The sequence below is a fragment of the Polypterus senegalus genome, chromosome 11, assembly GCF_016835505.1.
Source record: "Polypterus senegalus isolate Bchr_013 chromosome 11, ASM1683550v1, whole genome shotgun sequence".
NCBI lineage: Eukaryota > Metazoa > Chordata > Cladistia > Polypteriformes > Polypteridae > Polypterus > Polypterus senegalus.
In genome coordinates, this window is record NC_053164.1 from 65,939,848 (window position 1) to 66,005,894 (window position 66,047).

A 66,047-nucleotide genomic window follows, 5' to 3' on the forward strand; every position below is an offset into this window, starting at 1 on the left:
AGGACGGTGCCTCAGTCCGGACGACGAGCTGAGCTGGGAGGAAGGGTGGCTAAGTGTCTGGGCGAGGAGGAGTGTTTATTGATAGAGTTTATTGTATGAGTAGTGTGGAGGGTGCTTGGTGCACGGAAGAACAAAATAAAAAGGTTCTGGACTTTCACCCGGTGTCTGGAGTTGTACCTGGGGGTTCACGGGAGCACTAGCGCCCCCTACTGCCACAACTGTTACTTTTAATTAAAATGACCCAGTGCTATAGGAGCTCCAGGGAGCGTACAATACAGAGTGTGATCAGATTTGTAAAGACTCAATATGGAAGCAGGCTGGAAAATGATTTCAGCTGTAGCAATCTGCATTGAATGTGGAAAGGTCTGAAAGAGATCACAGACTACAAAACCTTGTCAGCTATGCCTAGGTTATCCCCACCTCAGTCCCTAGTGAGCTGAATGACTTCTTTGTTCATGTTAAGCCTTGTGCTCAGACTTCCAGGACAACCAGCAAGCAGAGCTGTACTTCAGGTGACAAAGGCCAACATGAGTAAAACCTTTAAACAGGTTAAACACTGCAAAGATTCTGTCCCAGACATCAGCCTGCCCCATGCACTCAAGGTATGCACTACCCAGCTGTCACAGGTATACACTGACATCTTCAGCTTGTCCCCTTCTTTATGTACAGTACAGCAGTGTTTTAAGTAAACCACAATTACGCCTGAGGCCAAATGAAATCTGCTGTTTCCTGCCTTAATGACTATCGGACCATCACGTTAACGTCCATGGTGATAAACTGTTTGGAGAAACTGGTCATGATCCACATTAAGTACAACATCTTTTATGGTAATATGCTAATTTCAACAGATTCAGGGTAGCAATGATATGTGGGACATTTGGAAAGAAAAAAACACATGTCAGGATACTGCTCATTGACTATAGTTCTGCCTTCTACACAATTGTGCCATCCAGCCTGATGCTAATGCTCAGAGACATGTAGCAAGGTGTTTGATTTCCTGAAAAATGGGCACCATTCAGTAGGAAATTGCGAAAACAACTTTTCCATGCTGTTCACCAATATTGGTGTTCTGCAAGGGTACTGCCTCAGCACAGCTATACAGTCTATTGACCTATGACCGTTCAGCAAAGCATGAGGACAACAGCATCATCAAGTTAACAGATGGCACTACTGTGGCCTTATCAGTGACAATGATGAGGCTACCTACAGGAGAGAGGTAAAAATCCTGACTGTATGGTATCATAACAACAAACTCTCCCAGAATGTCAGCAAAGCAAAGGAGGTCAATGTTGACTTAAGAAAGGACAAAGGCAGTCTTGCTTCATTCCACAATGGCTTGCCTGTCCAGACTGTTAGCAGCTTCAGATTTCTGGCTGTCCACGTCACCGACTACCTTGTGTTGTTAATCAACATCACCTGCCTACTCAAAAATTCTCAGCAAAGGCTCTTTTTCCCAAGGAGGCTAAAGAGCTATGGGGTGGGAACCAAAACACTAGTGAACTTTTACCGCTGTAATATTGAAAGTACAGTGGAACCTCTAGATACGATCACCTCTGTATACAAGAAATTCAAGATAAGAGGAAAGTATGAGTGAAAAATTCAGATCTAAATACGAGCATTAGCTCACGTAATGAGCCATGAGCCAGGCTGTGGTTATGCGTGGCGCGTTTCCTGATCCGTCTCGACTTGGGGATTCACCCAAGCTGACGCAGTCAGCCCGTCAGCTCACTCAGTGTTCCTTGTTCTCCCGTAGTGTGAGGATCTATGCATTTGTGCGCTTGTGATTTCATTGTTTCGCTGTAGCAGTTCGCTGTATAAGCGTATCCAAAAATATCGTGGACATGCAGACGGAGACTACTTGTATTGCAAGACATCGCTTGTTTTATCAAGTCAAATTTAATTACAAAATTTAGCTCGTCTTGCAAAACACTCGTAAACCAAGTTACTGTACTTGCAAACCGAGGTTCTACTTGTATATATTATTTATCAGTGTTATTTGTTAGGAAAATTAATTTTTATGTTGATATTTTTGGGGGTGCGGAACGGATTTCCATTATTTTCAATGGGGAAGTTTGTTCTAGATACGAGAAATTCGCTATATAAGCTCAGTGCTGGAACGAATTAAACTTGTATCTCGAGGTTCCACTGTATAATGATCGGATAAAACACAGTGTGGTTTGGAAACCTGATGTGCTAGGCTTGTACATTAAAATCTTTGGAGTTGACCTTCCACAGCTTCGTACCATCTACTCAACCAAATGTCTGAGGAAAGCTGAATTTATCATCCCTGATGACACACATTTTCCTCATCCCTTGTTTTCACTTCTGTCTTCTAGCAAGCACAAGTGGAGTCATACCACTCTCTCCATCCACTTCAGGAACAGCTTTTTCCCCCAGGCTATAAGGTCACGAACTGTCAGTAACCTGATCCTACCTGCCATACACTGTGCTCTGTACCACTAGCTTGTTTATGTACCGTTTTTTTTTTTTTAACTCTTATCTTATTTACTATATTTATTTATACATCATAGCAACTATGGCGCACACATTTCTCTGTGCTCTTGCAGTTTGTGTGACAATAAAGAGCTCTAATCTAATCTTATATTGTGTTCATAAGAATTACTTATGATGTTTTGAAATGACTTCCTTTTTTTTAATAAGAAAATTCCCACGTATGATATACCAAGATTAAAGACTCAAGTTGATGTCTAATTATACAACACCTAAAGTTGTGTGGGTTCCCCCATATTTTTGGCTTTTCTAGACCTGAAAACCCTAACTTAGGCTAATGTGGGGGGAAGAGAGACATCATCTGGAGTACTGTGTGCAGTTTTGGTCTCCAGACTGTAGAAAAGACAGAAAAAGTCCAGAAAGGAGCAACCAGGCTGATTCCAGGACTAAGTGGTTCAGTTTTGCATTTCTTCTGCATGTTATCAGTATATGTCTGTCTCCTTGACCATCTTTTGTGTGCTTTTACAGTAGGCTGGCAGCTGCTGTCTCATTTTGTTTACAGTTTGGTACAGAACAGATGCTGTCTTTTGGGAAACTTATTTGCCATGCAAAATATGTGATTGAAGTCGAATAAAATATACATTGGTACTACTTGTTGTATTGGCTTCCTCATCCTTCAACTTTGTATGCAATGGGTTAAGAACTGAACGTTCACTGATATATACATAAAACTATTTCTAATTGTGGTTCCCCTTTGGAGATCCAAGTGTACCATTTTGGAGAGAGGTGGGGTCTCCCTTGGAAGTGCGAAAGTTCATCAAAAGTAAAACATCCCTCATGACAAGTGCAGGTGAGCACACATACTTTGCCATCTCCCTTGGAAATGCTCACTTATAATAACACTGTGGAAAGTGATTTGAACATACCTGTATTGTCAGCAGTGCATTTTCTCATGTTGCTTGTGAAGGGCTCACAAATCTCATCAATATTCATACTGTTTCCCTGGCAATCAAGTGTGAGCTTATTTCAAATTGGAAATAGCATCTAGTACTAGCATAGTTAAATAGCCATTTATTAAAACAAGCTTAATAGTATAATTGTAAGTCCAGTGTCTGTTTCGATCAATTGCGTTGCGCATTTACGAACCTCTGTTCATCATATATGTCTTTATCCATTTTTCATCTTGTCGCCTTTCATTGTTGGCCGTTGAACATTCCATCCCTGTTGTGGACATCAGATGACATGACACACTGACACACAGACACATGAACGTGCAGTTTATGATCATACACCAGCCACTTGCCTTTGTTCATTAGGCATTGTGGGCACCAGACAACATTACACCTGTTTAGAGACACGCAATGGATGAACATCTAATCACTTTACATATATATAAATATATATTTGTTATTAACATCAGCGGCAAAAATCTGATTTCAAACTTGTCAGGTTTGTTTCACTTTCACTGCGTGAAAACTCAACATTTCAACAACTGCTTATCAACAAATAAGTCTGCCCTTTACTTACTGTATAACGCATAATGCAATTCTGTACAAAATGTGCCAAGCATCTGATATATCAACAAAGCTGTCAGTATGCAAAGCGCACAGCCTGTATCAGTTTCACAAGAGTAAAGGAGAACATGCAAGATGGCACATTGTGGACAAAGCAATCTGCAATTGAATGCATCTCACTTGCAGTGTTTTCACAGAAACAACAGAGCTGAAGATATGCCGAATATAGAAATATAAGAATAATTTTGTCAGTTGTCTTTGTTTGAAGGGCCAAACAGGCCATAAATCATATATTTATTTGCATAATCTATTGGTTTTCATGAGAACACCATTGGTTTGCATGTTTACTTCATTGATTGGTGTGTGTACAATACTGATTTTATTCATATGAACTATTGTTGGTTCATGTCTGTATATTATTGGTTTGTGTGTGACATATGTCTGTTTATATAAATTTTCTGCTACAAGTTGCATAAGTTTCATAATATATTTCTTTTTTACTAGTAGATTAATTTGCTTTGTAATAAGAATTAGTCTCCAGACATCATAAAGGTTTGGGAAAGCCACCCATATATTATTATCCAGCTGCAAGAACTTTTTAGATGTTCACAAGACTGAGTCCAAAACAGAATTTTGATCATTTGGAGGTAAGATGGCGGTTTTAAGGGCTTGGGAAGGAAATTATGTCATCTAGTCTGGAACCGGAAGTGACGTCATCAGAGGCGCCTGCACCGGAAGTGACATCATCAGAGGCACTGGGGCCGGAAGTGACACTATTAGAGGTGCCGGAGCTGGAAGTGACATCATCAGAGGTGCCGGAATCTGGTGAGATTTCCCTGGAATGGTCTGTAGGAAACTCAGAGAGACAGTCAGCACATCCCGCCACCCCCTGGTGTAGTATTACAGTTCCCCAGGCCCTTTAGCTGTCTCCTAAATGCACGTGTGTGACAGTGTACATCTAAAAAAAAAATAAATTATGAAATAATTATTTTTGTACCTTATAAGAAAAAGGTGTATCATATTATCAGGAAATGCCATACTTTGCATAGCCTGCAATGTGGCTTTTAAAAAGCACAAAAGCCATAGTCATATGAAATTTTGCATTTAACACATAAAGCTAAAAGCAGGCGTAGAATTATTACTACAATAGCAAATATATATATATATATATAATATACTTTAGACACTGAGCTTGAGGTTCACATTTGCTAAAGAAAGGCCATATTTATTGTTTCTGTATTTCTAGACTAAGTTGAATAATAACATCTCTCTGACCATAATTAACATATATTTGTTTATTATTATGATGAATGCAGTGATATTTTTCATATGCCATTTGGGCTTAATTATAACCCTCTCACCTGTGAGCATATAAGTAAATAATATTTTTTTCTCCATTTTAGAAAGCTAAACAAAGCCCCTCTGCAATTTACAAGCCATAACATTCATGATCTGTTGGCATCAGATGTGTCACTCTGCACTGTTCATCATTTGTTTCCCTGATGCACTCTCTGGCTTGTATTCTACTATCAATGACAAGGACTCGTTCAACGACTGGCAGTGCTGATAGTGCTCCATTTCATTTCTTATTTCTCACCACTTCAATCTCATAAATGCCTACATAAAAAATAACATTATAGAAATGCAGCTGGGGTGAACATAGTATGTATAAAATCCTGAAAAAAGCATAATTTGGAATGCACCTCAATATTACACCATGTATACACTTTCCAACTTGTTTCCTTTTGCAAATTCTCAGTGTCACAATTATTCTTTAACTCCTACAGTCTACATGAAATTCATGCAAAGCAAGCAAACATATGTTCACATTATTAACTGGTCTCCACATGCTTCACTCACTTGAGGCCATGTTACTATCCCCTTTCTAGTTACCAAACAATAGTACAATAAACACTAATCTCACTGATATGTTGGTTCCCTTTAGTAAAGGTTTTGCTTTCATCTAAACCCACTTCCAAAGAACAAATGAGAAGTGCTTGCTAATAATAACATTGTATTGTTAAGACTTACTAGCAACAATTTCAAGAATGAATAATAATAATAATAAAATGGACATGTTATATTAATATCAATATTAGTGACTAAAGAAAGAGCAACATGCTGGTGCAGCAATGTGAATTGTACACACGTTACCTGTGTATGTGTGAATTTATTCTACAACTCTAAATTGACACTGTATAAGTGTGAGTACGTAAGGGGGCCCTGATCAAAAATTTGGCAAGGTCTCTAGGTTTACTCAAGGGTTACTGCCAAATGAACGTCAGACTCACTAATTATACAATATTGCAGGATTCAGATATTAATGTAATGGATCTGAGCTTTTTCTCCTCATTGATAACTTTGAAAAGAAAGAGCCAAAGATTTGTCAAAAATACAATAAAGTTACAATATACACTTCAAAATCAATTAGGCAACTTTCAAAACCTTTTATTTAAATTTGTTTTACTTTTATTTTAGCTTGCACTGTGTCTTTAAATAATTATTTTTTAGGAAGTAACACACCATAGGAACATCCCCCTTGTTTGTGAATTGCTGCCTGTAGTCGGTCATCGCACATGTCAGCATGGAGTTTGCAAAAATAGGCATTTAAATAGTAAAAAAATTTAAAAAAAGGTTCCAAGTGCTAATTTTAAATTTTTAGCGTATAAAGATTTGTGGGCAGACTTAGCTGTGGAGTTTCAGTGAATAAGAAACACAAAGGTGATTGAGAGCATTACAAAGAGTTAGTGAAGATTATATTTCACAAAATATAATCAAGTAATCCATTGATACTTTGTACTTACTGTAAATACAATTAAAAATGCACTGTACGCATTGAACTGAGATGTAATAATAACTTCACAAAGTATTCCCACCTTACTTGGTGAGAGGTTGTGTTGCACATAGTATTCATAAATGACAGAATGATATTTTGAAAATATATCAGATATCAAGTTAAATTTCATATTTACTGTCATGTCAGCACTACAAAATTCATACTTGCACGTTTCATTCCATCAGAAAGTTGATTATGGTACATTACCAACAACAGAAAGTGAATTCAACACAAAATATTAAGTGGTATATACAAGAACACTCATTCAGTTGTCAAAAATGGTGGCTACTGAGATATCTTCCAATCTGTGGGTCCCTGAATTGGGTGGTGTATATGCTAATGGCTCTGTGATAACTGAGATCTGCTGTGTCAACTACTGGTTGTCAGCATCTGTGGCTCCAACAAATGTAAAGCTAATATCTCCAGAATGTACAATTAGTATATTTATCAGATATAACTATCAGATTATAAATCCAAGTTATACAGTGTATGATCAGAGGTGGAAAAGAGGCGAAAACCTCCTCAAACAGTATTAATCAAGTAGGCAAAAATGTTCTTAAACAAAAAAAGTACATTGAAACTACTTCAGTAAAAGTTAAACAGCAGGCACGCAAAAAATTACTCAAAGGTGCAATTTATCTGCTTTAGAAAAAACAAATTACATGAAATTAGTTAACACCCTAGAATGACTATGCTGTGCATTGGAAAGTATAAGTAGAATATACAATGCAGTAAAATAGATTTGATGTATCAAATACATACAGATTACTGTAGATATACATACTTTATATGGAGAGAGTGAGAATAAATGTTATGCTGTTCTCTTTTGGTATCAGTTACATTTCAAACAAATGTAACATGTATATGTTTATGAAATACAATACATATTTGTAAGAAAATCTAAACAAAACACATAGCAGCCTTATTGATTTCAAATTGTAATTCATACTGTACACTTTAACAAAAGGTGCCCATCATCAATTGCAAAGCACATTGTACTCCCTTGCACTGGAATGACATTTACCTTTATGAAAATAGATCACAGAATTTTTTGCAGAAAAACTAAAACCTACAACTACAAGTACACAATGATAATTAAAACATGAATTTAATAAATGTCTTCATGTACATAAACTAACTTACCTTAGAATGGAAACTACTACTGTCAGTTTTTCTATTAAATGTCAAAAATTGACTGATAAAATAATAGTAATAATAATGATGATGATTATGATTATTTACATTTACTGTATATAGCACTGTTCTCACTACTCAAAGCGCTTTACATAGTGAGTGAGGCGTCACTTCAACCACCACCCATATGCAGCATTCACCTGGAAGATGTAGCGGTAGCCATTTTTGTGCCAGTATGAGAACAGATACGGCAGTAGGATCCAGTGTTTGTTTATGGCTTTCTACTGGATTTCAACAAATGAAAAGATTTTCATTTTCAAACCAAAATCCAAATAGAAAGCACAGCAACGAGGGTTGTTTCAAACTATAATTGTTAGGGTGTAACTCAAATTGGGCCTTCATCAACTGCAAAGTACCCCAAACTCTCTCTCCTCAGTATGAGATTTAAATGTATGAAAACAAGTCAACATATTTTTATTACTACATGTCCACTGTATTCATCACAATTTGAAATCAGTAAGGCTGCTATATTACTTAGTTTGTTATGAGAGTTATTGATCAAACTCATCTCAAACAATTACACAAATAGTGCATATCCAACAAATTATATTTCATATACTAAAAAATGCAGAAAATGACATCATGACAAGGAATATAATCAGCATGGTAAGGAAGTAATCAAAAACAACTCTAACTGTCAGTTGACAATGTAGTCTGCAGTTATCATTGTGAAGAATAATTTGAGACAGTAAAGACTTCAGTAGAGAAAAATGCTTATAGTTTTTCAAATAAGGTGCAGTTGCAGACACAAGGCTTTTGGATCATGTTGACATTAGTAGGCAAGTACAATATGCATAGAACTAGAAGCAAATTTGAGAAATTCAAAACTCCAGCTAATATGTTACCTCTAAATAGCAAAATGGAACACAGCTGAGCAAAATACAGTAAAAGTCTCGTAATTGTGTTACACACCCTTAAATACATGAGTGGTGAAAAATGAAAAAAATGTAGTGTTACATGATTTTCATTGACAAGGAATAAAGGTCAATGAATTGACCCAAAACCCAATAACAAGTGTGGAAGAAAAGAATTTGAAACAAAAACCCCCTACTGGAATGCTCCGATTTAAGCAGTAAAATACAGGCAGGAGAAAGCGTCAATTGTTATTCTTTATCTAAATCTCCAAAGAGGTAACAAGTGTATTACATGTTAGCCACATGTTAGTTACATGCTACCAAGAAAAAAGTGTCCTCTGCGCTATATTTATACAATTCATTGATTAGGTCACTATTCTTTAAAAGGAATTAATTACATAATAAGAAACCATTTAACATGATTAGTTACACCTAGTTGCTAACGGGACATGGCAGATGTTATACCTTAGATGACCACAATTTGATTGAAAGTCCTGTTTGTTTTGGATGTATGTGACTTTTTGAATGTATATTTTTCATTCTTATTTTTATTTTAGGAGATGTGTGAACTTCGCTACATACATCTTGTGTTCCAAAAAGTAAAGAACAATGTCCTAATTAATTTTATGATCCATCTTGGTATAAAAAACAGGACACTTAGTACTACTGAAGAAAGGTTATGCCATAAATTTAGCATTTTCTCTTAAGGGGTTATATAAAGTAACAAGAAATATATTTATCATAGTGAATAATAAAATAACAGTGTCAGCTTTTAAACATAAACTCAGAATCATATGAGACTCAGACACGTGCCAGGTGCACACTGTACAGGGTTCAAATGTAACTTTTACATAAGCTTATATATTAAAAGCATATAATGTAGCAGTCTGAGATACCACTTTATTGTAAATTTTGCAGTGGCACTCTAGACGTGGGAGAAGCAGAATGTTGTCCAAATAAACCTGCAAGCCGATTTCTATTCAGTGTTATTGTTTTCATCAGTATTTAGAGCATTAAAAATATTTCCATTTCTTTCTTTCCACTGAAGATGTCCTGTCAAATTTTGTTTCAGAAGATACCCTTTGATCTGCAAAAGAAAAGCAAACTAACTCTAGAAGTCTTGGCCATTTTTCATCCATCCATTAACTTCCCTAATTAAAATAGAGAGCTGAAACCTACTGTATTTAAACAGCAAGGGGAACCAACTTTGGGTGTATTGCCAGGTAAACACTCATTCACTCTGAGATTAATTCATACCAGTCCAATTTACACACCCTTTAAACCTGCATGTGTCCAGGATGTGGTAAGAAAACAGGCAAATGACTAGAAAAAATCAGTTAGACATGGAAAGACTTTGTAATCTCCACACACTGACCAGCTATGTTCTGAACGGTTTCCTGGAGCTGTGTGGCAGAAGTACATTAGCATACTCATTTTCATTCTATTATTCAGAGCAGAGAATCTGAGGTAAAGAATTACGGATTTAATAGGTTCTTTTAATTCATACATTACGCATATTGAATAACAAAAACAAAAAGTGAAGGCCAGCCTACGTAAAATAGGAGTTTAAATCTTTATACACATTGCTGGGTCAGACGCAGGGCTCCAGACCTGATTCAGGATGGCATCACTGATTTTTGGATCCTCAGGATTTAGACCACTCTGTACATCTATACGGACTCTCATCTTTATCCTCTTATCCACCAAACCTAAAAAAGAATGAAAATTTATTGTGATTTTAACATACAATATTGTTATCAAATGGGTAAATGTATCCATTTTTTTAAATATGTATTTCTACAATGAGAATTTTCAAAATTTTGACATCATATTGTCTTTGGAATTTTGTACTTGTATCTTGACAGAAACAGAGAATCCAATATGCATAAATCTTGCTTACAGCAATATCGTTTCAATATTACACGAAATGTTTAATACTGAAAGAGAAATGTGCTTTGAGATTAAACATCTACATAAAAACAGCAGCAGCACATAATGTTTGGCTTGCTTAAAAAATAATGTTCATTAATTTTAAGTGTACATGCTTCTAGTTAATTAAGCAGGTGCTCGTTTTATATTCTTTGTTATGTTATAATTTAGTAGTTGCATAACTTTGATTTTTTTGTGAACACAATTGTTTGAAAGAATTCTAATAAAACTGTTAACATGCAAGGTAAAATATAATTTACTTCTGGGACATGTTATCATTATGGCAGGTCAACATTTGTGATATACTCCATTTGATTCATACCCATGGCACCATGTCTAAGTTAGAATGGTGAAAATAATAACTTCTAATTCTTGTTTGCCTATCACTATAGTAGTACAGTATCTCAATTTCAGTTAAACGTTGGCCAGTATTACATATAAACAACTAACATTACACTGAACAACTAAAACTAATTAGGCTACTTAATCACATCAGTAGTATACAAAAATGTATGTGACTGTTATGAATGCCAAATATACAAAGAGAAATCAATGATATAATCACAAAACTGCAATTCTACCACTGAAAAAGCTAAGCCAACATTTATACAACACACCATGTAATTAGCAGATGACCACCAAAGCTGAAGGGGTGCTCTATAATAAACCCTTATTTTCACCTGTGTTCATTAAATGTCCTTGGAACTTTTCTTTATATGTTCTGACTCTGGCAGAGTGGTGGCTCTGAAGCTAGGGATCTGTGCTGGCAAACAGAAGTTTGCTGGTTTAAATCCTGTAAATGCCAAAAGTTACTCTTCCATTGGGTCCTTGAGCAAAGCCCTTAACCTGTAATTCCTCTGTCCTGGGTGTGACATTAATTTGCAACCAGCCCCGCAAGGATTGACAGGATTGACCTCACACTGTCCCAGAGTGGTGCTGAGGTGTCCCAATTCAGGTGGTTTGTCATGTGACGACTGCTACCCTCTATATTACGAGTTCAGTTTCCTTTTTCCCTCTACACCTATATATTGTTGGATGTATCCAGTCCTACAATCACCTACCAACAAAATAGACTATTTTCACTGTGATTATTGTAGCTAAAGCTATATACACCTCAAGGGGGATAACCTCAGTTATAAATAACTGGCTGTTATCCATCCATCCATTATCCAACCCACTGTATCCTAACTACAGGGTCACAGGGGTCTGCTGGAGCCAATCCCAGCCAACACAGGGTGCAAGGCAGGAAACAAACCCTAGGCAGCCCACCGCAGGGCGCACACACACACACAAACAAACACACACACCAGGGACAATTTAGAATTGCCAATACACCTATCCTTCATGTCTTTGGACTGTGGGAGAAAACCCACACAGACACGGGAAGAACATGCAAACTCCACGCAGGGAGAACCCGGGTCTCCTAACTGTGAGGCAGCAGAGCTACCCACTGCACCACCGTGCCACCCCTGGCTGTTATTATTCCACAATTCAGCCTACCTTAAACTCTCAGCCTCTTGAATTAATGAGGCATCACCCATATCTCTGGACATCTGGGAAATGACAGCATATGACCTCAAGGAGATTATATCTCCACACCTATAATGGGGGTGATGATGGATCTCTTACAGGATTCATACATTAGTCTTTGCTAGTCCTTGTAGATCAGTTTATTTATTGTATTGTCTTTCTACAAGAATACATGCATCCCAGCCTGTTTAAATACTATTTTTTTCCATGTTGTTTGTTATTTTTTTTTATTTAGCCTATTCTAGAAGGTTTGGGTGCAGAACAGGAAAAAGACCTAATGCTCACAACCATCGCTCACACTCATACACACTGAATTTGCTTGTAGAAAATCCATTAGATAAGCCATTGATTTAAAGATAACACAAATGGCAGAATGAATCAAATATAAAAATCTATTGGGCTTATCTGTACTGTACAACATGGTGTAAAAAATAAGCACCAGCATACAATATATTGTAAACAAGACTGCTCCACTCCATGGCCAGGTATTTTGGAGAAAGACTACACAAGAGCATCTATTTTGATTTCTAAAACTATCATAAAAAATGTTTTTCATTTCTATCTGTCTGTGAGCAAAATAAACAAAATAAACCAAAGAAAGGTTGTCATATAGCTGTAAATCAAAAATGTTGTAAATGTGACATTTTCTTAATTTATGTTCTAATAGTAAAGTACAAACTGACATTGTAGTGCAGGAAAAAAGTCTTTAACAATTTTTATAAACTTTTTGCTTTGCATATGGTCTGGAGCAGTCATGAAAAGTATTAAACCTTTTTGAACAAATTTTTGAGCAACTTTATATACCACATAAAAATAAACACGAAAATTAAAAGGATTAACTTACTTTGTGAGCAAATAAATGGTTTCTGCAAACTGCAATCAGCATCATTCCAAGTTCCATTTGGCCAAATCTCCATACATTCTTCATTAAGACTCCAATTATTTGGCTCCTGATTGCTCCATTTTTTAAATATCAACTGTCCACCATCAGACCACTTCCATGGGTCATTGAACAGACCGATCCAGAAGGGACTGCTTTTTGCTTTCTTCATTATTTCCATATTTTCGCTTTCATTTCTGATACTGACCAGGTCTTTGTAATTCACACGACAGTACTGCTGGGCTTTGTTCCATGTCATTTTGAGATTTATCCATGAGAACCTCTCACTGATGTTACTGGTTTCTTAAGAGATTAAAAACATGAAAGTCTAACTGTTTAATTGTGAATAGTGTATGCCTTTTAAAATATAAATGATTACTGTAAGTTTTAACCATCAATCAGAACATGTAACACTAATGACATAACCTGAAAAAAGCAATTGGTACATAAAATTATATTCTGAAAACAAAAAAAATTATATTGTCAATTGACTATTGGAAAATTATACAACAAATACATATTATTGCTGTATATTGCTAACAAAGGGTTGCTTTGACTGTATTTTAGAGTTCTAGGTGTTTCTTTACATATATTTTCTTTCTCTTGGGTTATTTTTGGTTTAGCTACTTGTTGTGTTTGAGTGGCATCCAGCCACTCCTGCTCCCTTGATGCCACACCTCTGGACCACAGTTCCTTTCGTTTACCCGGGGCTTCATGCATATACTTCATATATACATAAATTTTGCATATACTTCAACCATCTCCAATGTGTCAAATTAAAGTCTTGTAAGTGATTATAGAGGTGTGGTTGAGATGTCAAACATGAAAAAAATTATTGACTTCATTTAGAGTTATTACAGGTGGTCCTCCTTCAACTAGTGTGTAGAAGACTGCAAAGTCCTGTCTAGTACTGGGAAATGCTGGACTGTAACTTTACAACCAAATCTGCGAACTGGCTTAAGAGATAATCCAGTCCTCATTTGTTATCTGTGTGTAACGAAACAGGAATGTGACACCAGGGTGATGGTGTAAGACAGGGAGACACAGACACAAAATGGATTGGGTTTTTTTGAAAAATAAAGTGAGGTTTTATTTACAGGTTGTCAGAGGTGGCTGGGGTGGCGACCCGGCCGGGACGTCCAGGAGGACCGGAGGAGGGCTTGCGCCTTCCCCAGACCATCTGGGAGCAACCGCCCTGGTTCCTTCCCCTGGAACCCACCTGGAGCACATCCGGATAATAAAGGGCCGCCTTCCTTCATTCGAAGCGAGAGTCGGGAGCGGAGTGGACTGAGCTGAAGGAGGCAAGGAGGCGGCCTGGCGAGGAAAGGGAAGGCATTGTTGTGAGGCCAGGACTTTGGGGGTTTTGTGGTGCACTAGACTTTTGTATATATTGTAAATAAACGTTTTTGTGGGTGACATGAACGTGTCTGCCTGTCTGTGTCTGGGCCAGCTTCCACAAGGTGCACATAAAGAAGACAAAAATAATGTCCTAATTTATATATCGAAACACAGTCCAATACCGCAAAGGGCACACAAAAACAATAATCAAATGGAGCCCAAAAATGACTATATACAGTATTTACAGTGCTGCCTGAAAGTCCCAAATGGAAAAGTAAAATACAAACAAACTAGTGAAAACCATATATACACAAACCAAAAAGGAAGCTGCTCTTTCAAGCAGTGTATACAGGATTCACCAAAACAAAAATATTCAAAATACAGAAAAAGTGTATATACAAAAATAAACAGTGCACCAATAACCACAACCCAATGAATACCTTCACAAGAGTTAATCCAGAGATATTTATATATACAAGAAAAAAAAGATATTTACAATAAGCAAAGCACAAGCCGTAATGCATGGTGATTCAAAACGCTGTTCTACCAAGCACCTTTCTCCGAGAAGATCTAGTCAGAAAGAACCACCTCTAGAGGCCATGATTCCCTTTTGTATTCAGTGCCCCTGCGCTGACCAATTAAATTGTCCTACGTCATACCTCCACGGGTACACGATGACGTGAACGCGTCTGCGAAAAGTGACGTCTCTTGCTCTGCACAAGTCCTATAAAGGTCCGAGCAGCCGGCGCACGTGCACATAGCTGTAACGGCTTTTGAGATGCGAACTGCGGTTCTCGTAAAAGTGAAAGTAAGCAGTTTTAATTTTTTTTCCTCCTTCCCTGAGCTACAGCCCAGACAACTATGAACACGGGATCCCTTTTCTATACCACAGTAAACAAATACCATGACGCTTCACACTTTCTTTTACTCCTTTAGTGTTATGAGGTCGCGGGAGACACGTGCAGGAGTGGAGGACCGACAATGCCATCCCGGCCGGTCAATGGCAAGGCTGTCTCTCCAGTCTACACGAGACCCACAGCGACATTCTCCAAAAGGCGCTAATATGGTCAGTGAAGATGTCTGTCTGCAATATATAAAAAGGAAAAAGGCAAGTTTCCTTTCTTTATAATTTTTTAAACTTTTTTTTCTCAAACAAATGCCTCTCTCAACACCATGCAGAGGACACTTAACTAACTTTATTTAATTACTGGTAATGCCAGTAAGGCACATTACCACAAGGAAGTGTTGGAATACAGAGTATGGCACACTTGAATCCAGATCTTCAATGAAATGCCATGTGTGGAGCAGTTATCTAAAGGGAGATCAATTTTGTGTAGCCAGGATTTTTTTTTTCTGTGCTCCATTGAGAGTTGGCAATGGCTTAAAATATTCCTACTTTTTCATATACACTAAATCCACGAGCTACAGATTCCATTCCTTCAGTTATCCAATATTTTGCAACACCTGGAGTTTACTTGCACTTATCCATGGCCATGCTCAGCACAGGAAATATTTTGAGGGGCCTATTATGCAGCAACAGGTCTGTGATTCCCTTAGATGTCCAAGGCTTCACATACACTACACTGAATGGATCATTATGTTTCTACCTGATGCTTAGAAGCAAGGGTAAACCATTGAACTTTATTTGTGATGGGGACTTGGGTTTTAAAATTGTTCCCCATGAACAAAGAATACATGGTAAGTGTGGGACATAAACTTCCACTGATTGAACCCATGCCGTTTATACAAACCGCCCATTGGTACTACCGCCTGGATTTTTTAGTGAAGTACTTGAATCAGCCCTGGTGGAGTTGCTTACAGCTTCTGATAGAGCAACTAGAAGAAGATTGAACCTGACTATAGAGGAGTTAAAAGTTGGAATGGTATTTCTGTTGTTGAACCTATAGAATGATTATTATCAAGCCTCAAGAGTTGAGCACAGAGGGCTGCCACAACCACCAGTCTGCATCCACCCTTTTTGGTCTCACATAGATAACAAGAATTGGCTGTAGTTACTTGATTTTTATATGAATATATACATGTTTCTGTTTCCGTGTAAATATATTATTGTATGCTGTGTTTGAGCTTAATAATGCATTTTTGTGTGTTGGTTAATGTTACTTTACACCTTATTTTAAATGTATTCTTTTGGAAATGTGCTTTATAAAAATAAATTGAATTGAAATTAATTGAACTTGCCTTTAAAGCACATGAAAGGATTTTCTTCACCACACACTTTGTCATTCCAAGAGCCATCTGACTGAAGCACAGCACAGAAAAACTCCCGTTTCCAGTTTGTGTAGGCCAGAGGCTCTCCATTAGACCAGTGCCAGTTGTCCTTTTCATGGCGAAGTCCAATCCAAGAGTATCGCGCTGCTGTCTTTATTAGCAGTTGGTCATTCATTGTTTGGTTCTCAATAGTCACCAAGTCTGTGTAGTTTTCTCTGCAGTACTTCTGAGCATCATCCCAGGACAATAAATATGACACAAAGTTGAACGTGCTGGTGCAGGAGAGTGGAGTGCAGGACTCTGAAAAACATTGTGTACAGATACAAATATTCACAGTAATATCAAGGAGCTCGTAAAGCATATTGTAAAAGGCACTTCAATAAGTATTTTAATTTAAAAAATTGCTAATTTTATAGATTTTTCAATTATTCTTACATCTCTTGAACAGCTTGTAATCTGAATTAAGAGATGCTCTTCTAGGTCACATACAGTATAGTAATTTAGAAGACTTACTATTGTAGCACAAAAAGTAGTTCTGGGAACTACATTGATCATCATTCCAATTTGACTGTGAAAGTGCCACACACTTTTCCAATCGATGCCAATTATCTGGCTGATCATCTCTCCAGTTTTGAAATGTTGAATTCTCACCATCAGACCATTTCCATGGGTTATTAAATAAACCGATCCAAAAGGGGAAACTCTTAGCGTTCTTCATTATCTCCTGATTTTCAGTCTCATTTTTTATACTGACCAGGTCTGTGTAGTTCACGCGACAGTAGTTTTGAGCTCTACTCCAGGTCAGGCTCACATTTATCCAGAAATACTTCTTACTAATGTTATTGGTTTCTGTGGAAATAAAATGTTGAATTAGCTCAGCCAAATAAAAGAATTCTATAATGGATTGAATAACTCTAAATTATATTAGAATGGCAAAATGTACATTGGTACTTGTATGTCATATCAAGCCGTTAAACTGTCCTTACTTAATCCATGCAGTACGTGTGAAAACATTTCCACTTTATATTATAAATACAGAATATGTTTTTTATATAATTTGTCTGGAAATGAGGAAGTTATGCTTTTATGGTTTTACATTGCCTTTTGAAAAGTCACTGGGAGTAGTATTTGCACTTACTAGAGAGGCACCTATACACGAACATTTATATTAAAAAAAATGTGATTTGTATGTGCTGCAATACTCCAACTAAATTGGGAAATTTGTTATTTTTTGCATTTCCACAGAAAAAAAATTTGGCACCAAGGAACTTTTCTGGGTTATACTGCTGAATTTTGTAACCTGAGTTTATCTGTGACATGAGGATGCTTTCTTATTTACATATACAGTCAATTCTTGTTATCCACGGAAGTTACGTCCCTGAAAAACCCAGCAGAAACAGAAACAGTGGATAATGAAGCATTGATTGTTTGAGAAAAATGTAGCTAGGACTCCAACTATAGGGAGAAGCTACAGTGGAGGGATTAAGGTCAGACAAACATGCTGGCCCTCCACTCTCACCCCTCAATGCTTGGTAATAATCCTTCTGCAGATATACCTATAGAAACCTTGTTACAACTGATGCAACTTTTACATACTCTGTAGTCAAGTATAATCGCATTTTCGGGGCTTACCTGGAGACTGTGATTGCAGCTGAATAAATCTGAGCATCTCACTAAACCATCCAATTAGCAGTAGTGATGAGTTGTGGGTGAAAAAGGCAGGGTCTTAATCAATATGAGCTTTTAACCCTGTTTGTGTGGAACAATTGGAAGCCCTGGTCCACATCAATGAATGGTTTTCAATGCCTTATGCACACCTCTCAGCACCAGGTAAGCACATATTAATCCATTCAATGTAACGTGTATGCCGCCCTGGACATCTAGTGACATCACAGGCCTGTCATTGCTCAACTTCATATGTTGCGCATATGAAATAGTTCTCTTGGATTTTTTTCTCTACTGTGCATGGCCATGGTTAAGCATAAGTAAACTGTGGGTGTTGCAAAATGGGTTATACTGTTTTAAATATGGATAAGCAAATCCACAGGAACAGGATCCCCAGATAGCTAGGATTTACTGTAATATTAATGATTTTTAAAAACCTGTTCTACTCAGGGAAAGGTAAGATCCTGATAAGCAGTAATATATCTTAAAAGAAGCCTGTTCTACTTGGAAAATACCAGATCAGAACTAGTATAAACTAAAAACCAGGAACCTCAACACACAAGGTGTGAGCATGCAAGGACAAAAAAAAAAAACTGACTTAGCCCAAAAGATACATTAAAAAGTTGAGTTGGTAGAAGTATCAAAGACATAAGTCATGTCTAAACGGGATTGATCAAAGAGAGACCTGGATATAAAATACAACATCCCATTGGCTCAAAAAACGCATCAATAAAGTGCAAGATAGAAATAAATTCAGTATAACAGAGAAGCTAAGAATCTGTCTATCGGTCACGGGGGTCTGCGGGAGCCAATTTAAGCCAACACAGGGCGCAAGGCAGGAAACAAACCCCAGGCAGGGCACCAACCCATCGCACAAGAATCTGTCTATGATTCTATTTAGAAAGATGAAGAGCCACTTGTTTATCTAGTCATATTGGATGCCTAGACTTCTAGCAAGAACAGCTGCTATCCATCCAGGGTTTTTTTGATATTATTGTCACTGTAATGTCTTTGCTACTGATTTCGACATATCAGAAATCTTACATTGCCAGAAATACAAGAATAAAAGTGCAAACATTCGCTCCTGCTTGTTTCAATTTGTGACATGCTGATAAGTGTAAACTTACAAGGGTTATAATGGGGATCTGAGACACTCTGTTCAGCTGTACAAAAGAAAGTGTTTGAAATTGAGAATACCGTACCATAGGACCATTCCACAATAAAACAATTTGCTAGAATTTTTTTCCCAGGTACTATGTATTGGTGTTAAGAAGTAAAATGTTTCCCACAGTGAAAAGAAATGGTGCTTTGTTGGTTTCTATTGAGATTAATTAAAAATGGACATGACTTTTGTGAAGCTCTACCACTTCCACTTTGCTTTAAGTCCATCAGTTACAAAACCTGGTCACCTTTGGTCTATGAACTCTAACTCGGTCCCCCTAAGAAAGCTAGTCAAAAACACTTTTTGAGCATTTCAAGGTAACAACCATCTTTCAGTGTATAGGAATAATGCAGGTGAACAGTTGTATGGCACTTACAGTATAAACATAAAGACATTTTAAACATAATCATTATCTATGTTCTATTTAAAACACAATATATATATATTAATGTCCTGGAGGATAAAACAGACATTTTCTGAAGCAGCTTAGTTTTACTTAAGCAAGCTATGATGAACTATAAAGAAACTAGTTTATAAAGGAATTTACAGGACTCTTAAGGCAATTTTACATTGAAAACAACCTCTCTTGTAGACTAATAATTTATGACCAGTGTATTTCTAGGTTTAGCATATTTTCCAGTTTTAGTTTTTATTTAGTTTCTGACTTTATTTTTTTGTTTTCATTTTTTTTGCCATTTTCTAATGTTAGTTTTTATTTTGTTTTTCAATTTTTTATTAGTTTTTGGCATTTTCTAATTTTAGTTTGTCATTCTTGTTTTTGTTTATGTTTAGTTTCAGTTTTTAAGCAATTAAGTTTTAGTTTTTGTCACACCTAAAATGTCCACATGGATGTAGTTTGGCAAATGTAAAACATAATTTTCTCTATACTTGTCAAACTGTATATCATTCATGTTGTACCAATCAGCTTAATCCATGCAATTTTCTTGTCTGTGACAGAGTTTCATTTATTCTTGATAATGTGACTTTCAAGGCTTCCAGCATAATCAGACAATTCAAGGATCAAATAGCAAATGTATTCTGGATGCCATTTGTTACTTTAACCTGCAACAAGTTTAAGTGAATGGTTATTTAATTTCAAATATTCTTACTTTTTTATTTTTAAAAGTTCCTTTATGAGTAGTAAGATAATTCTACACATATAGTCTCATTTTATATTTATTTTTATATCATCTAATTCAGGCTATACTCATTTCAAAACTTTGAAAGAGTTTTTTTACAGTGAATTCTTACTTATTTTTGAAAATACTATTGAAGTCACTACTTGAATAGTGCTAATAACAGTAATAACTGATGTAGAAATAAACATTTTCTCATGTATATACTGCATTTCTACTTAGTTCTGATGGTGAAACTGTTTTAATCAAATCTGTACCTCCGAATTACAGCTTAACTCATGCTGTTCACCAAGGCAAGAAAAGCAGCAGTTTAGCAATTATTTATTTGAGCCGGTTTAAGTGTAAAGATGTCAGCTTTGGTACATTCGCGTCTTTTGAGTATCTTGCCGTTGTTATCCAAGGAGTTTCTCGGTCTCTAGTATTGTCCATGTTTAGCCCTCCTAAATATAATGTGTCTTTTTTTTTAATAAGTCTATGACTTAGTGTCAATTATAATAACTAACTATGACGGGTCCCTAATTGTTGGTGACTTTCATTTTCATATTGATAATCAGTGTGAACTGAAAGCAATAGAATTTATGAGCATCCTGCACTCTTTTGATCTGAGCCAGCACATTAGCCAGTCAACATACAGTTGGGTGAGGGTGGGGTGTGGTGACATACGTTGGATTTAGTGATTACTAAAGGATTACAAGTTGATGTGAGAAAGATCGTGGATATTGGTTATTCAGACCATTTTCTCTTATTATTTAATGTAGAAATACTGATAGCTACAACCAATGAGAAGCGTATTGTTAAAAAACACTTTTTTGATGTATCTGCAGCTTCAAAGTTTGCTAACATTTTAAACAACTTACAACTTGTACTTACTACAATAGTGATAATGATGTATATTGTGTGGCACTAGGGGTCACTGTTGCCCCTTTAAACCCAACAGACAGACACTCAGGATACTGGGTAAAAGCACCAAAAAGTATTTTTATTCATTTGCCTTCTTGTACAGTGCCCTCCAAGAACCACAGTCACAATACATGCAAATGAACACAATAATAATTACTATTCTATTTCTATTTCTACTCACTTGCGGGGTCTTCAGGACTCCTTTATATAGTCCTGCTCTTCCTCCCATGTAACTTGCCAGCACTTCTGGGTCAGATAGAGAAGTCAAGATTTCTTCAGCCCAAAGTACTTCAGGATTTCCATCCTCATGACTTCGCACTTCTGGGCTATGGGGAAGATATGACTCCCCATGTCCTTCCACAACACCCCCTGGCGGCCACCACGGCACCCAACACGGCTGAGAAACAGAACTCCAAGTCCCAGTATATGGGCACAAGTATACTCCAGGGGATCTGCCCATCTAGCATTTTGGGGAGGCAGTGTCCAAAAATAGGTGCATTTTCCCATCCTTCAATTTCCGGGGCATCCCAGCTGAGCTGAGTTGCCGGTCGTCTGTTACAATAGCAAGGTGGAAAGTTTTAATGCGAGAGCTGCCACTGACATAGTCACTCCTGAGAAGACATTTAAAAAATCCTCCAGCATTATTACACTGTGGAAGACCCAAAAAGTGTCTGATTTAACACTAGAATTACCAGAGTCTACGAAAAAACTCGTAGATTTGTCCCACCTTAAATTGCTTCTTAAAACCATTCTCACCTTTCCACCAGCCTCCTTTGTCCTGTAAATGTGCCGATAAAAACAAACTGCAAGCAGCCGGCTATTCCATCCTCCCCCCCACCGACTTAGAACGTGCACAAACTTGTGAAGTGGAGTTTTAGAGTGGAAATAATATATTGTTATTTGGAACACACACATTTCATGTGTGTTCCGTTTCTACAGTAATCTGAGAAAACACAATGTTAAAAAAGAAACTTTTTCATATTTTAGTAATAAATGTTACAAAATGTAGGCATAAACTATAAAATGTGTGACGCCTGAAGGCCAAAGATCAAATAAACACATTCATAAAAGGTTCAAGAGTTTAATAACTGCTTCTGTGGTGTTGTGGTAAGATCTCATCATTTAGAGCGCAGCAGACTTGCTGTACCTCAAGAGATCCAAGTTCAATTCCCCACTGGAGAGAAAACGTTTTTTAACCTTCGCCATTCTGCCTGCCTGAACTCCCTGTCTATCTATATAGTAATAACAGTAATTTTATTATTATACTAGCAACTTGCCGCGCGCTACGCTGCGCGTTGGATGACCACAGTTGAAGGACTCCCTGTTTAAACGCGGCTGCCAGTCGTGAACTGGGTCTTTCATCGCACCACATTTATGTCTGTGAGTGGTGAGTGTCAGTTTGAGAGCGTTCATTCTGAGTTTCTTGCGAGATCGTACGTTTCTGTATATTACGGTTGTTTTGCAATCGTAAGGACCTGTTGTCGGGTGTCTCATTGGCACGCTTTTGCCTCTTTCTTTGCTGATCATGGCGTTATGTGTCCTCTCTCTCTGTAGGAGTTTGTCTATTACGGTTGTTTTGCAATCGTAAGGACCTCTCGTCGGGTGTCTCATTGGTACGCTTTTGCCTCTTTCTTTCACGATCACGGCGTAATCTGTCTTCTCTCTCTGTAGGGTTTTCAGTTGCCTTTCGTTGTGTGGCAGAGATGCGTCGTTGAGCTAATCTGTGTGAATGCTGAGTGTCCGTTTCTTGTGAGCGACTGTCACGCCTTTGCCTCTTTGCTTCGTGATCACACTGTAATGTGTCCTCTGTCGCAGCAGCAGGTTTAGTTGCGTTTCGTTTCAGCATTGTTCCATAAAGTCTCCTCCGTACAAGTGCACACGGGTAGCTGAAGACGGAAAGGCATAGTGGGCATAGTGAAACACACGAATTGGTGAACAGGGGAACCATCCGACTCAGACTCGGGGCTCGAAATACTCAAGTGCACGTTATTTATAATTAAATTTTTTTTTTCTGTTATGGACTTCCCCAAAAGAGTTGATCCCTGTAAATAGTTAATAGTATATCAACAATATAATCTGTTGTAGTACGGGCATTAATTAGCGTCACACCTCATAACCTGCATACACCACGTGTTTGGCTGTAACGCCAGAAGCGTGGTGGACGCTGTAAGGGTAGGTTGTGGTTCTGTTTCTTTTGTGATTTTTTTATTTCATTTTATTGATTATTTAATAGGCAGAGGGGAGAAGACGTTAATGTGACGCTCTGTCTATTTCTTTACTTTTGTTTTGAAAAGATTTTCAGGAACAGGAAAAATAAAAGCAAAGGGGAAAGAACGGAGAGGGGTAAGCAGGAATTCTGAGAGGGGACAGGCTGGGGCTTTTCTACGGGGCGGCTATACAGCCAAAAGGAATGCGGACACGGACACCGCGCTGGGCTTTTATTATATAGATAAGAGCTTCCCTGTCTGGCTATCATATAGTGCCTTTCCTTCCTATCTATCTATATATCTATCCCCTTAGCTGTTTTTTTTATATATTTATTATACAGTGCCTTCCCTGTTTATTTATATATCTAGTGCCTTCTCTGCCTGTCTGTCTGTCTGATTGCATATAGCGGGAAACTTACTGCTCTGTACTATTCTGTCCTCTGCATGTCCTGGAGTACAAAAGAAACACCACCATACAGCAGCATGTGCGAACTGGCAAGATCGGGGAAAAATACACGCGGTCACTGATTACAAACCGCAAGATGAATGAAAGAGACAATATACGTAAAAACATCATCACACTAATGCAATATTATTTGAAAACGAACAGCGTCAGATCGGGTTTGACTATGCGCCTGATCTGACACTGTTCATTTTCAAATAATTTTGCAGGTACTGTGCATTGAAACTGTTGCACTGAATAAGCTGACGCCTTCTGCAACAGTGTCTGCGTGTATTCAAACCCGATCTGACGCTGTTCGTACTGTACTAATTTAGAATTAAAACATACATTTGATTTCAGTCAGTCTGTAAGAGCCAGTGTAAATGCATGATAATTGTAAAGGTTAGCTTTTTTTTTTAATTCAGTTCCATTCTCTCAGTCACGTGCACGATCCCCCCCTCCCCATCTGACACTGCTGTTTTCACATAAAGACGCGCTATAGCTCAAATGTGATTTATTTGGAGACGCTCTATATCTCGAATGTTATTTATATAGGGAAGAAAGTACAGTGTCAGGGGCTCATTCAATGTAATAGGAACCATAGCACAGAGAGATATGTACACTGCAACAAGTACACATGTCGTAAATGTAGGAAGAGTGTGTGGGAATTGTTAATATTTGAATGTGATGATTTTATATAGCACAGATCGGAAATCAGCAGTTCTTAGCATTGCCCCACGCAAGCTGTCATATCAACCGCATACTGTAACTTGTTTTATTTTTTCTTCACTTGTAGTCTAGAATAAAAGTACCCTTGTTTTATTATACTTGTACACCAACATATGTTCCTGTGTTTGAGCGACACGGGCATGCTCAAAAAATAGATGTGTAATGCCACGCAGGCACTTTAGTTTGCAAGCATTGGTAAGCGAATGCAATCACAAGTACGCTGCAGAGCTATAGCGCCTCTTTATGTGAAAACAGCAGAGTTTTAGGGAAGGATCCTGAACAAGACTGAGAGAATGAAAAGTGAATAAAAAAAAAAAATAACCTTTACAAGTATCATAAATTACACTGGCTGTTACACACTGAAATCAAATGTATGTTTTTATCCTAAAATAGTAAGAATAAGAGCAGTTTACTTCTCAAAACTGAGTAGTGCGGGATCAAACTCATAACCTTTTAACACTAGAATTACCAGAGCCTACGAAAAAACTCGTAATTCCATCACACCTTAAATCGCTTCTTAAAATCGTTCACAGCTCTCCACCAGCGTCTTTTTCACATAAAGACGCGCTATAACTCAAATGTGATTTATTTGGAGACGCGCTATACTCGAATGTTATTTATATAGGGAAGAAAGTACAATGTCAGGTGCTCATTCAGTGTAATAGGAACCATAGCCCAGAGAGATGTGTACACTGCAACAAGTACACATGTCGTGAATGTAGGAAGGGTGTGTGGAAATTGTTAATATTTGAATGTGATGATTTTATATAGCACGGATCGGAAATCAGCAGTTCTTAGCATTGCACCACGCAAGCTGTCGTATCAACCGCCTACTGTAACTTGCTTTATTTTTTCTTCACTTATAGTCTAGAATAAAAGTGCACTTGTTTTTTATTCTTGTACACCAACATATGTTCCTGTGTTTGAGCGACACGGGCATGCTAAAAAAAATAGACGTGTAATGCCATTGGTACGAGAATGCAGTCACAACTACGCTGCAGAGCCACGCGCATCTTTATGTGAAAACAGCATTCTCAGATGGGGGGTAGGGAAGGATCCTGAACACGACTGAGACTGAGAATGAAAAGTGAATAAAAAAAAACAACCTTTACAAGTATCATAAATTACTGGCTGTTACACACTGAAATCAAATGCATGTTTTTATTCTAAAATAGTAAGAATAAGAGCAGTTTACTTCTCAAAACTGAGCCATGTGGGATCGAACTCATGAGCTTTTGGATACCAGTAAGTGGCTGATACCATTATGCTACTGTGTCAGCTGCAGTGCGTGCGTGTCAATATGGCATGCTAAGGTGGCTTTTTCTGCAGTTATATTTTTGAATAAAAGCATACTTGTTCTGTTATATGTGTACCTTTTGTGAAAGTGTTTGATATTTGGACTTCAGGCTTCATACATTATATAGTTTATGCTTACATTTTGTCATTTACTACTACAATATGAAAAACGTTTCTGTTTTAAAAATGTGTTTACACGGATTACTGTAGAAACGGAACACACCTGAAATGCGTGTATTCCAAATAATGATCTATTCTTTCCACTCTAAAACTCCACTTCACTCCCAGATAATCAATCAAGGCATGAGCTGGGAGAAGTTTGTGCACGTTCTAAGTCGGTGGGGGATGGAATAGCTGGCTGCTTGCAGCCTGATTTTATCAGCACATTTAGATGACAAAAGACGCTGGTGGAGAGCTGTGAACGATTTTAAGAAGCGATTGAAGGTGGGACGGAATTACGAGTTTTTTCGTAGACTCTGGTAATTCTAGTGTTAATTACTAACAAGTGGCTGATACCATTACACTACCGTGGCAGCTGTAGTAAGTATGTGCCAATGTGGCATGCTAAGGCGGCTTTTTTCTGCAGTTATATTTTTGAATAAAAGCATACTTGTTCTGTTATATTTGTACCTTTTGTGAAAGTGTTTGATATTTGGACTTCAGGCTTCATACATTATATGGTTTATGCCTACATTTTGTCATTTACTACTACAATATGAAAAACGTTTCTGTTTTAAAATGTGTTTACACGGATTCCTGCAGAAACGGAACACACGTGAAATAAGTGTATTCCAAATAATGATCTATTATTTCCACTCTAAAAGTCCACTTTACTCCCAGATAATCAATCAAGGCATGAGCTGGGAGAAGTTTGTGCACGTTCTAAGTCGGTGGGGGGATGGAATAGCTGGCTGCTTGCAGCCTGATTTTTATCAGCACATTTAGATGACAAAAGACGCTGGTGGAGAGCTGTGAACGATTTTAAGAAGCGATTGAAGGTGGGACGGAATTACGAGTTTTTTCGTAGACTCTGGTAATTCTAGTGTTAATTACTAACAAGTGGCTGATACCATTACACTACCGTGGCAGCTGTAGTAAGTATGTGCCAATGTGGCATGCTAAGGCGGCTTTTTTCTGCAGTTATATTTTTGAATAAAAGCATACTTGTTCTGTTATATTTGTACCTTTTGTGAAAGTGTTTGATATTTGGACTTCAGGCTTCATACATTATATGGTTTATGCCTACATTTTGTCATTTACTACTACAATATGAAAAACGTTTCTGTTTTAAAAATGTGTTTACACGGATTCCTGCAGAAACGGAACACACGTGAAATAAGTGTATTCCAAATAATGATCTATTATTTCCACTCTAAAAGTCCACTTTACTCCCAGATAATCAATCAAGGCATGAGCTGGGAGAAGTTTGTGCACGTTCTAAGTCGGTGGGGGACGGAAATACCCGGCTACTTGCAGCTTTTCTTTTGTCAGCACATTTAAATTAACAAAAGACGCTGGCGGAGAGGTGAGAACAGTTTTAAGAAGCGATTTAAGGTGGGACGAACTTATGAGTTTTTTCGTAGGCTCTGGTAATTCTGGTAATTGGTGTTAAAGAAAACATGCCGGAGATCTGAGCGTAAATGGAGACAAACTAATTTTATAGTTCATTATGAAATATTGAAAGCTGAAATAAAGCAATACAACAACATAGTCTATCTTGAGAGACAGTACTACTTCTCCAAAATTATAAATAATAATGCTGGTAATCCAACAGTCTTATTCTCTACTATTGATCATTTGCTAAACCCAGGTCACTCAATGGAATGCCTCCAAAAACTTCCAGTAAATCTTGTGAGGCTTTTGCTCTATTTTATAATCACAAAATTAATGATATTAGAAATACATCCCTCCAAAGCAGATTCTATTAAATTCGGATATTCCATTTTAAGAAAATTCAATTCTTTTACCAGGATAGGTTTACCTGATCTGTTTAGAATAATTTCTCAACTGAAACCCTCCACCGGCGTCTTTGAACCAATACCAACAAGCTTCTTTAAAGAAGTATCTGATAAGCTAATTGATAATGTGCTCAACATAGTAAATTCATCATTAGATACACGGGGTCTTCCCAGACTGTTTTAAGACTGCTGTTATTAAACCCCTGCTCAAGAAAAACTTTTAACAATTTTAAATCTATTTCTAACCTGCTTTTATTAAGTAAAATTCTAGAAAAGGCAGTCATTATACTGCTAAATGATCACTTGAATAAACATGCTATTTTTGACAAGTTTCAGTTAGGTTTTAGAACAAATCAATGTACAGAAACTGCACTGGTTAAAGTAGTAGATGACTTGCGGGTTAATGTAGACAGAGGCTGTTTATCTGTTCTTATCCACTTAGATCTGAGTACCGTATTTGACACCATTGATTACAATATTCTTATAAATCGCCTTAGTCTGTTTGTGGGCCTCTCTGGTAGTATCTTAAATTGACTTGAGTCTTACTTAACAGGTAGAAATTTCTTTTGTTAGTTATGGTAATTATACTTCGAAGACACATGGTATTCTATATGGTGTTCCACAAGGATCTATCCTGGGTCCACTGCTCTTTTCGATCTACATGCTTCCATTAGGTCAGATTATCTTAACACTAGAATTATCAAAGCCTATGAAAAAACTTGTAATTCTGGGCCACCTTAAATCCCTTCGCACCTCTCCGTCAGCGTCTTTTGTCTTGTAAATGTGTCAATAAACACAAGCAGCCTACTATCCCATCCCCACTACCCATTGCCACAGCTCAATTCACAAAGAAAAACCTAAGTGTTCAGTGTTTATTTTGGAGTGAGTTGCCTAGAGTTGTATAGGGGAATAATATATTGTTATTTGGAGCACATGCATTTCATGTGTGTTCTCTGTCTACTACAATCTATGTAAACACATTGTTAAAACAGAAATGATTTTCATGTTTTAGTAATAAATGACAAAATGTAGTCATGAACTGTATAATGTTTTAAGCCTGAAGTACAAATATCAAATAAACACTTTCACAAAAGGTACAAGCGCAACATGACAGTTTTTGTGGTGCAGCGGTAAGAACTGCAGTCTTGTAATCAAGAGGGGGCCAATTCAATCCTGCCTGCCTCACAAATTTACTATTTTGATTAGTGAGCTGCTCTTATTATTAAAATTACACAATAAAAGACATACGTCTGTAAAAGCCGGTGTAAATTTGTAGTACAGTTGTGCTTAAAAGTTTGTGAACCCTTTAGAATTTTCTATATTTCTGCATAAATACATCAGATTTTCACTCAAGTCCTAAAAGTAGATAAAGAGAAACCAGTTAAACAAATGAGACAAAAATATTATACTTGGTCATTTATTTATTGAGGAAAATGATCGAATATTACATATTTGTGAGTGACAAAAGTATGTGAACCTCTAGGATTAGCAGTTAGTTTGAAGGTGAAATTAGAGTCAGGTGTTTTCAATCAATGGGATAACAATCAGGTGTGAGTGGGCACCCTGTGTTGTTTAAAGAACAGGGATCTATCAAAGTCTGCTCTTCACAACACATGTTTGTGGAAGTGTATCATGGCACAAACAAAGGAGATTTCTGAGGACCTCAGAAAAAGAGTTGTTGATGCTCATCAGGCTGGGAAAAGTTACAAAACCATCTCTAAAGAGTTTGGAGTCCACCAATCCACAGTCAGACAGATTGTGTACAAATGGAGGAAATTCAAGACCATTGTTACCCTCTCAGGAGTGGTAGACCAACAAAGATCACTCCAAGAGCAAGGCGTGTAATAGTCGGCGAGGTCATAAAGGACCCCAGGGTAACTTCTAAGCAACTGAAGGCCTCTCTCACATTGGCTAATGTTCATATTCATAAATCCACCATCAGGAGAACACTGAACAACACTGGTTTTCATGGCAGGGTTGCAAGGAGAAAGCCACTACTCTCCAAAAAAAACATTGCTGCTCGTCTACAGTTTGCTAAAGATCACATGGACAAACCAGAAGGCTATTGGAAGAATGTTTTGTGGATGGATGAGACCAAAATAGAACTTTTTGGTTTAAATGAAAAGCGTTATGTTTGGAAAATGGAAAACAATGCATTTCAGCATAAGAACCTTATCCCATCTGTGAAACATGGTGATGGTAGTATCATGGTTTGGGCCTGTTTTGCTGCATCTGGGCCAGGACGGCTTGCCTTCATTAATGGAACAATGAATTCTGAATTATATCTGAGAATTCTAAGGGAAAATGTCAGGACATCAGCAAAAGCAGATCATAACCTGCTTCAGCCTCACTACAAACCAAGAGAGAGGGCGCTACCTACAACCACACGCAAATTCACAAAGTGGTCCCCTGAGGGAGAGCAGACTCTGAGAGACTGCTTTGGAACTACGGACTGGAATATCCTTCAGGGGTCACATAGTGAGAACATCTAGGAGGTTGTTGACTGCACTACTGACTATATCAACTTCTGTATGACAACAACAACAACAACAACATTTATTTATATAGCACATTTTCATACAAACAGTAGCTCAAAGTGCTTTACATATTAAAGAATAGAAAAATGAATATTTTTACAATGGACATTGTAGTTCCAGTAAGAACCATATGCTGCTATGCTAACAACAAGCCATGGATTACAAGTGACATCAAAGGCCTTTTGAACCAGAAGAAAAGGGCTTTTAAAGGAGGTGATCAGCATGAGCATGAGCTCAAGTGCGTGCAGAAGGAACTCCGAGTCCAGCTCAGGGTGGCGAAGGAGCAGTACTGGGGAAAGCTGGAGCAGAAGTTGCAGAATAACAGCATGAAGGAAGTGTGGGATGGGATGAAGATCATCACTGGCTGCAGCTAAAAGCGGGGTGCCACCATTGAGAGAGACATGGAGAGAGCAAACCAGATGAACAACTTCTTCAACAGGTTTGACCACCCTAACCCACTCTCACCTAGGAGTACTACACCCTCCCCCCATTCTTCTGCTGATACCAGCATAGGAGAGAGTTTCCCCCAACCCACAATTACAGCGGCCCAGGTAAGCAGAGAGCTGAAGAGACTTTGTGCCAGCAGAGCAGTGAGTCCAGATGGAGTATTGCTACGACTACTGGAAGCCTGTGCCTTGAAGCTGGGGAGTCCTCTACAGCGCATCTTCAACCTGAGCCTGGAACAGGGGAGAGTCCTGAGGCTTTGGAAAACATCTTGCATCACCCCAGTCCCAAAGGTATCACGTCCTAGTGAGCTGAACGACTTCCGGCCTGTCGCTCTGACGTCACATGTGACGAAGACCATGGAGAGGCCGCTGCTTCACCACCTGAGGCCACAAGTCCGCCACGCCCTCGACCGTCTGCAGTTCACATACCAGGAGAAGGTGGGAGCAGAGGATGCTATCATCTATAATATATATAGATTCTATATGCTACACCGATGCCTCTCCCACTTGGACAGAGGCAGTGGTGCTGTAAGAATTATGCTTCTGGACTTCTCTAGTGCCTTCAACACCATCCAACCTCTGCTCCTTAGGGACAAGCTGACAGAGATGGGAGTAGATTCATACCTGGTGGCATGGATCATGGACTATCTTACAGACAGACCTCAGTATGTGTGTCTCGGGAACTGCAGGTCTGACATTGTGGTCAGCAACACAGGAGCGCCACAGGGGACTGTACTTTCTCCGGTCCTGTTCAGCCCATATACATCGGACTTCCAATACAAGTCGGAGTCCTGCCACGTGCAAAAGTTTGCAGACAACAATGCTATCATGGGCTGCATCAGGAGTGGGCAGGAGGAGGAGTATAGGAAACTAATCAAAAACTTTGTTAAATGGTGCGACTGAAACCACCTACAACTGAACACCAGCAAAACCAAGGAGCTGGTGGTGGATTTTAGGAGGCCCAGGCCCCTCATGGACCCCGTAATCATCAGAGGTGACTGTGTGCAGAGGGTGCAGACCCATAAATACCTAGGAGTGCAGCTGGATGATAAACTGGACTGGACTGCCAATACTGATGCTCTGTGTAAGAAAGGACAGAGCTGACAATACTTCCTTAGAAGGCTGGCGTCTTTCAACATCTGGAATAAGATGCTGCAGATGTTCTATCAGACAGTTGTGGATAGCGCCCTCTTCTATGCGGTGGTTTGCTGGGGAGGCAGCATAAAGAAGAGGGACACCTCATGCCAGGACAAACTGGTGAGAAAGGCAGGCTCTGTTGTATGCACAGAGCTGGACAGTTTGACATCTGCGGCAGAGCGATGGGCACTGAGCAAGCTCCTGTCAAAAATGGAAAATCCACTGCGTCCACTGAACAGGATCATCTCCAGACAGAAGAGCAGCTTCAGTGAGAGACTGCTGTCACTGTCCTCCTCCACTGACAGACTGAGGAGATCGTTCCTCCCTCACACTATGCGACTCTTCAGTTCCACCCAAGGGGGTAAATGTTAATATTATACACAATTATTGTCTGTCTGTTATACCTTCATTGTTATCACTCTTTAATTTAATATTGTTCTTTATTAGTATGCTGCTGCTGGAGTATGTGAATTTCCCCTTGGGATTAATAAAGTATCTATCTATCTATCTATCTATCTATCTATCTATCTATCTATCTATCTATCTATCTATCTATCTATCTATCTATCTATCTATCTATCTGTCTGTCTGTCTGTCTTTTTGTTTGTCTGTCTGTCTGTCCATGAACTGAATCTCAAGGTAAGGTGGGTCATGCAGCAAGACAACGACCCTAAGCACACAAGTCGTTCTACCAAAGAATGGTTAAAGAAGAATAAAGTTAATGTTTTGGAATGGCCAAGTTAAAGTCCTGACCTTAATCCAATCAAAATGTTGTGGAAGGACCTGAAGCGAGCAGTTAATGTGAGGATACCCACCAACATCCCAGACTTGAAGCTGTTCTGTACAGAGGAATGGGCTAAAATTCTTCCATGCCGGTGTGCAGGAATGATCAAAAGTTACTGGAAATGTTTAGTTGCAGTTATTGCTGCCAAGGTGGGGTCACACCAGATACTGAAAGCAAAGGTTCACATACTTTTGCCACTCACAAATATGTAATATTCAATCATTTTCCTTAATAAATAAATGACCAAGTATAATATTTTTGTGCCATTTGTTTAACTGGTTTGTCTTTATTTACTTTAAGGACCTGAGTGAAAATCTGATTATGTTTTAGGTCATATTTATGTAGAAATTTAGAAAATTCTAAAGGGTTCACAAACTTTCAAGCACACTTGTAAAAGTTCACATTCTTTTTCACTTTTATTCTCTCAGTCACGATCATGATACAACCACCTAGATCTGATGCTGTTAGTTTTTATTTGAAATTGGGAATAACGGTAGAGTGGTGTTTTGAGACAATGCAACTGAAAATTCTCTGATCTGGAGGGATAAAAGTTGACACACAAACGGTGGTGAATCATGCCTTCTTGGTATCTCATTGATAGATAGATAGATAGATAGATAGATAGATAGATAGATAGATAGATAGATAGATAGATAGATAGATAGATAGATACTTTATTAATCCCAAGGGGAAATTCACAGAAATTGTCACCTGAATTTTTTTGTTCAGGTTTATTGTGTGTTCCTGCTCACGTTGAATTAGTATGCACCTTATTGTCCATTATGTCAAAGCCGTACTGACAATAGGTATATATGATATTTGAAATTATTAATTTTATGACCTGTATAGTACATTATGGAAAACATTGTGGCACTGATGCAAGATTATTTATATTATTCATATTCATTTGCATAACGTCTTGCAGTTGTAATCATTGACAAGGTTCCCAAACCCCAAAAATGCCACCCCAACCCCCACCCCCGATCTTGCCCAGTCTCCACATTTGGGTGCATGGTGGTGTTTCTTTTGTACCCCAGGACATGCAGAGGAAAGATTAGTACAGAGAGGTCAGTTCTGTGCTATATGCGATCAACAAATTCAAATGTTACCAGTTCCCATACACCCAAGGACCATCCTTCCTACATTTACAACATGTGTACCTGTTGCAATGTACACACCTCTCTCTATGCTGTGGTTCTTATTACATTGAAGGGGCATCTGACATTGACTGAGTTTGCTTTCCTGGGGAAAGCGGCAGTCTTAGACAAGAAGCTTGTTGATGTTGCATCCTCTTTTTCTTTTTCCATCGCATTTTCTTGTAAGAAGCAACAACGAAGTTACTCTGCAAGATGAGCAAAGAACACTCTTCTTTTTTCAGTGGACCCATGCTTGCCTTGTACAGTACAAGTGCGTTCATCGATGCCAGGACAAACATGTTATAACACACAGCAACCGGCCACCTGTGTGTTCCTGGTCTCACTGAATAAGCTCATGCCTACCTGTTGCATGATGTCAACGCAGCAAAAAAGAAAGAGACAAATATATGTGACATTTTGAAGAAATCATTTGATGACCTGAATAGTACCAATCAGAAAACATTGTTGCACTAATGCAATATTATTTGAAAATGAACAACATCAAATCGGGTGTAAATTTAGGCTGACGCTGTTAGTTACAGTCGGGGTTAGTGCACAAACGTGACTGACAGAATAAAACTGAAAAAAAGCTAACTTAAAGGAAGAGGTAAGGCAGCCTTCTGCTGTTATGCACCTAAAACCTGAAATAGCTTTCCGATAGATATTTGCCAGTCTAATACGGTGGAGCACTTTAAAAAGCTTATAAAAAATTATTATTTTAACATGGGTTTCTCAAAGCTAAATTTTAGTGAAATATTGATAAACTATATATGCATTGAATTATTATTCTTATCTTATCTCCGCAATCCATACTAATCCATACTTTTCTCTGCTGTTCTTTTTCTAGTTTTTCTGGTCAAGGCACCATGCAGTCCCTACATTGATGGACTGAAGGCAGTACCCTAGATGTTATTTTTATTTTTTATAAACTTTTCTTTCTTCATCTTGTAAAGCACTTTGAGCTACACCACTAGTATGAAAATGTGCTATATAAATACATTTTGTTGTTGTTTCTACAAGCATACAATATACAGCAAATACTGAACATCTGTCATAGCAACATTTCAGATTATTCACTTAATAAGCAACATGCAAAACCTGGGGAGCTGCCTGTGAGCCTAAACTTAGAGGAGTTCATTTAACAACACATGTAGAAATAAACAGATTTTTGCAATTGAGAGTGCTTAATGACACACTTTGAATATTTATCTATAAAACAATATCTGATGTTACATACACTCAGTCCACATATGCACGGAGAGAACATGCAAACCTCATACAGAAATTGAGTAGGTTATCGGTCAAACCTGAGCTCATGACGTTATGTAATAATAATATTAATGATAATGATAATACATGTATGTATATATATATACAGTGGAACCTTGGTTTGCGAGCATAATTCGTTCCGGAAACGTGCTCGCAATCCAAAGCACTCGTATATCAAAGCAAATTTCCACATAAGAAATAATGGAAACTCAGATGATTCGTTCCACAACCCAAAACTATTCATATAAAAATGATTAATACAAAATATAAAGTAAAAATACATAAAACAAATTAACCTGCACTTTACCTTTAAAAAGAATCATGGCTGGTGTGAGTTTTTAAACTCATGTGGGATTCCACCCAACGGGATGACACGCGGAAGAGCGTCCCAAAGCAATCGCAGTCACCCAGTGCTGTAGCAGTTCGCCGTATAAGCGCATCCAAAAAGATCGCAGACACGCTATAAGCGCCTGTCGTCAATGGGTCATACAAGGAACATTATAAAGATCCCGCTACAATAAATAACAACGCTGTTGCTGTTTCAAGCTGAATAAAGCTGGTGTTAAAGTACTGAGACTCAGCTTCGTGTTTTGGGGAGCAAGATGGGGACTCACACTTCACAGCGCACACACACACAGTCACAATGCTGTAGTAAACAGTATACGCTTGTACGGATGTTGACTATATGAGTGAGGCACACAGACTTAGACGGAGAACAGGAGACGATTGCCAGAGAGAGAGAGAGACGCGCTGGTCGATGAGCGAGATAAGGAGAGAGAGAGATGCGCTGTGCGAGCGAGATAAGGAGAGAGAGAGAGAGATGCGTTGGGCGAGCGAGATAAGGAGAGAGAGAGAGAGCGCTAGGCGAGCGAGCGAGCGAGATAAGGAGAGAGAGAGAAGAACCATCAGCTTAGTTGTGATCACATGACGCTCAGCAGACAAAGTATATCCATACTACTCGTATTGCAAGACATCGCTCGTTTATCAAGTCAAAATTTATTAAAATTTTTTGCTCGTCTTGCAAAACACTCGTAAACCGAGGTTCCACTGTGTGTATGTATATATATATGTATATATATATATATATATATATATATATATATATATATATATATATATATATATATATATGTGTGTATCTGAATCTTGGCTATCAAATGAAAATGCCATCAACAGACACTTGGACATAAATCCATTATATGCAAACTTAAGCAGAACATGTTCATAACAAATAAAACTTTACAACCAATACCCCTCCCCCTCCTAATCACAGTGAGTAAACTCCCCGACCTCCCCCCACATAATTTTTTCTATATATTGCCTTTGATTCTTGTAATTCTAAGCATTATCCTCTGATGAAGGTCCCTGGCAGGGGCTGAAAGCTCAGGAATAAAAACTACTTTATGATACGTGATTAATTTTCTCCCTTTGTGGATCGCCAGCTGCAAATATATGTTTATATATATCACCTTTCTATTGCTCAATGTGCTTCACAAATAGTAAAAAGAATACTATAACAAAGATGACATTAATAACACAGGATACAAACTAATAATAATAATAATAATTCATTATAAAACATGAATAAATATTTGAAAGTCAAAGTTTTGAATTAGATTAAGAAGCATGTGTGGGAAAAAAGAAGAAAGCCATGAACAAATAATACAATTTTTTATGCTTACATGCAGGAATATAAGCGTAGATGTTACAATTACTCATGGTGATTTGTAATAAAGAATAGGGTAAGAGCTGTAAAATAAACACACCAAATGGTGTCAGCTCACTTACAGATGCAAACTCTTCAAGGTTTTTTTTTTTTCATTTTTGTGTGACATATCCAATTTTCAGTCTGCAATGAGTCAGATAGTTCTAACTTTACTGCTGATGAGCCATATGTTAAACACTGCAAAGTTAAACAAAGAAAGTCTACTACACACAGATCCAATGGCACAGTCTATTTCAGTAGAGCAGATTTGGTACATTACTCTTTTAAAAATAAACTGGTATGGTGTACTTCAGAATTAACAGTGCTGATGAGCTCTCAAGCACAGCACGACATGATCCCCTGTTAAAAACTCTGCAATGCTGTTGCATTCTAAACATATTAAGATAATTGTAGCCCAACTATTTACTGTCGATGAAGCTCTGTGACAAGGCACTGCCCACATTGAAACAACAGTGCTAATAACCTGAAACTAAAACTAAATGTATGTGGGTAATGTCTGTTCAGTTGATAACAATGATTGAATGCTATGCATCTGCTTAATCTGTCACTGTTCATTAATTTCATTTTGTTAACCGATTAATGCAGGTAATTTAGCTGCTGTTGATTAAGTCACTATCCATCGATCCATTATCCAACCAGCCATATCCTAACTACAGGGTCACGGGGGTCTGCTGGAGCCAATCCCAGCCAACACAGAGTGCAAGGCAAGAAACAAACCTCAGGCAACACACACACTAGGGACAATTTAGGATCACCAATGCACCTAACCTGCATGTCTTTGGAGTGTGGGAGGAATCCAGAGGAAACCCACGCAGAAACAGGGAGAACATGTAAACTCCACACAGGGAGGACTCGGGAAGCGAACCCAGGTCTCCTAACTGCGAGGCAGCAGCGCTACCACTGTGCCACCATGCCACCCTTGAATCACTATTGTTCCTAAAAAATTATCTTTAACTAACATAAATATTGTTGCTTTATTTACAAAGATTTTGGGCCTTTCACTAGGGTTACTTCCTAACAATAAGGAATGTAAAATTTCTGTATTCAGAAGTTAGCCTGGAGCCTATCATGGCAAGATCAAGCAGGAGTTTGCCTTGGTATGGTGTTCATTCATCACAGGACACTCACACTCCTACAGGATCAAGAGTAAAATACACTAAATAACCTAACATACACATAATCAAGATGTGGGAAGAAAACCACGGGCCCCAAAAAAACTCCTGCAGATGCAGGGAGAATGTGTGTACTCTACTAAAGTTGTGACTGGAACAAGCTTAAAATCCAGACTCCTGGATCTACAGGGTAGTATTCCTAACCACTATGCCGATGCAAAACATTATGCCTATATTAGTACAGATACTACAGTCTCCCAGAAGAGAGTTTTTGGTGTCTTTGTATCTATAATGGGGACAAAAAGCAATTTTAAAAAATTTAATGTTAATCATTGTACTGTGCAATGAATTATTTACAAAAGAATGAAACTCAGCACAGAAAGATGCTCAAAGATTTTATAAGGAACCCAAGTTAATTTAAAAGTATCTAAAGGTATCTCTTGCTTAGTGAATGTTGAGGTCATCTCTTAGAAATAGCCTGAGTAAACATGGGACATCAAGAAGACTGAAGCACCTGATTTAAAAAGTTAAGAAAGTTATGGGTGAACTTGATCATTTGCTCATAAAACAATATATTTTCTGGAATAATGAAATAATGTTTACGACTTATGTAATTGAACAGAAAAACTGCCCCAGTACCTGTCAAGAATGATGGTGAAAGCCTTTTGTTATTGGACTGCTTTGTTACTTCAGGGTGGCCTGGACAGTTTGCTGTCGTTGAGGCAACCATAAATTTCTCCATTAAATAGAGGGCATGAAATAAAAAAAAAAAAATCAAAGATAATCTGCCAAAAAGCTGATGCTGACCAAAAACAGATATTGCAGCAGGACAATAATCCAAAATATTCAAAGAAATACATGACAGAATGGTTCAGAGAGAATAGGCAGATAGTTTTGGAATAGGCATCTCAAACCCATATCTAAGTCCTATTGCATTGCTATGGCGTGACATGTCATGAGCAGTGGATTCAAAAAAGCTTCCTAATATTCATCCATCCACCTTCCATATCCGTTTATCGAGAGCAGGGTTACAGGGTAGCTGGAGTGTACCTGGTGGCACAAGACAGGAACAATCCCTGTACAGGCAACTGGTCCATTGCAGGGTGAGCAGACACACACACAAAAACAGATCTTAATTTCCATTAATGTGGATGAGTGGGTAAATGGTCATTGAAAGTTGTACTTTAAAGTCTTATTTAGCAGTTAGCAGTTCAGACTTTTGGTGGTTTAATGCTAAATATTTTTCACTTTCTCTTACTATTCAAATGCTCTTTTCACTCAGCAACATATTCTGTGTCTTCTCAAAATACTGTTTGTATTATTTGTTGCAGCTGAGTCTTGACATGTGTAAAGTATATACTGTATACCGCTCAAGTGCAGAAATGCCTAACCTCCTGTTTTGAGTGCCAAGAAGAGAATACATGATTGCTAGGCAGGAGTTAAACACATCTTCTGACTTACAGATAGTGAATAGTCTCAAATTGAATTAAAAATTACTGGTGAATGGCACAGAGACAGCCTGCAAAATCTGTCCCTTTAAGGAAAACTGAACATGAAGGGTTTTAGGGATACTGGGGCTCTACATAGGTCACCCTTCACCCAAGAAGTGTTTCTGGAACTTGGATGAAAGTAACTCCATGAGGTAAAAGCCATCTGATAAGAAAGTTACAGTTGAAGCTAAGGTTGTGAGATTTTGAAGAAGAGGCCAGAGTTGAGAGAATCAGAGAAATAGAAAGACAGTTGGTAGATGAGAGAAGAAGTTCTTGTTGCTGCTTTGGTGGACAAGTGAACAGAAAACCCCTTCTGATAGACAATGGTTAAACAGCTTTTCATTATATGTTCAGATGAACATTTTTTTAAACTACAGTTTGTAATGGTGGACAGTCAGCTCCTTTATACATGTATCCATCTGGAATGAGAAGACTCACGATAAGCAGTCCCAACTGCATTTGCTGAGGAAATTTGGCAAAGTTCATTTTTATACAGGAGGAGCTCAATCAATGGTAAAAACTAGAGCATTGCAAAGATGGCAGAATAATGACTACTGCAGTTACTATATGCATATCAAGTTGACAACACGTCCAAAATTGTAAGGAGGTAAAAACACTCCACAGGTAGCTTTGATTTTGAAAAGTTGACTGCAGAATGAAATTTAATGCACATGATAGCAGTTTAATGCTAACATGTGTATTACATTTCTACTACATATTGAAAGTGAACAGTGTAAATGTTACTGATTTAAAACATACAGTATACTCAAAATGTTTTGCATTTGGCAAACTCATTCCTATGTACAACCTGTATTGCCCGGAAAATAGGATGCACTGTTTATGCACTTTTCAAGCCTTTTGATCAGTCCTACCAGAGCACAAATGGGATTTTTTCTGAAACAAAATTGTTGTGGAAATGTTGTGTTCTTTCAGGGCAGTTTTTACACAATAATTACAATCAAGTGCCTTATATTTGTAAACTAGCAAAATACCAGCGGCTAAGTACTGCCTTAAAATTTTTATTAAGAAGAAAATTAAACCTTTTTAAACTGAGGGATAATATACCAATAATTATTTGTTAAGGATCTCTTTGTATACCACATTGTGAGTTCGGCCCTCCCGTTGTAATATGACCAAGCTGTGCGCTGAGCTTACTCTTGAGCATGAGTTTCAAGGTTTGTTTCAATTACGACAGTATTTGTAGGACTTGTGTTGAAGAGATATTCGTCAAGCGTTGTAAGTATACAACCGGTTTCATCGATAACTTCACATCCAGCTTTTGAGAGTTGAAACATTCATAAACATCAAAGTGTCCACTACTGAAATCGTCACCTGTCAATCTAAGATGTTTAAGAGGCATTGGCGGTTGTTAAAAGGTGTAAAATACTTGGCCATTTCAGTACTCTTGAAAGCGACAACCGGACAATTCAGCGGCAGCCATCAACTCACATGCAGATACATAGGTGAAGGGCTTAAGCATTTCACTCTTATAGTGCTCCTGTGTAGTATAATTATCTCCTGTACCGTCATCAGTCCACCTTGAACTGTAGTGGCGAAAAATTCATCATCAGAAGGCTTTTTACCTAAAATTAAAGGCTATTAGGACTCCAGATAGACAGACAGAGTTTTAAGGATTTATTGCAATAAATCAACACAAAAAATAACAAGGACTCAAATTAGATTGAGCGATGATCATTTCAGCCATTGAAGCTTTTATAACAATTTCTTATCATTTTGGCTCATTCAATCAGCTGACTCTGCACTGGTTCAACTGTCCATTGTTCCTCTTGGTGTCTGTTTGGCTTATTCTGATTCGTCTAAGACTGAGTGGATGGCTTCCTCTTTCCATCTTTGGGCTTTCCTGATGTAATTTCCTATCTTTTCTGACCTTGCTCTAATGAGCTGGTTTGCTTACCTTCGCTGACTCCCTCTTACTCCCATCCGACCAAATCTTGGGTTTCCGTGGGAACCCTTATCACCTCTTTAGACTGGTCTGCTAGTGGAATGTGTTCGCTTTCTATTCTGTTCCCATTTTTTCTAACTGGCCAAGGCTACTAATCCATATATGGGTTTTCCTCTCTTAGGCTTTCCAAACTTTTTACTATAGTGACCTGAAGCTTAAGCTTTAATTAAAAAGAAGTATAGTATGTGCTTTCATTTGATCATTGCTTGTCATGCTTGATTTGTCTTAATTTCTACACTAAAGTTAATTGCTAATATATTCTTATAATATTTTTACTAATGCCTGCATTTGCTAAGATGCATTACAGTGTGACCTTGCTTGTAGCAAGGCCTTTCGTTGCCTTTCTGCTAATACAGCAACTCAGCTGAATACAGAGGCCTTTCTGTAAGTTATCTCTTCTTAGCCTTGAATCACAGGTGTCCTCCACTCTTATCCTGTCCAAAACTGATTTTGCTGCATCTTTTAGCTATTCTTTTCATTACTTTGAAAAATTTGCTGTAAGCCTATAAAATAATGCAATATAACTGATTTTTTAGTTAACCATTTGCTAGACCTTTATATTCTAATTTATGCTTAATCTAATGTTTTAGAAGCTTTTAATTACTTTCTATGGCTCTATATGCTAATTTGCTATTCTCTTATGCTAATAAAAAATTTTCCTTCTACAGAACCTGTCCCAGTCATTTAATACATAAGACACAATGTTCCTCTGGATATAAAGAGTGAGCCTGATATGGCAGTGCAATATGTAACAAACAGAATGGAAAAGGTAGGTCCCATCTCCGGGCATGGAAACCACTCGGTAAGTGACAGTTCTTTGATCGATGGTGATCACCTCGATAGACATGTTAATGGGGGTACGGTTGGAATGAAAAAGGAAATGGGTACCTGAACAATGTAAAGTAAGTCTAAAATACCTACACAATAACTATAATCGTAAGAAATGAACAATAAAACAGCGGAGAAGCCTTGGATTAAATATAAAGGCTGTAGTTATCAGCAGGGAGACGTGAATCCCGTGGCAAAGCAAGAAAGGGAATGTAGAGACTGGAGCGACGGACGGCCTTATATAGGCAGACAGCCAACAACGTGGGAGGTGTTGGGATGGGGACCCAACGCTGCTTCACACGGTGACCGATCTGAAGGCTATGGATGTATATATGTACATAAGTAGGATTCAGTTAGCGTTGGGAACCCGCGTACCAAATTTCTTGAAGATTGGCCCATAAGTAACAAAGACCGCTGAAAAGTTCAATATGGCGACCGACAGTGGCATCATACCACCGAAATAAGTATGTACATTGGTTTCGGTTAGCGCAGGGAAGCCTACCAAATTTTGTGAAGATGGGGCCATAAACAAGACAGTTCAATATGGCGGACGTTGTCGACCGTTATCGACCGTTATGACCGTTACATGCAGAATTTCGAAATGAAACCTGCCCAGATTTTGTAAGTAAGCTGTAAGGAATGAGCATGCCAAATTTCAGCCTTCTACCTACATGAGAAGTTCGAGAATTAGTGATGAGTGAGTGAGTGTGTGAGTGAGTCAGTAAGTCAGTGAGGGCTTTGCCTTTTATTAGTATAGATGATATACAATTTCAGTGTATTCAATAAAGCCTGCATTATGTATGTGAATCTAAAAGAGAAAGGGACAACACAGAGAAACCGTAGCACTGCTTTGATTTTGGGTGCCACGGGTTTGCAGATCCCAGCAGAAAAGTGTTCATGGAAGATGCCATGAAAATATGTGTGGCTTTATGGCATTTAGTTTTAATACATCATGAAGTAAGCATGGAAAAGGGTGTATGTAACATTTTTTGTGCATATGCAGCTTTTATACATGAGGCCTCTGGTCTTTTTGTTACTAACAACAATCTCAGGAGACCCAGTCTCACAACTTCCTTCAGGAAACTTCTCTGGCTCTATCATGAGCCTACCTAATCACCTTCTCTAAATCATTTAAAGTCATGATTAGGGTAATCCCTAATATTTTCTCATTAAGGTAATATATGTTTCAGGGTCTGTTGATAACTATTCTGACTTGTAAAGTCTACGTAAAGCATCTGCCTTGCTATTTTCACTTCCAGGAAAGTAAAATATTTTGAAATAAAAATGACTAAATGGTAAATGGCCTGTATTTGATATAGCGCCTAACTAGAGTTCAAGAACCCCCTAGGCGCTTTACAACACAACAGTCATTCACCCACACATTCATACGCTGGTGATGATAAGCTACTATGTAGCCACAGCTGCCCTGGGGCACACTTACAGAAGTGAGGTTGCCGAACACTGGCGCCACCAATCCTTCCGACCACCACCAGCAGGCAAGGTAGGTTAAGTGTCTTGCCCAAGGACACAACAGCTGCATTCTCATGCAAGAAGCCAGGATCGAACCTGCGACCCTCCGATTGCTGGACAACCCGCTCTACCGACTGAGCTACATGCTGCCCCGACTAAAAACAAAGAAAATCTTACTAATGGTCATTTAATCTGTTTTCTTCCTTTAAATAAGTCAAATTCTTATGATCAGTATAAATCATAAACGAAAAATTGGTTCCCTCAAGCCTCCACTCCTCCGTACCCAATTGGATTACCAATAGTTCTTCATTGCCCACATCTTAATTCTGTTCAGCCATCATAATTTTCAGTGAAAATGAATGCACAAGAATGAATTAAACCTGTATAAGCAAGCTGAGTGCTGAGAATAGCACTGAACCTGGTACTGTAGGCATCCACCTAAACCAAGAACTGTGTTAGGATCTCGATGTTGCAAAACTCCAAAGTTTTTAATGAAGCGGTTATAGTAGTTAGCATACAGTAATAATCTTTGTACTTGTTTTATACTCTCAGGCTGTTTCCAATTAAAAATGGCAGTTATCTTAGATTAATCCATTGTCAACCATTTTTGAGTTTTCTCGTACCTAAAGACAAAACTATCCTGATTGAATTCACACTTCTCAAACTTGAGAAACAGGGGGTATTCTTGTATTTGTTCTAAATTAGTTTTCATTTGGATTAAGGGATATGTTTTTAATTTTTTTCCATAGATGTAAACTCCTAATGCATAGATACATAGACACGTAATCCTACACAGATGTTACTTTGAAAGTAGTCATATTATGAAAAATGTAAAAATTCACTGAAATCTTGAACAAAAATAATGTAAATCTGCCATATCTTTCCTTCTTATACAACAATCTAGTGACAAGATGGTCAGTCTAGAGTGACCCCCAAACTCAAAAAAGACACTTGGCCAGTCCAGTTTAAGCAAAAATGCAAGTCCTTCAGGACATCCACCAGAGAAGTTGGAGACTCTTGTATCAGAAAGAGCTTCCTGGTCATCTGTACTCCTACACTTCCTATGAGCATCTGTCGGAATTTAAGCCATGGCAGCAGAACTAAAGTTGTAAAAGAATTTGACTGTTTTAAAGCACATACAATGCTGAGATGTTGTATCATGGCCATGTTATGATATCCCATTTAGGATATACTGTACAGTGTATACTGCCCTTCCATGCCCTCCAACCTTTTGCTCTCAGCTTCAATTTAATATAGATTTAAACAGTAGGTGTTTGTATGTAGAAAAGTTAATAATAATAATCCAATAATACAGAAGGATACAGGGTACTGTGAAAAGTAACCAGTACTGCAACAATACTACTAATATACATTCTGTCTCAGCCTTCCTATCAAGTGTTTTGAACCATGCTGACCTGATGGAGAAGAAAGATGCATCAGACAGAGAAAATATACACAGACACAGAAGAAAGTGCATGTCCAGGAGATATGAAACAGTAGTCCTAAGTAGGTTATTAATATGCCACCCCCAAGGACCATTTCATTGTCCATTTTTATACAAAAGTCACTTTCTGTATTCAGGGCTGGATATGGTGGTGTATTGGCGCTTTTGTAAACCATTGCTGCAGTTCAGCTCACAGAGAGTGGTTTCAAGTCCCAGTCCAGTTCTTGCATCACCTGACTTGCTTTTTCTCTAGGTAGTCTGGTTTTCTGGCAATAACCCAGAGATGCACCTGCATATAACAATTTCCAGCTCTAAATGCATTTGTTATACATTAACAACAGTTTATGATTATTATTTGTGATAAACTAACACTCCATTCAAGGCTAGTTCCTGCTTTGCCACCAGTGCTGCTAAAATGGGTTCTGAATCAGTGACTGGATGGATTCATTTTGGAAGTGTTAAAGTCCCTTCTAGGATTTGTTACCGAATATGCTGAAAAAGTAATGTCAGCTCTGGGCAAGTCCAGAGTAAAAGAAAATTCTAATGAATATTGTGATAGAAAGCAGGGATGGAGTGGCATTCCAGCCAGGATGGATAGTGTCTCTTTATCCGGCTAGGGGGGCATCATAATGGACGGACAGCAGGGATGAATGGTATCCTTACCAAAAGGAGTTGTTATTCCCTTTTCCATCCAGGATGTGACATATCTGCCGGGATGGTTGGTGTTCTATTTCGTGGTTGGGATGCAATGAGAAGTCAAGCAAAATTACACATTTTATTGGCTAACGTGGTACAACACCACACTACTGCTGTTTGGGATGCTAAAATGAGGAAATGACAGTGGGGGAGTGCCTCCCAAAGTCATGTGTTCTTCTAGTACACAGCATCCCTTTGCCAGTGAACTGCACTGTTGGGCTAAATAGGTGGAGCTGGAGGAAATTTCTCCATTACAGATCTGAAAATATATTAGGAGTGACCCTAACTTGGTCAGTAAATCAAAATAAAGTTGTAAAGGAGCTCAGGCAAATCAATTACATATCACCAAGCTAAAAACTGCTGAAACCCCATAAATGTCCATTTGTAGCTCTTTTGAACTCAGTTGTTCAGACTTCACCAGCAAAATTGCCTTGAATAAAACATTAATTCTGAATTTTGATAGTCTCGGCTATCAGCCATCCCATGTTTCTCAACCAAGGTTTTTCGTATTCACTAAACTTTACATTTTAACTACTTCATTCAATCTGTGCTTAACTTTTTCCTAATAATAGGTATCCACAGTCCATATATTCATAATTCTTAGATTGCCTACCATTGTAACACATGAAAGGCATTTTGGTACTGCTGATATTATCATTCCAGGATCCATCTGATTGAACAAATGCACAGAAAAGGTTTCTATTCCAGTTAGTATAAGTCACGTTTTCCCCACTTGACCACTGCCAGTTGTCTCTGTTACGTCTCAGTCCAATCCAGAATGATTTCCCTTGAGAGACGTTTACCAGCTGCTGATTTATCTCTTCATTTTCAACTGTTGCCAGGTCTGTAAATGTACTTCTGCAATAACTCTGGGCAGCATCCCACGTCTGGTTGTTTGAAACAAAGGTAAACTGGGTGACACTGCAAGACATCATTGAGTATGACCCTGTAATAAAGAATTTGTTCAAAAGAAAATTAGAACGGGCTATGACAAGCCTTCAATTGTCAAGATTAAAACAATCATTAAGTATGATTAGCTTATTCCTTGTTCAATAAACAAATACCTAATTAATTTCTTCTTTCAACAAGTGTAATTTGGTTCCTTTGCTTTTCCCCTTCCAATTGTTCATATCCTGCTTTGTATAAAAGTGTGTGGTCGATTCAGAGGAATAAATTCATGTTTATTGTATTCTTTCATATTAAGCTAACATTTTTCCAGAGTGTTATGTGGATAAGAAAATGGGAGATTTTCCTTAAGCAATCCAACTTCTGGCATAGCCTTTGAGCAAAGCACATGTTCTTAGCATACATTATTCTGTAGCAGGAAATACTGTACCACTTCATTCTAACTAGAGTAAATGTTGCCTTTATTGAACTATCAAAGAATAAATCATAACTTACAGTATATTTAACAAAAATTATTATGTAAAGTTTACAATAATTATTTATAATTTCCAATATCAGTTTCCTCTTCTTATTGCTAATAACAAGAAATGCAAACTGTCAACTTAAAAATGATTAATCATCATATTTTGCTCTAAGAACAAGATGTCTATGATATTAGCTGGAATGATATGCTTTGTATAGCTATCATACAAGCTCCCTAAAAACATAACCACAATAAAATGTGCATTTCTCACAGAAACATAAATAAAAATAAAACAGGATAAACATTTTTGAAAATTGTAGTCCAGACAAAAAGCTTTATCTAAAAAAAGAATGTTGAAACAGTATCTATTAGGGCATGTTTCATAAGTAAATTATATGAGCAGATAGATAGCCCTTTATTTCCCCTGTGGGGACACATTATGTTAAATAAGAATACAGCAGAATGACTAAAAATTACTACAAATTTATGTAATATTTATTTTATAGACTGTGATAGGTTGCCAGTCTTAGAAGGAGGTGCCAGAGTAAGGAGGTGTTGTAGACCAAGAGTTGATAGGACTCAAAAGAGTGAATGTCAGTAATGTATTAGAAGGACACATTGCTAAATCAATGTGAACTGACAACAATTACAGGGATGTTCAGCTTTTCCATTTAAAGTAAGAGGAGTCCATAAGAGTAGAAATGCAGGTCAGCAGCCACCAGGTAGCCAAGTGCCTCAGAGACTGGAGAAGATTCCTCGAAGTAATTACTTATGAGCAGGAAACTATTCTTAAATTCATAGGGACAAGTTTCCCCCAACCATTAGAGAACGCATCACTGTGGACAGGTTGGGTCCTGCTGTGCGTATTCTATCACTAAGCATGGCTCATTGTTTGAGTTTGTTTGAGTATGTGCTGGAGCTCAGGAATGTTGTTACTTTATGTGTTAGTATGTGGTAGAACTTAATCCTTACTCTCAGAATTGATCTCTTAGGTCCTCTGGTCAGTTTACTAACTATCCCCAAGACTTGATTAAAGACTCTTGATGATCAGGCTTTCGAGGTGGTGGCTCCAAGACTTTGGAATTCACTTCCTCTGACCCTGCCCTTCAAGAACCCTAGAAATAATTTTAAAAGAAAGCTGAAGACATATCTTTTTGAACAAGAATTTGGTTAATTGCAGGCTTTACTTATTTTAAATGTTCTAGATATGTGATGTTTGCAATTTTTATCAGTTTTTTTAATTTGTTTTATGTCTGCATGTATGTTTGTAATTATTGTCTATGTGAAGCACTTTGTGACTTTATGGCCCTGAAAGGTAATATATAGAGATAAAGTTTACTTGCTTGCTTACTTACTACATCTATCCCCATTCTTTGCTCCTTTTGTTATTATAGATCATTATTTTTATGTAAGATTTTAACTGTTTTCCAGTATTTGTTTCAGGTCATGCTGGCATCCAATGACAAGGAAAGATTATTTTTTGTGACTTTATTTGATTATCAAAAGCAATTATTCATCGTGATAATATTGAATCAGAAAATAAACCCCAATGAATAACACCCTCTGAATCACATACATTCCACTTAAGCTGCAGAACTATGTAATGCAAAAAAGATAATGTATCTAATAGAGTATTAGAGAAAAGTCAATTAAGGCATGGGCAAGTTACAAAATTAATTGCTGGAGTGAAATAGATTCACTGTCTCTGAAGGGATAGTGTCACTGTCAAAACAAGCTTAGAAACAGTCGTATGCAGCAGAAATCTGTTAAGGACAAAAATAAGAAAGAAGAGATTTATAGGAAAAACGAGAAAATTACAGCCCTCATGAACATAATCAACATGTGGACAGTATTAGCACATATGCAAAAAAACAGAACATTTTGGATGCAAAAATGACAAAAATTACAATAAATAGCTTATATAGGATCAGTATCATTGTAAAGATTGTAAATGAGGTGAAAAGGTAGTTTTAAACGTAGACTCAAATCAAGGGATTTTAGCACTGGCCTAAGTTATAAATTAAACAAGAAAAGAGAATGAATGGATGTACTGATTGTTGAGATATTAAACAGTACAGCCCACAAGTTTAAAAAAAATATAGCATGATAACTGAATACCTTGAAATTGCAGTGAGTGTATCTACTTATATACAGCTCTAATTATTTTCAATTTTTCACTAAATTTATGTAGTTACTTTTTTACTTTAATTTTATTGTATTTCCAATGGAATATGCTTTTTTTCATGGGAAATGCCATTTTGTGCTACTCGTAAGTATGTGCTATGTCTGTTGGCAAACACATGATACCAGATGTTGCACATTGTGATGTCATTATATTAAAGTTATTTAAATTGCTGGAAGTTGATATACTCACTTTGGATCAATCTCAATCCAACTGACCTGGAATGTTAGGCTATTTAAGGAAAGGAACTATTAGAGTCGGAACAAATATTTGGCTTCAAGTACTGACAATGTTTTTGTTTTCTGTTTTAAACATTGTTGATGGGTATTCTTGTGCCTTTATATGTATTACACCTCTGGATGGCCACTGACTTTTCTCCTGTCTTGTCCTTATTAGAAAGCCCTTCATTTCCTGATCTGAATACTTAAAACAATTTCCTGCTCGCCATAATTTTGTCATCATGGCTAAGAACAGAAATTGTCCATGAGTGTCCACTTATTAACATTGCTATCAAAAAGGAAAAATAAATTATGATATTTTAGCCTATACTCTAGTTGATTAACCCATACATGAAATAATTTGGAACTGAGCTCTGATGTAGTTTATAGCATCTCATGATTAAACTAGACATTAATTCTGCAGTAACCAATTGGACCAAACGTCATAAATATACTTATACTGATAGCTATAATGAGTGCAGGAAGAGTTCTCGCTTTGCTGAGGTGCTAAAAAATCATTAAATATCATGTAACATACAGAGGTAATTAGTAGCAGCGATTGTCTTTAGATGAGGAAATATCTCTACACCTGAGGTATCTGAATTGGGAACCAACAAGAACAGTTAGAGGAAGAAGGTACATTTAACAATAGAACTTAAAGCAAGTAAAGCTATCTTACACCAATTAATTATGTCTGTGATGCATGAGTCACTGTCTTGCACCCAAGAGAAGAGGCTGAGTCCAAACGCTTCAAGAAAACCAACTTTATTCCCCTCAAAACAGCAACAGTCAGGGTTTTTATTCAAATGGGAGCTTACACTTTAATACACACAGACACAGCAAATAAGCAGTAACAGGGCAAGGTTAGTGGCCAGGTTAGAATGTTGCCCGTATCAACCATCTGGCAGCCAGCAAGGCTAGGCAAGGCTGTGAACTTGAAGCTGTCTTGGCGAGGGACAAGCAATCCCTGTCTGCGTTGACAGAGTTTCAGCCCACTGCGCAGCTCGGGGAGTTTCGGGTCTCAAAAACCTCACAATGTCTTCTTGGATTGTCTCAGATCTGACAAATGAATTAAGTGAAATGTATCATGCCTTATTTGTATTATAAAATATCACTAGTATGGAAGGAGGTGCTATGAACTAAATATTTATAAATGTGGGAGTAATATACTGAGCTGAAGAAACTTCTTCCTTCAGCTGCTCCTGTTAGGGGTTGCCACAGTGGATCATCTTCTTCCATATCTTCCTGTTCTCTGCATCTTACTCTGTTACACTCATCACCTTCATGTCCTCTCTCACCACATCCATAAATCTCCTCTTAGGCCTTCCTGTTTTCCTCTTACCTGTCAGCTATATCCTTAGCATCCTTTTCCCAATATACCCATTATACCCAGCATCTCTCCTCTGCACATGTCCAAATCAACAGAATCTTGCCTCTCTGACTTTGTCTCCAAGCCGTCCAACCTGAGCTGACCCTCTAATGTACTCGTTCCTAATCCTATCCATCCTCGGCACACCCAATTCAAATCTTACCAACTTTAACTCTGCCACCAGCTCCATCTCCTGTATTTGGTCATTGCCATTCTCTCTCTTTCTTTCCTAGGTCACAAAGCAGAAGCGGAAGTACAAGCAGACAATGGCCGACAGTGAGATGAATCGTGTTGCTATCGTCAAAGAACTCCAGGTACTCGACAAGCAGATTCAGAAACTCCTGTCCAGACGAAGGTACCTCAGAGGTTTGAAGGCTCGGCTGCAGGATAAACCATCCTCGACATCTGATGTCGACGTAACATTAACCCCACCTTGTGCCGCTCAATTTCAAGAACTAGTAAGCTTCACCCCTGCGCCTCCCAGGAGCGACGACGACGCCGATGAAGACCTTGGCGTGTTTCAGACACAGGTGGGGGTTCAAGGCTAGAACACCTCCATCGGCACAGGCGAGCATCCCAATCCAGAACCGGTTTGACCCTCTCCGCGTCCCCAGTTTGCCTTCAACCCCGGGTGATATAATCGCGGTAGGTGATTCGATTGTACGAAACCTCAATATCACATGCCCTAATCGAAAATCTTTTGTTTCTTGTTTTCCCGGTGCTTGAGTCCAAGATGTGATGAGACGTGCACCGACCATCTACGAGAAGCACAAGAGGGCAGTTGGATCCACCATTTTACACGTCGGCGTAAATGACATAAGGCACCGACAGTCTGAGATTCTCAAGGCTGACTTTGCAGCACTAATTAAAGACACGAAGGAGAGGACCCCATCGGCAAAAATTTTCATCTCGGGTCCACTACCTCTCGTCAGACGATCAAATGAATACTATAGTCGTCTGCTGGGATTAAACAACTGGCTGAAAGGCTTCTGCGAGACTCGAGACATCGGGTTCATCGATAATTGGGACCTTTTTTGGGAAAGGCCACGTTTCTTCAAGCGGGATGGCTTGCACCCGAATAGATTCAGCGCCCGGGTCCTCTCCGAAAACATCGCTAAGGTAATTCGTCTATCTTGGCTCTCTGTTTCTACTTTAAACCCCTTCCGTAATGCTACTGCTTTGCTAGGACATAATGGCTTAACAAAGTCTTCTGTAAAAGTGCACAACATTAATACTTTAATAACCAATATTAATGCACGTAAAACGGCAGGCAGTACAGCATAAACACCAATAATTTAATTGCAATTACTACTTTAGATCAACAATGCATTAAAACTATAAAAACAGATTGTAGATTACATAAAAATACACACAGAGCGCGCTAACAAAAATAACTTAGTTTCTGTTCCAATAACTAATAACGCATAGAATTCAGCTCTGCCCGAAACATTAAATATGGCACTATTAAATGTTAGAGCTTTAACTAACAAGACATTTTTTATCAATGATCTTATTAGTGATAGAAACATTGATTTTATTGCACTAAGTGAAATGTGGCTCAACTCAGATGGTGCGGCTGTTTTAATCTAATCTGCGCCTCTGGATTACAGTTTTACTCGTGCAGACCGCTTGGCAAACATTTACTCGAGCCGGTTAAAGTGCAAAGATGTTAATTTTGGTAAATTTAAGTCCTTTGAGTATCTCACCGTTGTTATTCATGGAGATTCTCACGTTCTAGTTTTATCCGTGTATAGACCTCCTAAATTTAACGCGTCTTTCTTTGAGGAATTCTCTGACTTAATGTCAATTTTAATTACAATTATGACACACTCTTAATTGTGGGACTTTAACTTTCATATCGATAATCAGTGTGACCAAAAGTAAAAGAATTTATGAACCTCCTGGAGTCTTTTGATTTGAGACAGCTTGTGAATAAACCTACACATAAAGCAGGTCATACGTTAGACTTAATTATTACCAAAGGACTAAAGTTGATATAAAGCAGATCATTGATATTGGTCTATCAGACCATTTCTTCTACTATTTAATATAGAAATAATGATAGAAAACATTCATGAGAAGCATATTGTTAAAAAACGCTTCTTTGACTCATCAGCAGCTTTAAAACTTACAAACATTCTAAGCAATCAGTCCGTTTATAGTGCCAGCTATAATAGCGAGGATAATGTAAATAGTAAGGTGGAAAACTTTAATTCTAAAGTAAGAGCTGCTGTTGACATAGTTGCACCTGAAAAGACAGTTAAAAATCTTCTAGCATTGTTATTCCATGGAAGACCCAAAGAGTGTCTGATTTAAAAGAACATGTCGTAGAGCTGAGCGTAAATGGAGGAAAACTAAACTAACTATCCATTATGAGATATTGAAGGTTAAAATAACAGAATACAATAACACAGTCCGTCTTGAGAGGCTGCTATTTCTCTAATATTATAAATAACAATGCTAGTAATCCCAGAGTCTTATTTTCTACAATTGATCGTCTGTTAAACCCAGGTAACACAAAGGAATGCCCCAAAATACTTCCAGTGAAACCTGTGAGAACATTGCTGTATTTTTCAATCAAAAAATTAATGATATTAGAAATAACATAGTATATCTCCCCAACACTGGAACCTCCTAAGCCCCAGTACTCCGTTATAAACAAATTAAATCTTTCACCAGGATAGATTTACCTGAATTACATAGTATAATCTCTCAACTGAAACCCTCCACCTGCGTCCTTGACCCAATACCAACAAGGTTTTTCAAAGAAGTATCAGGCGCTAATTGATAATATTCTGACATAGTAAATTCGTCATTAGATACGGGGGTCTTCCCAGACTGTCTTAAGACTGCTGTAGTTAAACCCCTACTCAAGAAAAATAATCTTGACCCCTCTGCTTTGAAAATTTTAGACCCATCTCTAACCTGCCCTTCTTAAGTAAAATTCTAGAGAAGGCAGTCATTATGCAGTTAAATGACCACCTCAATAAACATGCTATTCTTGATAAATTTCAGTCAGGTTTTAGAACAAATCACAGCACAGAAACTGCACTCGTTAAAGTAGTAAATGACTTGCGGGTAAATGCAGACAGAGGCCATTTATCTGTTCTCATCCTCTTAGATCTGAGTGCTGCATTTGACACCATTGATCACAATATTCTTAGAAATCGCCTTAGTCAATGGGTGGGCCTCTCTGGCAGTGTCTTAAATTGGTTTGAATCCTACCTGGCAGGGAGAAAATTCTTTGTTAGTTGTGGTAATCGCAACTCAAAGACACATGATATCTATATGGTGTTCCACAAGGCTCTATCCTGGGTCCGCTTTTTCTCAATCTACATGCTTCCGTTAGGTCAGATTATCTCAGTTTACAACGTGAGCTACCACAGCTATGCTGATGACACACAGCTGTACTTCTCAATAGCACCTGATGACCCGACTCTCTCGATTCACTAACACAATGTCTTACTGGTATTTCTGAATGGATGAATAGTAATTTTCTCAAACTAAATAAAGAAAACTGAAATTTTAGTGATTGGCAATAATGGATTCAATGAGGTTATCAGAAATAAACTTGATGCATTAGGATTAAAAGTTAAGACGGAAGTAAAAAACTTAGGGGTAACTGTTGACTGTAATCTGAATTTTAAATCACATATTCATCAGACCACTAGGACAGCATTTTTCACTTAAGAAACATAGCAAAAGTTAGACCTCTTATATCATTGAAAGATGCTGAGAAATTAATTCACGCTTTTGTTTTCAGTCACTTAGATTACTGTAACGCACTCCTCTCAGAACTACCCAAAAAAGACATAAATCATTTGCAACGAGTGCAGAATGCAGCTGCTAGAATCCTAACTAGGAAAAGAAAATCCGAACACATTTCTCCAGTTTTGATGTCACTACACTGGTTACCTGTGTCATTCAGGATTGACTTTAAAATTCTGCTTATGGTTTATAAAGCCTTAAATAATCTCGCTCCATCTTATATATCGGAATGTCTGACACCTTATATTCCAAATCGTAACCTTAGATCTCAAATGAGTGTCTCCTTAGAATTCCAAAAGCTAAACTTAAAAGAAGTGGTGAGGCGGCCTTCTGCTGTTATGCACCTAAAATCTGGAATAGCCTGCCAATAGGAATTCGCCAGGCTAATACAGTAGAGCACTTTAAAACACTGCTGAAAACACATTACTTTAACATGGCCTTTTATAACTTCACTTTAACTTAATCCTGATACTCTGTATGTTCAATTCATCATAATAACTATTAATGGTGACTCTAAAATCCATACTGACACCTACTCTCTCTTCTGTTTCTTTTTCCGGCTTGCACCACCACCACCTACTCAAAGCACCATGATGCTCCAACATTGATGGACTAACAGCCAGAAGTCCACGTGATCATCATCATCATCATCATCATCATCAAGTCCTTCCATGAAAACCATAAACACAAAGAGGACTGTTTCATTTATGTTAGGTAGAATTGCCCAGAGGGACTGGGCGGTCTCATGGTCTGGAATCCCTACAGATTTTATTTTTTCTCCAGCCTCTGGAGTTTTTTTTTTTTTTTCTGTCCACCCTGGCCATCGGACCTTACTCTTATTCTATGTTAATTAATGTTGACTTATTTTTTTTTTACTGTGTCTCTTATTTTTCTATTCTTCATTATGTAAAGCACTTTTAGCTGCATTTTTTTTTTGTATGAAAATGTGCTATATAAATAAATGTTGTTGTTGTTCTATTGCCACAGTTTCCAACCCATATAACATAGCTGGTCCCACTACCGTCCTGTAGACCTTTCCTTTCACTTTTGCTGATACCCGTCTGTCATAAAATACTCCTGACACTCTTCTCCACCCATTCCATCCTGCCTGCACTCTCTTTTTCACCTCTCTTCTACAATCCCCATTACTCTGTACTGTTTAAACTCATTCACCTTTGCCAAATCCAGCACCCTCATCATTCCACTGACCTCCTTCTCATTTACACAAATATATTCCGTCTTGTTCCTACTGACCTTCATTCCTCTCATCTAGAGCATATCTCCACCTCTCCAGGGTCTCCTCAACCTGCACCCTACTCTCATTACAGATCACAATGTCACCAGCAAACATCATAGTCTACGGAGACTCCTGCCTAATCTCATCTGTCAACCTGTCCATCAACATTGCAAATAAGAAAGGGCTCAGAGCCGATCCCCAGTGTAATCCCACCTCCACACTGAATGCATCCGTCCCTTCTACTGCAGACCTCATCACTGTCACACTTCCCTCATACATATCCTGTACAACTCTTACATACTTCTCTGCCACTCCTGACTTCCTCATACAATTCCACAACTCCTCTCAAGGCACCCTGTCATATGCTTTCTCTAGGTCCACAAAGACGCAATGCAAATCTTTCTGGCCTTCTCTATACTTCTCCATCAACACTCTCAGAGCAAACATTGCATCTGTGGTGTTCTTTCCTGTCATGAACCCAAACTGCTGCTCACTAATCATCACCTCCCTTCTTAACCTAGCTTCCACTACTCTTTCCCATATCATCATGCTTTGGCTCATCGATTTTATCCCGCTGTAGTTACTAAAACTCTGCACATCCCTCTTATTATTAAAAATTGGTACCATTACACTTCTTCTCCACTCGTCAGGCATCCTCACACTTTCCAAGATTCCATTAAACAAACTGATTAAAAATTCCACTGCCATCTTTCCTAGATCATAGATGTTAAATGGCAGGACACACACACACTCACACAGAATCCCTTTTAAAAAACTGGGCAACTGCAAGTAGGAAGGAAGAGCCTGGGCATCTATATAAAGCACACTATGCAGTGACTGAGCTGGATAACAGAGCTAAACTTGCACATTCCTTCTCAACCCAGCACAAGATAAAGCAACTGCCACCAGCACCACAATCAACATTGTAAATAAGCAACAAAGAAAAACAGTGGTAGAAGGCGAACACCTATGGAGCTTAAATAATTCTGTCCTAAGGCTTGAACATTTCAAATGACACTGGGTTATAAAGCTGCAGCAAAACCTCAGAAACATATTTATGCTGAAAACATGTACTGTATATTTCATGAGTGCAATATTGACTTACCTGTGAGTAGTAGAACCGCTAACATGTTTTTCTCTATGTAAGAAAGCTAAAGTTTAAAAAATATATAATAAAATCAATGTTAGCCACAAGACACCAAATTTTTCAAACATTTAAAGATCCATTTTGTTGAAGTACATGTTAAGTCATACTTTGTATTTTAATGTACTTTGTGTCAATCAAAGTGAAAAGAATTTGTATTAAATTTTTATCATCAGCTGTGCTAAAGGCTTTTATTCAAATATTTAAAGAAAAATAAAAGAGTGAATAACATTGTAACTTTCCCCACATAATGCAACAGGGGTTTTAAAACAATCTAATAATGTCTACAAGACGAGCCAAATCATAAGAATTAAATTCCCGTTTGGCCCTTTGGCCAATATAAAATGTATTTATATTTAAATGTATGTTTATAGTTGCCTTTATTATGAGTTTTGAAACCGAGAAACAACCTGAAAGTAAGAATTTCATTATACAAGTGTAACTCTCTTCTCTGTACTGATTTCATAGTTTAACCTATATTCCTGTGTATATGCTAAAGGAAAAATAATTTCCCCTGACAGTTCTATTTCTTGTTCTCAGGATTTTCTCCTTTGCTGGTCCTCTTATAGGGCACATTTGCCCTTACCACCACCTACTCAAAGCATCATGATGCACCAACATTGATGGACTGAAAGCCAGAAGTCTACGTGACCATCATCATCAGGTCCTTCCATGAAAACCCTAAATACAAAGAGGACTGTTTGACTTATGTTAGGTAGATTGCCCAGAGGGGACTGGGCGGTCTCGTTGTCTGGAACCCCTACAGATTTTATTTTTTTTCTCCAGCTCTTGGAGTTTTTTTTTCTGTCCACCCTGGCCATCGGACCTTACTTATTCTATGTTAATTAATGTTGACTTATGTTTATTTTTTATTGTGTCTTCTATTTTTCTATTCATTTTGTAAAGCACTTTGAGCTACATTTTTTTGTATGAATATGTGCTATATAAATAAATGATGATTGATTGATTGATTACTGGGTCTTCCACCTTCTGGCAGTACGCATCCATCCATCACTGGCATACAGAGGTGTTCTCCTTTGGTCAGGGTGTTAGTGTCTCTCTTTCTATGATTTGATGAGTAACCACCCCAGTGCCATCTCTGCCTTTAATCCTTGCCATCTCTACATGTGTTGAAATGGACTTTTCTTTGCTTTGTGGTTCTTTGTCTATGGTGTGCTGATTTCTAGTCAGCTTGCTAATAGATTATTTGTTGTATCCTCTGCAATTGTATAGTGTCATTGAATTGAGATACCATAAAGCCCTCAATCCACAGAAGTAACTAAGTAGACCATTTTCAGGTTAAAAAAGTATTTAGTACAATTGTACCTTAATAAAATAGATTATCTCAAAATACTGAAAATTACTCTCTCCTTGTATCCCAGGTGAATCCTTGATCTTTCTTCTCTCCTGACTCCAAGCTCATTAGTCTGGAGCTTCTTATTAAAGCTGGATGTGTAAATATTTCAGAACATCCAAAACTTACCCCAGAAGCACTTCTGTGTCTGATGGATGAAAGCAAGGAAGCCATCCCACCAACAGCACCCATCAGCAGCATTAAAGGCCCCCAAAAGAACTGTCTACTGTTACTACAACTCCCTTGCTGTCCCATAGGATTCTAACCTGTCGCGATGTTGGAGGTTTGCTGCCATCCAGAATATTGGAAGACTATATTACCTCCACTGACCCTACCTTATTCTGACTTCCTGTTCGACAAAGGTATTATCAAGTGTTCATAAGAATTGGAAAACTGTTTCCAGTTATATACTGACAATTGTCATATTCTGCAATTAAGAATTGGAAAACTGTCTCGTTATTTGCTGACAATTGTCATATTCTGCAATTCTGGCTGGATCATCACAGACTTTGTGAAGTCACAAAATGCCATCAGTAGATTCCAGCCTGGCTAAATCCATAGTATATGTAGGCACTGCAGTCTGATGTTAAATGAACAGAGTATTCTAAAAGAAGAACACATCTCTTGCTGCAAACAATACTAAGAGAGTCAATGACAGTAAAATGTACACACAAACACACCCACACACACTCAAAGAAGGTATAAAAAGGGAGAAAATAAAGAATTATGGGTTTTGCCCATTCTATTTTTTGTAAAAATTGATCTATTTATATGGAATGATGACAATAAAATCAATAAAAAAAGTTTTGCCAAAAGAGAAACTACTGCCTTATAGGTCTACAAATATGTTTGAATCTTTGTATTTTTGGTGCAGTAGTTTCTGCATTAGCCCTCTCCAAATATCAGTGAGAAGTCTCTTCTAACCTTATTTCTTTGTCTTATATTCTGCTATATCATCCTAGAATAACCCCTCCAGTGAGCCATTACAACAACTCTCCTCTCAAATGTAGACTCAAATGTAACATGTACCTCCTGAAGTAAACTTAAGTCCTCACTTTGAATTATTTCCATTATTTCAGCTTAGACAAAAATAGTGAGAATACACTTAACAAAAATGGAATAAACTCATTGGGAATATGAATACTAATGAATCATAATCCGGAGTATACAGCCTCTTCAGAAGACAGCTGTCCACAGCAGAACAAAATGATTTCGCCAGAGGTTTAAAGTTTGACCACAAAGACGCATCCAACATGAACTTCCTAGTCCCCCTAGAACACATCATACAATCCCAAAAGATATCAGAAGACAACACACAAGAAATAAGGTGTGTTGTGGCCAGCCAGTTACATGCAAGATGTCCAACAGTACATGTTCCTTTAAAAGAACAGAAGCTGTTAAGATGGCTACAGAAGGATAACAGTATTGTTATCACATCAGCCGACAAAGGAGGCACAACAGTTGTATTAGACAACGAAAATTATCAAACAGCAATAGAAGAAATACTCTGTGACACCACCACTTATGAACAACTAACCATCAACCCAACTAAAAGCACTTTTAACACCTCTCTGAATAAGCTCTTGAATAACAACCGTCCAAACTCACTGGAATATTACAGAATGAAATCTAGTGATGCAAGCTGCCCTGAATTCTATGTCCTCCCAAGAATACATAAAACCCCTCTAAAATTCAGACCAGTTGTCAGCCTAAAATGTGGTCTAACTTACAGTATAACTCATCCAAAGCACTTCTTCATTTGCTCAAATATTAAACGTATGATTCAGAATATTCTGTTAATAGCGCTGAGATGGCATTACAGCATCTTAAAAATATATCCATCACTGAGGATGAAAACATGGTCTTGTTTGATATCGTGTCACTGTACACCATGATTCCAATTCATCTGGCCACAGAAACTCTACAAACAAAGCTAAATAATGACCCCACCATAACAACTTGAACGAAGCTGGCCACGAACGACATAATGCATCTAATTTCACTTTACCCTAAAACTTACTTTCATTTTAATGGAAAATACTACAGGCAAAAAGAACACATGACAATGGGATCACCATTATCAGGACTGTTAGCAAAACTGGTAATACAATGATTCAAAAGCGTGGCTCTGAATAAATACAAACCAAAACCTTGGATATGCTACATTGATGACACCTTCCTCATATTAAAAAAATGGCCAGCTGAATGATTTTCATAATCATATCAACACAGTATTCCCTGTGATCCAGTTTACTTTGGAAAAAGAAATAAACCAACACATCAATTTCCTGAACATATCCATTAAAAGAAGTAACAACGGCACCTGGATTACAGATGTTTACCATAAGGAATGTTATGCACACAAAATATTACACTTCGCAAGCAATCACTGTCATTGCATAAACGTAGCTGTGTTAGGACTCTGTTCAGATGAGCTCACACCCATTGTAATACCAAAGAAACTAAAAAGAATGAAAGATGCAATCTTTACCAACTGTTCACATCAAACAGTTACCCAAAGGCATTCATCAGAGAATGCTTACATAGGAGATGCCAGAGACACCAGCAAACAATCAATCCTAATTTGACACCATATCCCACCTGGCAAATACTTCCTTATCATCATGGGGTATCAGTAGGAACAGTCCTTATCTTGTCCAGAGCAGACATCAAAGTAGCGCACAAGCCTACAAACACACTGCACAATCATTTTTAATGCTAAAAGCAAGAAATGGAACATGGTTCACAGCATATCATGTAATGCATGTCCAGTGGTATACGTGGGGTAGATATCAAAAAAGTAAGAAAAGAGCAAAATTATACTTGTCCCACGTATACAGGAACATCACAATGCAGTCAGAAGGAAGCACCCGCAGTCTCTGATATGGACACATAAAAGTTTGACTAGACACATTTAAATGGAACTCAGTGAAAGGAAAATTTAAGGCTAATACTAAAAATGCAAGAGAACTGGCTGAAACGTGGTTATTCAATGAAATCTTTATTAACAGACATTTGGCATGAACCCAGCATATGCAGGCTTGAAAAGAAGAACATGCACATAATAATATAAATTATATGACCAACACCCTCTGTACCCCACCTCATCATTTACTCCACATCCACCTATCCTCCTCTTCTTATCTGCTATCTATTACCTTCGGTCCCTGTAAGTAATCATATTCTTCTGATGTTAATTTCTGATAGGAATCGAAAGCCTAGGAGTAAAAACCGGATTCATTTTCTCCCTTTGTGGATTTCCAACTACAAATATGCAAACCATATCACAGACCTTCACCTCCATACCCAGAAGCTGATCCAGCAGTTGACAGATGTGATTATACACCATACTTATTCAATAAGTGTTTGCGTATTGCCTCACAATAAGATTTTTTGACCAACTATTTTCACTTTGCAGTTTCAATACAACTTTGCCCTTGTCATATTTAGAATTCCATATGGAAAGCCCAGTCTCACTAATCAGTAGAGTGGAATTGCTTTTATTGTATTGCTGGTTTATTGCTTAATTTAGTCAGATGGAACAAAGTCTATAACACTTCACTTTTTACTTATTGCTGGAGAGATGTAATTATTTAATATGAAAATGGAAAAAAATCAACCAAGTTCTTTTTCAGACAATAGCAACCTTTCTTGGATAAAGCTCTATTTCTTATTCTTCTGTTCCCAGAATAATATTGGATTTTAGATTTTTTTACTTTTAATGTTGCTCTTTTCTTACTTTTTTGGAAAAGAGAGATGAAATTAACAATAGGAACACTTAAAAATATATATTTTTTAATTCTATGTGTAATCAGTGGTATTAGAAGATTTAATATTGATTGAATTAGTATGCATTTCAACTAAAATTCACATTATTGTATTATTATATACAAATGAAAGAATTTAACTTTGTAGCTCTTTCAAATATAGTCATTTTTTCTGACATAAATTAACCTCAATACACCTGGATTGAAAATTACTCTTATTATAGCTAGCAAAATCATTAGCTTTATACATTAACAATATTCTGTTCCCGATAATGTCTAACTGGTTTAAATATTCTAAAATAATAGAAACATAGAACAACATTTCTGAATTACCTTCATTTAAAAATATTTTATTTTCCATAATTTGTGTAACATAGTTAAGATAGAAACACCAAAATCTTTTTGACTCACCTAATAAACTTTAAAAACGTGCTAGGGACTTCTGCAAGATTTTCTGTTAACTTTATTCTGAAGCCTATTTATGGTGAATCATTTTGAGTTAAGCTGTGAAAAATATTTGAATTAGCTTTGCATAAGGGTGGCATTTCTGGTAAAAAGTAATGTGATACATTCCCATCACATTTGCAAGTTTGTTTTGGGAATATTTAATCTGAAAATTGAAAAAAGTAATCAACATTCAAAAAAGAGTAACAATAAAGTAAAAAATAAAAAAATACTAAAACAATACAATAATGTATTGTCAAGTGTCTAAGTTCTTCCATCGATCAATTAAGGGCTGAAACGTTGGAAGCAACCTTACCAGAAGACATGCTTGCATGACAATATGAAAGACTGAATATTATCTCAATATAGTGCAAAAATAATATGTTCAAGGCAACGTGTAGGAATAGTATGGTTGAGAAGAGTCATTCAATTCATTAATCATTGTTTTTGCATTTGGCAATGGCAGTAATTAATTAGATTATTTAGAAAGACTCCTAGACTTATAACAAAGTAACCAGAATTTACTCAATTTGGGGAAAAAGAACACAATTTACTGATAAACGTCCTACTGTATATAGCTACATACAAGACAGATTCCAGAAGCAGGTTGTTCTTAGTTCTTTTACAAATTTTCTAGATTTTATTGAATTTACAAGATTTTAAGTTTAGCTCTACACTTTTGGAATTTCAGCACAAATTCACAGTCATCTCACAAATACTATAATGCACAACCTTGAGTGAGAGAAGGCTAAATCATTTTGTTGCAATTCAAGGTTTTTTTTATCTTCAAATTAGTTAAAAGCTTGTAAAAAACTAGAAGCAAGCCTGACACAGCCAAGAGACTGTTACACAGTAACAATCAAACATGAGAAATTAAGTCTTTAGTTGGCTGTCTACTAATTTATTTTACTAAGTTCTAATTTATCTTGTCACTGGTAACCTTTTTTACAATACAAAGTCTTTAAGAAGAGTGTCCAAAGTTCCAGGTTCAAGTGGAAAGCTCTGCATGTGTTGAAATGGACTCGTCTATGCTTTGTGGTTCTTTGTCTATGGTGTGCTGTTTTCTAGTCAGCTTGCTAATAGATTATTTGTTATATCTTTTGCAATGTATAGTGTAATTGAATTGAGATACCTTAAAGTCCTCAAACCACAGAAGCAACTAAGTAGACCAATTTCAGGTTAAAAAAGTATTTAGTACAATTGTACCTTAATAAAATAGATTACCATAAAATACTGAGAATTACTCTCTCCTTGTATCACAGGTGAATCCTTGATATTTCTTCTCTCCTGAATCCAAGCTCACTAGTCTGGGGGGTTGCTTCTTGATGTGTAAATATTTCAGAACATCCAAAACTTACCCCAGAAGCACTTCTGGGTCTGATGGATTAAGGCAAGGAAGTCATCCCACCAACAGCACCCCTCAGCAGTTCTAAAGGCCCCCAAAAGAGCTGTCTACTGTAACTACAACTCCCATGCAGCCCCACAGGATTCTAACCTGTCACAATGTCAGAGGTATCCTGCCATCCAGAATATTGGAAGACTTATTACCCAGGCACACAGCCCTCCACTGACCCTACCTTATTCTGACTTCCTGTCTGACAAAGGTATTATCAAGTGTTCAGAAGGATTGGAATATTTTGTGGTGAAAAATTGTCACCAAAAAGCTTTTTACCTGAAATGAAGGGTATTAGGACTCAGGATAGGCAAACAGAGTTTATAGCTTTAATGCAATAAAACAACAGCACGGACTCAACCCAATTCGACCAAATCAGATTGAGCCCCGAACAGTTCAGAACTCAAAACTTATATAGTAATTTCTTATCACTCCGACCTCTCTCAAATTAGCGCATTTGCTGTTTTTCTCTGACTCCACTCTGCACCTGTCTGGCCGATACCTCGAGTTCTCATGGGTACCATTATTATCTCCTGACTTCCCTTTGCAGCTGGCCTTCTGTATTTTTACTGTCTATTGTCCATCTTTAGTTTCTGTTTTGCTTATTTTTTATTGGCCAAGGTCAAGCAGATGTTCTCTTCTTCCATTTTTGGGCATTCTCTTATCATTTCCCCTTCCTTAGTTTTCAAGTTATTTCATATTTGGTGGCTGAAGCTAAGCTTTAATTTAAAAAAAAATATGGCATGTACCTTTATTTAATCATTTGCTTGGCGTGCCTGACTTGCCTTAATTTCTGCGCTAAGGTTAATGCTAATATATTTTTCTATATTTATTTATGTTAGTGTATTTTTTTTATTCTCCATACATTACATCATCTTGACCTTGTTAGTAGCAATGCCTTTTGCTGTTTCGGCTGATTCACTATCCAGCTGGCTTCTCACGTGCCTACCAGGACCATTTTTCTGTATTATGTCATTGATACCGTTCCTCAGCTTCCTAACTTTTGAACAACAGGTGCACACGTCCCCCCTTCTTCTGTCCTCAATTTATTCTGTGCGTCATTCTCTTTCTATTCTGTCCTTCCTTTCCCAAATTGATATTTCTGCTTCAAGCTTAAAAATAATGCAATATGACTGGTTTTTATTTAACTATTTGCTTGCCATATCTTATTTGCTTGACATTCTCTTTTATGCTAAATCTAATGCTTCAGAAGCTGTTAATTACTTTTATGGCTATTTATGCTAATATGCTATTGATGCTAATATATATACATTTTTTCTCTTCCATAAAAACTGTCTCCAGGTATTTGCTGACAATTGTCTGGCTGGATCATTACAGACTTTGTGAAATCACAAAATGCCATCAGTAGATTCCTGTATACATAAGGTGCTCTTCTCTTTAGTAATAACCTCCCCACTTCTCTGTTTTGGACATTATAAAATACAGCAGTCAGAGCTCATGTAGATGAACACTATAGTTCTTCCAGTTCTAAACAGGGCCTTGGGATTTTTCAT

At 37.7% G+C, this 66,047-nt stretch overlaps 2 protein-coding genes across 2 annotated transcripts; both read right to left on the minus strand.

Annotated features, from left to right (window-relative positions):
• Positions 1-10,390: 10,390 nt before the first annotated feature.
• LOC120539777 (macrophage mannose receptor 1-like) lies at positions 10,391-17,481 on the minus strand. Its single transcript, XM_039770162.1, has 4 exons — positions 17,269-17,481; positions 16,726-17,055; positions 13,153-13,491; positions 10,391-10,558 (listed from the first exon to the last, which is right to left on the minus strand). Exons 1-4 carry the CDS (start codon positions 17,471-17,473, stop codon positions 10,416-10,418), a joined length of 1,017 nt encoding a protein of 338 aa, XP_039626096.1. The 5' UTR covers positions 17,474-17,481; the 3' UTR covers positions 10,391-10,415.
• On the minus strand, positions 17,477-57,577 carry LOC120538567 (struthiocalcin-2-like; the record flags this gene model as incomplete). The annotated part of the gene is made up of 3 exons (XM_039767962.1): positions 57,537-57,577; positions 46,902-47,234; positions 17,477-17,604 (listed from the first exon to the last, which is right to left on the minus strand). Coding segments are annotated over exons 1-3 (486 nt in total), but the record flags the coding sequence as incomplete, so codon positions are not given.
• Positions 57,578-66,047: the final 8,470 nt, after the last annotated feature.

What these genes read in the sequence shown, in the direction of transcription:
- LOC120539777 (XM_039770162.1), bottom strand. Translation starts at nt 17,473, where the DNA reads ATGAAGAACGCTAAGAGTTTCCCCTTTTGGATCGGTTTATTTAATAAC. An exon ending in TCCTTTCATGTGCTTTAAAG is followed by an intron (nt 13,492 to 16,725) that starts GCAAGTTCAATT and finishes TAATCTCTTAAG; the next exon opens with AAACCAGTAACATCAGTGAG. An exon ending in ACCATTTATTTGCTCACAAA is followed by an intron (nt 10,559 to 13,152) that starts GTAAGTTAATCC and finishes ATTCTTTTTTAG; the next exon opens with GTTTGGTGGATAAGAGGATA.